The sequence below is a fragment of the Elgaria multicarinata genome, chromosome 8 (genome assembly GCF_023053635.1).
Source record: "Elgaria multicarinata webbii isolate HBS135686 ecotype San Diego chromosome 8, rElgMul1.1.pri, whole genome shotgun sequence".
Taxonomy (NCBI): domain Eukaryota; kingdom Metazoa; phylum Chordata; class Lepidosauria; order Squamata; family Anguidae; genus Elgaria; species Elgaria multicarinata.
In genome coordinates, this window is record NC_086178.1 from 591,723 (window position 1) to 660,888 (window position 69,166).

The window sequence follows — 69,166 nt, forward strand, 5'->3', positions numbered from 1 at the left end:
TCCAGCTGGAATCTGGCTTCCTTTAACTTGAGCCCTTTATTCCATGTCCTGCAGTCTGGGAGGATCGAGAAGAGACTTCTCCCAAACTTCAGTGCTCTGGTTCTTTGTTTTGGTCACATCAGCCACAGCACCTCATATCACAAGGAGGCTGTGGTAATGTAACATGTTTTCCAAGGCTTCGTTAAAGGCCTGCAAGGATGGTGCATGGCAGACCTCCGATGGGAGTTTGTTCCAAAGTGTAGGGCCTTTGCAGAGAAGGCCCCTTACTGTCAAGAACATGCAATGGTGACTCTACTCAGGTGATGGGGAAACTGAGCATAAATGTCTATCAGTAAAATATACTTTATATGAATAATTTTAATAAGGAATGAAAGAATAGCTACGCTGGGAATCTTACAGACAAGATTAAAAGAATTTTTTTCCCCCATGACTTCATTATTTCCAGACATTTTACACCTCTATTCTTTTTTTAATAAAAGTGTTCTTATTATGTAGTTTTATGAAATTGTTTTGAGGTGTGTGTAAAGGCTGGGTACCGATATATAAACACTTTGTCTTAAATTCTAATTTATTTATTTTTATAAATTAATTTTTTAAAATTTTTCAGAAACCACACGCAAAATTTGTCCTTGGAAAATAACGGAAAACAACAAGAGGGTATTGCTCAGATTTTTCTGGGCCTTCACATCTCTAAATATGGGTTATAAAATGAATATCCTGCCCAGCATGATAACACTAAAATTAAGTAAAATAGACTGAAAATATTTAAACTTTGGAAGAAAACAAATCTGACTCATTTTTTTTATGTGTTGCACAGGGGTGGGGTGGGGGTGGGGGGTGAGATTTCAGACCCTTATAACTGCTCATCTCCCAAAATGTACAATCGGCTTTCTACCACGTGGTTTCATTATTTGCATCTTAAGAACTTATTCTGGAGGACGCAGAGTGTTTGATAGATTAACTGTATCATCAAGGGACATGCAGGTAGAGAAGGGAGCCGTGGAGGGACGTGTTTACTGAATGGGAACAAAAATATCCCCGGGAAGACTTCCAGTGTTTTAGGTTTTCTCTGGTTTTCGCCTTATTAACAATATTATTTTAGTACAATTTTGAAAACGCTTTTTATCTTCTGCGTATTTAAAAACACACACACTTGAAAACGTTATAAGTCAAGTATTTGAAAAACACACACAGTTCAGTATATGTCAAGAGATTCACATCAAAGTTTTACTATATGCTTTTATTTAAATCTAGCCTTAAATGGAATGTCCGGCTGCAATGGTTTTTCTCACGTGTGAATGCTGCTGTTGGCAGTTTGTGGTGAAGCTGAAATTTAGGGAAAGTATTATTTTTATGCATGTTAACACAATTTGGATGTGTATGGTACTGGGGAGTAATTGGAAGAGGTCTATGCAACAGCTGCAGTCTTTGTAAAATGTTTCCTAAAAGCTTGTTTTCCCCTCTTTTCCTCACTGCAGGTCTTCCTGTGTCTGACTCTGAGAAGTTCCACATCACGTTGAACATGGAAAATGAGGAAAAGATAATCAATAAAGGCGAAGAAGATGAGATGGTAATTGGTTTTATGGTCTAGTTACTTAATCTTTAAAAGGCCTTTGCTTGCTGTCTGGAGCAAGTAATTGCAGGGAATGGTTGAAGCTGAGATTAATAATATTGTACAATCCTTGTGGGACTTTTCCGTAAACAAATGCTTGTATTCCTTCACTAAAGAGCTGGAACAAAGTGTTGTCTATGACAGCAGCTGCTCAGCTGAGCCTGGGAGTTTCTGTTCCCTGCCCACAGGTTGCCCCAGGACTGATCCTTGCAGTGCCCCGTTTGTTACCTTCCCCCAGTTTGAAAAGGTACCATTGATAAGCACTCTTTGAGTCTGGTGCTGTAGCCAACTATGTATCTAGCTCACTTTTAGCCAGATTTGTTAATCAGAATATCAATGGACACTTTGTCAAAAGCTTTGCTGAAGTCAAGATATATTATGTCCACAGCATTCCCACAATCCACAAGGGAGGTTACCTGATCAAAGAATGAGATCAGATTAGTCTGAGAGGATTTGTTCTTGACGAGTCCATGCTGGCTTCTAGTAATCACTGCAAGAGGAAACTTGCTTTACTTGCCAGAAGTGGTTTCTCCAAAATGTGTCCGTGCCCCCTACACCCCCCCCCCATCATTGGATTACACATTACATCCCGAACAGAAAGAGAATAAAATGGTGGTGGTGGGGGAACCACACCTTTTTGGCCTTCTTTATCTTGTTGTATCTGGTTTTCTGCATCTGGACCAAATATCTCTCTAAAGCAGCACCTGCAGATGCAGGAATTCCCTGTTGCTGGGAAGGTGCGTGGGTGGGCGGGTGGGCGGAAGGCAGCGCCAGAACCCCCCATTTAAGACCCAAAGGGAACGTTTCTCACGTAACAGGGCTAATTCTGAGCCGTTCTGCCAAGCTACCGGGGTGTCATTGTGTCTCCGTCTGGTTTGTTTCCCTGCAGAAGATTTACGGTTACAGCCTTTGCCGATGGAAGCTGGTTTTGGTGACTGTGGGGGTGCTGTGCACGGGGGGCTTTCTCCTCCTCCTCCTCTATTGGATGCCTGAGTGGCGGGTGAAAGCAGCCTGCCGAAGGGCTCCGCTCCGAGGCTGCAGAGTGGTGCTGCTGAGAACCACGGTAAGCCCTGGCGTGGCCCTGCACGGCGAGAGCGAGGCCTGTGGCCGGGCGGCAGCGAGCGCCCTTACCACATCAGCGTTATTACGTGACTCTCACCCCTTTGTTTACTGCGGGAACTAATTTACCTCTGGAAGCTCTGGGTCTGTCCCCCGTGCGTGCTCTTAAGGCTGCTTTGAAGGAGCACTTCTCGAAGCGTGGCCGTGTAGAGCGTCAGTTGCCCCAATGGCCACTTGGGCTTTGCGCTTCACCCGTGGCCACTGCGCAGGAGTCCTGTCTTGCCTATGCTGAGACCTTCTCAATGTAGGGGACAGTAACTGGCGAAGCCGCCCCAGTGGCCTAGCTGAGATGGGAAGGGTCCACCAGAATGCCGGAGGGCCTGGAGCAGCCTCCCCTATGAGGAAAGAGTGCAGCGCTCTCAGCTTTTTAGCTTAGAAACAGCTAAACTATTGTCTGTTTTTGTTTGTGTTTTATGCTTTTTATGGTTTTAAATTTTGTATATTTGTTTTTAATGTTCACTGTTTTAACTTTTGTAAATCGCACTGAGAGCTTCGGCTATGGGGCGGTATATAGATGATGATGATGATGATAATAGAAAGAAAGGTGAGCGGGAGGGGGACGAGGACATGATAGAGGTGTGTATCCAACTTTGCATGGTGTGTGGGAAGTGAGTAGAGAGGTGATTTTCCCTCTCTCCCATAATACTAGAACCCCGCAGGCAAATTCGTGGCGGGTGAGAATATCAGTGGCTCCTGGTCCAGGACTGGAGGCCCATCTGCCCCTGGATGGCAGCTCCTGGGAAACCCGAGTGTGTGGGGGGATGGGGTCGGTGGGGCTCTTTATGCCCCATTTGTGGGCCTTTGGTTGGCTGCTGAGGCAGAATGAGGGATGCTGGGCTAGAAGGGGCGTTGGTTGATCCCGCGTCAGGGCTGTCCGGATCTCACCCTGCCCTTGGGTGCCTGGGAGATGCTCCCTGGGCGATGCTGTGGCAACCCACCCAGCATGATGGGGTTGCCGTGTCCTGAGAGGTTGAATTGCCAGTAATGTTTATGCCTCCTTTTATGGAAACTCATTATGCATCTTTTCTTTTTGCATTTTCTTTTTTTGGGTCTTTTGCAGGATGAGTTCCAGCTCTGGTTTTGTGCAAAGGTTCGCACTGTGCTTTCTTTGGGACCGCATCCGTTGCAGACTCCGAAATACGTGTCAGAGAAGATGACAAATGGTTGCAGCGGCCATTTATGCATAAACCCCTCTGAAGAGAATGAGAATGACTTGAAGGTGTCGTGTCCTCAGGCTCACCTGCAGGAGGTACCAGTGGCACGTGAACGTGGCCCCTTTACGGCAGTCCGCCAAAGGCAGCAGCAGCAGCATTTAAGCATGACGGCTTCTGCCTGGCGATGACTTGGGCTTGCCTTGTTTCCACAAGAGCAGCCCAGGGAAGGGAGTGGGGCCCTTAACATGTAAGAAGACCATCAAACCCCCCCCCCAATGTTCCTCCTCCTCAACTAAACCCCGCCAGTTGGGGTACTGATCCCAAAATGTTTTTCAGTGATCCAGTAAGCATGTCGAACTGCACGTCAGCCTTCCCCGCACAGTTGCAATCCCACCCCTTAGGCTTGGAGTCCACAGGGTGGAATTGGTCCCGCAGGGAGCACAGCGCACTAGGGCAGCAGCTGCCAAAAAGCCTTGAGCGGGACGTGATCCGCTGATGCTGCAGGCAGATACTTTGGGACGCAGGATGGCGAAGTAGGCAGGGACCTGGTTAGAGCAAGCCCCAGCACAGGGCCTCTGCCGTTCTGGATTGACTCTGTGGTAGTTCTGATTAGAGGACCAAGACAGCCGGAGCAGGCAGGACTCCAGTAGTTTTGTATTCGGCTTTCAGAACCGTTAAGACAGGAGCGCCGGGCGTGCAGGGCTCCTAGATGCACGTATTGGTCATCATGGGTTTAACAAACGTCATTGTGACACCTTGCCTCAGGCGTCCATTTTGTCCTGGAGGGCCCAGCCAGGTTGTTGCCAAGAACGCTGTTACGGCTCTGGAACCACCCTGGAGGCAAAGGAGACGCAGAGCATACCTGTTTCCCGCTTGCATGAATTAAAGACGGTCGTTCCCTGTGGCTGGGAAAATGCTATGCAGGTGCTCGCCCGACGGCTGTGCCATCATCCCCAGGCAATGAATGCCCAAGGGGGCCTTTGAATTGGCCGGCCAAAAGCCCAGGCGGGAAAAACGAGCACCTGCCTGAGCGCCCTTAACGACACCTCTTTGTTTGGAAGGCTGTGCTTCACCCCTCCAGTCAAGGCAACGAGCCACCCTGAGCTCCTCTTCTGTGTTGTTCTGTTCCTCTTAAGCCGCCCTGAGTCCGCCCTCGGGGGCCCCCTGAGCTCTTGGCCTCCTGCGCCTTGAGCCCTGCACCTGCCTTGGAGTCTGGGCAGCTGATGTCCGTCCTTCCTGCTTGGGCTCCCTCGCCTGGGTGCGCCTCATTCTGCTCTGAGAATGACTTGGGGGCCCGGTCGTCTTTCGACATTGCCCCTTGTGGCTCTTTTCCAGCACCGCTTGGCTCTCTGGTCTGCCCCCCGCCTGGCATTTCCAGGGCAAGCGGCCCCCTGCTTTCCCTGCCTACTTTGCCCCTGCCACGACACAGGCTCTGAACACCAGACCTCCCGTCTGCCACCACTTCTTATGGGGCGACACAGGCTCTGAACACCAGACCCGGCCGAGGCTACTCCCTGCTCAAGCCAAGCACCACCGCTTGATACGCCTGAGGCAAGGGATAAAAACCACCTTCCTCCAAACTATGTGGAGAAAGGGGTTTAAAATGGAGAAGGATTTTGATATATATAATAATGCGCTGTGAATTATATCTGCTGAGGTGAATGATTGTCAGAGTGGGTGTTAAATGTGTAAACTTAAGATGATAAACGCCAAACAGACACGTGGGATTTTTGTGGTAGTTTTAAAACAAACAATCAAAATTTATTTTTAAAAGTTCACAAGCTTTGTTTCAACTAACAACATTTAAAAACCTTTTTGAAACCTTTCATACAATCCTGTTACTCATTCACATACACTCTTTCCTTTTTCTCACACAACCACTCTTGAACTTTCTTTATTATCGGTATTGATTAATATACTTCCACTACGTGCACACCACACTCTAAAGACACCACTCACTACACTGACTCTCAAATTTCCCAGAACTTAAGTACCATAAACACAGAGAGCACTACAGACTCTAAGAGTCCCTAACAAGTCCCCCCCCCGAAAAGATCTCTCAATCCCCTCCGTCCTTCCTTTAAATATCACTCCTCCCCCCTCCCAAGACATTCTAACTCCGCCCACTCAGGCCAACATTCTAAAAACCACAGAGTTACACACTACAGACATACATTTGGAATTGACTTGTGGGGTGTAACGCCACAGCCCCCCACCCCCATATCGACTCCAGAGAGAACGCTGGTAGGCGCCCCCCCCCCCTTGAGTCCAGAGCTGGGTTCTGCCTGGAGTGCATAAACCACCTGCCAGCTGTCTGCAGCCATCTTGGCGCCCCTCTGCTTGGGCTGTCATTCCTGGGTCCAGAGGGTGGACTTGGTCTGGCAGGGGACTTTGCACACTGGGAAGCAGCTCTCCAAAAGGTTTCGGGGGAGCGCACGACCTACGACCTCTGGGCCTCATTGGGAACTCTCAGACGGAGCCCCCGTTGGCAAGGCGCTCCGTTTTGACCCAAAACATTGGGTTGCTCCATGGCACTAATGGTGGCTCCGCCCTGGCCGAGCCCCCCCCCCCCCCGCTCTTCCCCTCCTCAACTGGTAAAGGCCGAGTCCCCCGGCCTCTTCGCCTTCCCTTTGTCTTCGCTCGCTGGGCCTTGTTGGAACAGGCCCCCTTGACCCCCCTGTGCTGGTGGCTGGGCCTACTGAGCAAGCTCATGTCCTCCTCTATAACGAATGGGCAGGGGTGGAGGTGAGGTCCTTTTGAGAACAAAAACCTGCAAAAAGGGAGTCCATCTTTTTGGGTGTAGAGTGTGAGTCTTGGCGCTGACGTGCCTGCAGGCCAGGTGTAGCCGTTCCCCAGCTGGGCAAGAGCCTTAGCGCGCGTAGGCCTGCTGGGTGTGCATCGCGCCTCCGTTTCAAGTGCCCCTGAGAGCCACCATTGGGCGTTAACGCCTGCGTGCATGGGAATTATGTATCCCTGTGAACGAGGGCACGCAGGAACACGGCCGTCAGCAGCTCAGCTGCTTTTACTAGAAATGTCTGTCGAGTTGCAGTCTTTGATGGCCTAATTGCAGTTGTTTATGTGTCTTCCAGATCCGTTATTTCACCCACCACAGCATGAAATATTTCTGGAATGAAGTGACCCAAAACTTTGGCTTGATAAAGTAAGAGGCAATCGTGAAGGAAAGGGGTCTTCTCCGCTAAACCGGGGGCCTCAGTGCTTCATTTAATCCTCTTCTGTTTCCTTTAGGGGTCTGGATGAATCCACTTCCTGTTCTTCAATTCATAATGAGCACAGCGCAGGGCTGACCAAGGTGATGCAGGAGTACAGGTACGCTTGCCTTGAGAGGCCGATGCCCAATCCCTATGGGGCAACTGGGCAAGAGTATCCGTGGCTCTTTATTATCTGTGGCAGTGGTGAAAGTGCTCCCAACAAAGGCCGTGGGTGTGTAGGTGTTCCATGTCTCTGTCATTTGAGACTGAAGTCTTCCTTCTAAAAAGTCAGCATTATAGTTCACTTGCTGGGCGTTTGAGGTCATTGGCTTTTGCCGCCATCATGGGGGTTGGCGATCAACCCCTAAGGTTGTCGGATACGTTGGCCTTAGAACCACCTCATCCACATCAGGAGTTCCCCCACCACCACCAGGGCCATGTCTCTGCCCCCCCCCCGGGCTGCCCCCCCTCCGGTGTTCATTGCCATCCTGACTGTGCCCCCAAGAGCATCAGCTGGGTTCATGTAAGTTGGGTTGGGGCAACTTGGAGCCCTTGTGGTGTTGTGGCCTACGACTCCCATCAGGCCTCACCATTGGCTATGATGGCTGGGGCTCATGGGGGACGGAGGCCAACAAGCCTCAACCACCCCGGTCCTAAAGCCATTGCAAAACACGCACCCCCCCCTTCTGCCTTCTCCTCTGCCCACCTCCAGATCACCTGTTCATCCCCTTGTTACTAATGCGTAACGGTCCGAATTTTAATGTTACTGTAGCCATAGCTTGGTACCAGTGAGCAAAATGTACATGTTTTTGTTTTTCATTCTCTTTTGATGCAGAAAATTGTTCTATGGAGTAAATGAAATTGCCGTGAAGGTGCCTTCTGTTTTTAAACTTTTGATTAAGGAGGTGAGCATTTCATCTGTGTGTGTGTGTAGGTAGGGGGACTGTGATGCTTTCTAGCATGGTGTTTGCTAAGAATTGTGCGTGGAAATGACTGTGGGCAGGTCTACACCAGTCGATATCCCAGGGATTGCCCCGAGACCATCCCTGTGCATCCACATGTCGTACAGGGGATCCCGGGAGCAGAGAGGGGTGATCCCTCCATTTCCCCGGGATATTGGCAGGCACTTTTAGCCCAATTTCCCCCCGCGGTCACGAGACGATCCTGAGGACTGCGGGTGGTGTGGGCAGCCATCCCGGCTTCTTCCGTCATCAAAGGGAAGGAGCCAGGCTGGGGAGAATCCAGGGCCATCGGGGGGTGGGGGTGGGGAGTGGGGTCGGGCCCTTTTTTTGACTTACTTTTTCGCTGGAGCGCAGGCCTTTTGGTGCTCGGAGCCCGGGAAGACTCAGAGCGGTTTGTGCGGGTGGGAAGCCACGTAACGGGCCTCGCTTGGTCTTGAGGTGGGAGCTCCCTCAGGGATGCAGGAGCCATCATGGGAAGCCGTGGCCAGAGAGTTCTCCTCCTTGCCTGGACCATTCCCATGCAGACTCCATGGCTGGGTGTTGCGTGGTGTGGCGTGGTGTGGTGTGTGTGTGTGTGTGTGTGTGTGTGTGTGGGCTTTCCCTCCCTCCCTCCCCCCCCCCCCCGCCTTAGGATGAAGTTGCTCTGGCACATAGTTTCCCCTCTAGCAGATAGGGATCATAGAATCATAGAATAGTAGAGTTGGAAGGGGCCTACAAGGCCATCGAGTCCAACCCCCTGCTCAATGCAGGAATCCACCCTAAGGCATCCCTGACAGAGGGTTGTCCAGCTGCCTCTTGAAGGCCTCTAGTGTGGGAGAGCCCACAACCTCACCAGGCAACTGATTCCATTGTCGTACTGCTCCAACAGGAAGTTTTTCCTGATGTCCAGCTGGAATCTGGCTTCCTTTAATGGAATGACTCTGCGTTTTAAAAAGTTGTATAATGTGTGGTCATGGGATTCTTAACGTTCAGCTCTCTGGAGAGGTGACTGAGGCAAAGGACCTAACGGTGTGTTTTCTTTGGTTTTTCTCTCCAACCTCCCTCCCCTCCCCGCAGGTTCTCAACCCTTTTTACATTTTCCAGCTGTTCAGTGTGATATTGTGGAGCACAGATGAATATTACTACTATGCAGCGGCGATCGTGTTCATGTCTCTGATATCCATCGTGAGCTCACTGTACACCATCCGGAAGGTGGGTTCAGGCGGTGCCCCTGAGCGAGTGAGCGAGCGAGGGCTGGCCAGCCGGCCGGCCTGCTACAGAGGAGGCACTGGAGTCCCCGTGCGCCTGGCAGCCCCGTCGGGAAGGGTTCACTTCCGTCGCCTTTCAGGCTCTGGGCTCAGCTCCGCCTGTGAGCCCCCAGACGCCGCAGAGCGTTGACGCTCTTCCCTCCCGATCGCCTGCTTGGCAGGAGGATCACGCAGGACCTGCTGCCCCCCCCCCTTTTTGCAAAGCACTCTGGGCAGAAGTTGGGCCTGAACTTCCCAGGGTGTTTCTGAGGAGGCAGTTCTGGAAAACACTTAGCAGCTGGGGAAGTGGATGCAGCACGGCTTGGAATCACCGCCGGCGTTGTTGTGACATCCGCATATGACATCCGCATAGAGCCACCAGCCAGAAGAGAAGTGTCGCTGGTGTGTGCCTCGGGTTATCAGCTGGAGGCCGTTAGCCAAGGAGGCAATATAAAAGTACAAAAAGGATAAAAGCGAGCACCAGTGCAGAGATTTATAGATTTAAAATACAGATTTAAAAAAGTAAAGTTAAAAGACTTAAGATGGTAAACTGCTAAAATACTGAGAAAATATAAAGGTCTTCCCCTGGCGTCGAAAAGATTACAATGTAGGTGCCAGCTCTCTAGGGAGTTGATTCCACAGCCCGGGTGCCACAGCAGAGAAGGCCCTGCTTCTCCTGGTAGCTTTCCACCTCATTTCCTTTGGCAGGGGCTCACAGAGAAGGACCCCTGAGGATGATCTGAGGGTCTGGGCAGGTACATATGGGAGGAGGTGTTCTTTCAGATAACGTGGCCCCAAGCTGCTTAGGACTTTGAATGTTAGTACCAGCACTTTGAATCGGTCCCAGACATGGACTGGCAGCCAGTGAAGCTGGAAAAGGACTGACTGGCGTGATGTAGTCTCATTGGCCAGGCCCCATTAACAATCTTGTTGCCCTGTTTTGGACCAGCTGAAGTTTCCAGGCCATTTTCAAAGGCAGCCCCACGTAGAATGCATTGCAGTAATCCAGACAAGAGCTTAAGTCTGTCCAGATAAAAGCGCCGTTGGTATGTCAGCCTAAGCTGATAAAAGGTGCTCCTTACCACGGAGTCTAGCGGTGCCTCAAGTGACAGTTCTGGATCCAAGAGCACCCTCAAACTACGGACCCGATCCTTTAGTGCAACCCCCTCCAGAACAGGTTGAACATCACCTAGCCGGACAGATGAACCACCCGCTAACGGTACCTCCGTCTTGTCTGGATTGAGCCTGTTTGTTGGCCCTCATCCAGTCCATTACTGTGCTCAGGCACTGATTCAGAACAGCCACTGCCTCACCTGAGTTTAATGAAAAAGAGAAGTAGTGCTGGGTGAATAATAATCTGTGGTATTTTAAAACTCAGATCGTTATGCTATGATATATGATACTGTTTTATTCAGTTCCTGCCATGCTTCCTGGCAATCCTCTTGAGCCACCTTTGTCTGCCCCAGTGCCAGGTCTGAGAAGCCGCTCCCGGGCGGGGAAGCCCTTGCCAGCCCCCACCCTACCTGTGCTCCTCTTCTCAGTGTCTCCTGCCTCCTCCGTTACTGCCCACCCCCAGTAAGCTTAGCAGATCGGGGGGGCAGGCAGGCAGGGGGCCCACAGCCAAGGGCTGCAGAGGGAGGCACCGGGCGGAGAGACTGCAGCCGCTGCCAGTGTCGTTCCTTTCCCAGAAAGCCTTGGGGCTCAGGGGCCTTCTGGGAAGGTGAAGACGACGGCTTCTCTTGGCGTAGTGTTGGGCCGAGTGCTGCTGCGCCTTAAAATGGAGAAAGCCAGCCGGCAAGCAGCCCCTGCCCCAGTGGGCCTCTGGGGTGGGCGTGAGGGCAGTATTTGTGCAGCCATGCCGGGTGCTGACACCAGCCAGGCCTTCATAAAGGATTAAACGGTATACACAATTCCATCAATCCAATTAAAACCCCTTTAAAAATAAGTCCTAGTCCAAGAAACCACCCTAAACAACACAGATCTAATTTAAATTTTGTGAACCACCCAGAGAGCTTCGGCTATTGGGCGGTATAGAAATGAAATAAATAATAAATAAATAAATAAAAGATCTGCAGCTTCGTACCCTTCGCAGTTCCACGTGTGGGATGGAAGCCATCCCGGAAGAAGTTGATTCTGGGGTGGCACATATGGGTCAAGGCATCCCCTTGGGCAACCAGGCCCAGCGAGGCCTGGGCTTCAGAGGTCAAAACCGTGGCCTCGGACTGTGCTCAGTGACCCACTGGGCAAAATCTCGACGGGCTGCCGTCACAGGGCAAAATCCAGCTGCAGTTCTACTGAAATAAATGCGGCTTAACGTGACTAACTGAAGCCCCATTCACTTCAATGGGTCTGCTCTAAGTAGGACTTTAGTTGGATCATGCCCGGGGTCTCTTGGGCACAGCTTCAACCTGAGTCCCAGGGGGACCCCCAGAATTTCCTTCCATCCAAGAGACCTTTCTGGACTGGTTTGCCAGGTGTGCGTGCGTGTGTGTGTGTCTCGATGAACCTTCAGTGCGGTGGCCCCCCATGACTGGCTCCACTGCAGGGACTCCGGTGCCTCCCCAAAGTTGGGTGAGAAGGATCATTTTGACAGGCCTGGGGGTTGTGCTCCTGGCCAGTGATGCCTTTTCCTTCTCTTTTCAGCAATACATGATGCTCCATGACATGGTGGCAGCACATAGCATCATCAGGGTGTCAGTCAGCAGAGCAAATCAAGGTAGGGTGGATGGGTGGGTGGGTGGGCGGCGAATTTGACAGGGAAAGCAAGAGGGGGTGATGGAGGAGGAGTCCGTGTCTGTAAACACCAGGCCCTCAGGCTGGGAGTGGGGTCTTCCCCGGGGGGGGCCTAAGTCCTCCCCTGACATTGGCTCCAGCGCAGCTCAAGGGTGGGGGGGCGAACTGGTGGGGGAGGGGCAAGGGCTATGTGGCCGGGTGGGCTGATGGTGCTGGTGTGCGGTGGAGACCGTGCGACAGGAAGCCTTTCTGTGCCCTGCTGTCTCGTAGCCCTGCCGTGGCTCTACCTTGGGGCGGCCTGGGTGTGGGCCGTGGGGTGGGGTGGGGTGTGTCGCTTCCTCCTTCACCTGTCAGTCACATGCTCAGCACTGTAGAGTGTGAGGATGCTGAAGGGTGTTTTCCCAAGGGCGGCGCACTTAGGGTGGGGCATGATTGCAGCTAGGTCTTCGCTGCGTCTGGGAAAATGGGCAAGCTGAAAAAGAGCTCTTCTTCGGGCCGGATGCGGGAAGCACTTCTGGGCGGACAGGGCCCGCTGCTCCCTTGACTCCTGTGTAGGCATTGCCACTTGAGTAGCTCACTCCCGGTGTGGCCCTGAGATCACACGACCGTTGAGTCAGTGGGAGCCTTCCTCCCAGGCGAGGGGGTGCAGCGTGGCAGCCTAAAAAGCTCTACTTCCCAGAGCGGGGGTGGGGCGGGGGTGGGGCACCTGGGTTTGGGTCTTTCCAAGGAGCGAGTCCTGGAGACGTGGGACGCGTTTGCCCTTTGGGTACAAATATACCCGCAGCGCCTGCCGTGTGCGCTCCTCCAAGGCGGCCCACCCGCTTCTCCCCTGCGCTCCCCCAGGGCTTCCAGCCTTCAACTTTGCGGCACCCTCGCTCTGCCTCGTCCAGACTGTGAAGTCTCCCCCTCTCTTTCACTCACACTCACACTCACACTCACACACACACACACACACACACACAGAGCCTCAGTGGGTTCGCTCGACGGAGCCACTTGGCAAGAGTGGCAAAGGAGCCCTTGGGGATCTCGCCCCAGTCGGCCCTTCCACCGATGCCACCAGAACGGCACCCTGCAAGGACCGCCACTCGTTCCCCAGCTTTTAATTTCTTTCGGTGTCTCAAAAATGTTCAGTTGGGTCTTAATTTTTATGACTGTTATTGCACAAGTAGGGCTGCTCTTGACCGGTCAGTTTCCTTGTCTGTTTCCTCATTCAAAGGGAGCAGTGAAGGAGGAGAAGACATTGTGCCCAGTTATGAAAGACTGGGAGGAAGAGAAGTAATAGCAAGGGAAAGGAGGGACTCTGCAGGCGCATTTCACAATCCCCCAAAAGTGGGGTGGGGAGTTAATATCCCCACTCATGCTGGAGTAGCTGAAGAGTCGGGGAAATGCTGAAAAAACGGGGGACACTGAGAAACATCAGTTCAGCATCAGTTCAGATCACATTGCCAAAGGGGGGGGGAGATATTGTTTCTCTCCCCCCTCACCCCATTCGGTACATGTATTCCTTGGGCTCCCCTCCTTTCAAGAGCTACCAAGTCCCTCCTTTCTCTTAGTATTATTTCTCCCCCCAGGTCCTTTGCAGCTATGTACAAATTAGCCTCTATGCAATATGTCATTGAACCATGGGTTGTTGATAAGGGGGTTATTGTGTTTTCTGAACCCAGCCATGGTAACAAACATGGTTTGTTAACCACAACCGTTCTTATGTGAACTGCTGAGAGAGCTTCAGCTATGGGGCGGAATACGAATTCAATAAATAAAATAACCCATGAAGAGAACCCATGGTTTGTTGTTGGGTTGTGAACTGTGGGTTGTTTGTGGTTGACAAGCCATGATTTGTTATTCTGGCTGGCTCAGACAGCGTAATAACCCACGTTTCAACAACAACCCATGGTTCAACAGCAACCCATACTCAACCCTTGAGTGTGGGTTATTGTGTTGTGTGATCCCAGACATACACACTCTTCTTCTTCTTCTTCTTCTTCTTCTTCTTCTTCTTCTTCTTCTTCTTCTTCTTCTTCTTCTTCTTCTTATTATTATTATTATTATTATTATTATTATTATCCCACCTTTTGCCCAATGCTGGGTTTCAAGGCGGCTTTGCAGAATTAAACCATATAGAGTTAAAACTTATAAATAGAAATACACAAAAGTTAAAAATATAATTAACTACCTTTCAGTATTAAAACATTTTAAATACATAACAATTTTAAGAGTCCTAAGCATAGATGGAGGTCCAGATTATTTGCCAAAGGCCTGCCGGAACAAAAAAGTTTTTGCCTGCCTCCGAAAGTGCACCAAGGAGGGAGCCAGTCTAGCTTCCCTGGGAAGAGAGTTCCAGAGTACCGGAGCAGCCACCGAGAAGGCCCTCCCCCGCATTCCCACCAGGCGTGCCTGTGATGGTGGCGGGACTGAGAGAAGGGCTTCCCCTGGAGGTCTTAAAGCACGGGCAGGCTCGTAAGGGAGAATTCGGTCTTTCAGATAACCTGGACCTGAGCCGTCTAGGGCTTTATAGCTCAGAACCAGCCCTCTTGTGTTGGAGGACGTTCTCCCAAGAGTTTAGTTCCCATGGAAAAACCTAACTGGGTTATGAACCTGACAACAACAACAAAATAGCCAGAAGCTATGACTCTTTGATGCGTGTGGTGATTTCTACCTATTTGCAAACCTGTTTCTAACATTCAGGGATAGAAGAGATCCTGTCCACAGACCTTGTGCCTGGGGACATAATCGTGGTCCCGTTGAACGGGATGATCATGCCTTGCGACGCGGTGCTCGTCAGCGGCACGTGCATCGTAAATGAAAGCATGTTGACAGGTAACGCCAGCAACGTGTCTGGCCGGGCCTCGGTCCAGAGCTGGGAACTGGATTGCACCCACGGCGGGGGCTGTTTGGGAGCATCCCTGCTTCAGTCACTTCAGGCCTTCTCCTTATTTCAGGCGAAAGTGTTCCCGTAACCAAGACCAACCTACCCAGACCCACCGAGGACCCCCGATCCCCAGAGGGCGACGCGTACAGCCCGGAAGGGCACAGGAGGCACACCTTGTTCTGTGGCACGACTGTCATCCAGACCCGCTTCTACACCGGGGAGCTGGTCAAGGCTGTCGTCGTGAGGACAGGTAGAGCTGGGAGGCCCCCACCCTCTTGCCTTGACCGCAGCTTGTCCTTCCATCAGGGGCCTCGCGCCGAGCGGGCTTCCGTTGAATTCTAATGGGGGATCCTGGCCTTTCTGTTTCCAGGATGGGGGTGAGGCGAGGTGTGTGTGTTGCCCGTCGTTTGACTAGGAAGGCATGAATTTCGTCTCTGCTAGGGACGCAGGGATTGTGTAAAATCCATCCTGTCTGCATGTCACGGATTATTCTGTTGTTTGCTCATGGACAGAATCAGATTTTTTCCCCCTTTAGTTTCTAAATTTATGCAAATTTACATTTGCACAAATTCACAAATCCCCCCAAGCATTTTCACCCTTTAGCCTATGGGGGAAATGTGCATTTTCAGCCATTTTAAAAACAAAGAGAAAGAGAAATGGTCCGCAAGTCCATGGAATCTGCCCAGTTGGGGAAAAGGGCAAGTTCCGTTGTGGAATTCACAGGTCATAAAAAGCCAAACTCGTTTGGTTCCATTGTGGGTTTTGCGGACATCCTCAGGCCAGCAATATGCCCATATGGATTGACATCACTGCCCTGTCTAGGAATGATCAAGAGCAGCTGTATTTCAACTATTTATGGGATGGATTTAGGATTTCTCTCTCTCTCTCTCCTTCCGCCATGACAAGCTAGGACCTCCTGGGTCGCTCAGTGCTGGCGGCTTTGCGGAGCATCCGGGCAGAGGGGATCCCTCTGAGCTGCTGCCCGAAGCCCTGAAAGGCTGGTGGTGCCCCAGGGCTCCACCTCTTCAGAGGGCTGCATCAGCTTCCATTAAGAAGATCCGCCCGTCCCTGTGCATGAAGCCCTTTTGTCCGAGTACTAGAGGAAGGACTTCTTCACAAGGCACAGAGTTAAACTATGGGAATTCACCACCACAAGTTGTGGCAGCAACCAGCTCGGATGGCTTTAAGGGGGGGATTAGGGCACATTCGTGGAGGAGAAGGCCATCCGTGGCTCCCAGTCACGATGGCTGCATGTCGGCTCCCGTGTCGGGGTCAGTAGGGCCTCCGTCTGCCACAGTCACGGGGGTAGGCAAGCAGGAGGCTGCTCCTGGGCTCGTGGCTTGTGCTCCTGTGGCTTGGGGGCTTCTCACGCGGGCGTCCGGCCGACCACTGAGGGAACGGAGTGCTGGCCCAGAGAGGCCTTTGGCCTGATCCAGCAGGGCTCTTCCGGTGTGCTTAAGCATAACTCGCTTGGGCTCGACGATGGGACTTTTATAGGGGGACTTTCCGAAAGAGGGGATGCACAGTGTGGCTGAGCTGCCGCCAGGGCAGTGGCAGTGTACTCCCCTGCCCCCGGGAGCATTGCGCTGTTGTGGGGGGGGGTCTGTGCTGCCTTAGGGGCCTGCTTGAACGGCGTTTTAACCCTTGGGGCTTGGGGTTTGCCTTCCTGAGCTGTTCTCCGAAACCCTCCCCGCTTCCTTCTAGGCTTCAGCACTTCGAAGGGGCAGCTGGTCCGCTCCATCTTGTATCCGAAGCCGACCGACTTCAAGCTCTACCGAGACGCCTACTTGTTCCTGCTGTGCCTGGTGGGGGTGGCCGGCGTTGGGTTTCTGTACACCGTCGTCATCAGCATCCTTCACGAGGTGCGGCTTCCAGCCCTCTGGTCCTGGGGGTTCACCAAAGCGGTCCACAGGCAGGCGGGCGGGCGGGCACCCTCTTCTCCTTCGTATGGGAATGTATCTGGGCAAACGCCAAATGAAACTGCCTGAGGCTGTGCTGCCCCTCCTCCCCTCGCCCATCCTCTGTAGGCAGAAAAATGGGGAGGGTCCCCCACCCCATGCCCAGTTCCTTCCTGGCCATCTCAGCCCCAGGAGGAGGGAAGCTCTCTGAGGAAATGACCTCTTTGTGTCGTTCCCAGTCTGTCGTGTTGAGTATGGAGTAGAAGATGGTCAGTGTTGCTAGAGTTTACTTTGGAAACAACAGAACTTGTTGCTATAGAAAAGCAAGCGCAGGCGCTGCAGTCCCACCTGTGATGATGCTTGGAGAGGGCGAAATGCTCATTGCATGATCTGCTGCCTCACAGAAACAAAGGAAGCTGCCCAGCCAAGTTGTGACTGCTCTGACTGGCGGTCTGCTGCCTGATCCGTTTAACTAGGGAGAGCTCAGGGCCTTCTGGATGCGCCCAGGGCTTGCGCTGGCTCTGAACGGTGGTCTCTCGGCCACACCAATTTCTACAGGTGGGGTCATAGAATCATAGAACAGCAGAGCTGGAAGGGGCCTCCAAGGCCATCGAGTCCAATCCCCTGCTCAATGCAGGAATCCACCCTAAAGCATCCCTGACAGATGGCTGTCCATCTGCTTCTTCATTCCCTTGGTGCAAGCCCTTGTCTAGGATTTGAACCCAGGACCTCTCTCACTTACAGCAAGAATTGTGCCCCTAGGCAAGGAGCGGGCAACTTGTTGCCCTCCAGGTGTTCCTGGGCTGCCACTCCCATCAGCCCCAGCAGCATAGCCAGGGGTGAAGGGCGATGGCAGTTGCAGTCCAGCAGCCTCTGCCGGCCCTTGACCCTCCAGCGCCGCACATCCAAAGATGACTCCACAGACGTTTCTCCGGAAAGGCCTCGGAGGGGGCGGAAGGCTTTTATAGAAGCCTGGATCCGGCCGGTAGCTGGGCTCCGCTTTGTGGCGCTTGGGGATTCCAGCCAGCCAACGGCGGCCTTTTCGTCTTCATTCTCGTCCCTTTGCCCGCTGTGCTTCGGTTGCAGGTTTCGGCCCACATCATCATCATTGAGTCTCTGGACATCATCACCATCACGGTGCCCCCGGCTCTTCCCGCTGCGCTGACGGCCGGGATTGTTTACGCCCAGAGGCGGCTGAAGAGAATCGGGATCTTCTGTATCAGCCCTCAGAGGATCAACATTTGTGGCCAGCTGAATCTCGTGTGCTTCGACAAGGTTCCGCTTGCTTCTTCAGCCTCCCTGGGCGGGGCGGGGCGGGGCGGGGCGGGGCGAGCAGGGGGGCCGTGTTGCAGCCGGCGCGACCTTCGCCGCTCGGCCCAGGGGGCGGTCGTGCTGAGTGGGGGAGCAGGGGGAGGGGCAGGGGAGGGGAGCGGCATGGGGGAGGGGCCAGCATCTTCTCCTTGGGTATTCGTGCTCCAGCCTGCCTCACCCTGAAGCCTTCGGGCAGGGTCCATCAAGAGGTGACAAATGGCAGGGATACAACACTGGCCAATGGTCAGGCATGTTGGGAGCTGTGGTCCAAAGTATCTAGAGCAGCCTTCCTCAACCTGGGGCGCTCCAGATGTGTTGGACTACAACTCCCAGAATGCCCCAGCCAGGCTGGGGCATTCTGGGAGATGCAGTCCAACACATCTGGAGTGCCCCAGGTTGAGGAAGGCTGATCTAGAGGGTGCCGGGTCAGGGAAGGGGGTGGTGAGGTCAGCGGGCAGGCAGGGGTGGGGGATGTTTTATACTGCCAAGCTGCCTTGTGATCTAAAAAGGCCTATCCGGCAGACAGGTCAGTATCTGGGCCCGTGGCCTCAGGCTTCCCTTGCCATCTCGGCCCCTGCGTTGACATTTCCTTCCCCCTTCATCCACAGACGGGGACTCTGACGGAAGACGGCCTGGATCTTTGGGGGATCCAAAGAGCTGAAAATGCTCAGTAAGTACTCGCGTAGAACGGCTGGCTGCCTGGGGTGGGAGGGGCGTGCGGCTGGTGCCCGTAGGCCAGGCCCGAGCTCCACGGGTGGAGCGTGGGAGCCCCTTTCTGCCCCGGGGCTCCTGGCCAGGTGAGGCGGGCAGAGCTGCCTCATCATTTGGGAGCCCCTGTTTCATGGGTCTTGTGGTCACCCCTAAAAATGAGGTTGAAATGACCTGAAGCACGCCTTGCCTCTCCAAACACTTGGTTGCCCAGATCCCTTTGAGCTCTGGATAGAGCCCTGTGTTTCTCCGCAGTAAAGGTGTGTGTGGGGGGCGGATTCTAATTTGGGGAGGGTCTGGGTGGGGGCGCATTGCAGCCTTGGGCAGGGCTAAGAGCACGAGATGGGCAAGGGGACAGGAGGGGCTGAGGCCGGATGTTTGGGCACTTTCCCCTCAAGCTCGCAAAGCCCAGCTCAGCTGCAGGCATTGCAGGCCTGCTCGGGTGTAAAGCCCCCAGGCAGCAGCTCTCAGGCCTACAAAGCACCACTAAGGCCTGAGCATGTCTGCCTGTAGGGTCAATGCCTGGCTCCGAAAAGTATTTAAAGAGCAACGGCATTTCTGGTTCCGGTGCTTTGGGATTCCCTCTTACCTTGACCAGCGCTGGAGTAAAGGCCGGCTGCCTTCCGCCCTGACGGGGGCCATCCCAGCCTTGTTTCCAGCCAGCGATGGGTGATGGAGCTCGGGGCTTGGAGGGAGGTGGAGCTCGGGGCCTTGCTGAAGAAGCTGCTCACAGGCTGGACTTGTGACGCCAGGAGGGTTCCCGCCCCTGCTCTGCGGCCCTCCTGTAGCCCCAGAGAGGAAAATTCCTCCAGTGTTTGGGCTGAACGGCATTTGGCTTTTCTGTGAAAAGTAGACTTGGGACCTTTGGGGCATCTGGTTTTAGAGAGAGAGAGAGAGAGAGTCCAGCGTTCCTGATGCCGTGCCCCAACTCCTTCTGTCTCTGCCTTCAGTTTCCTTTTGCCAGAAGACAAGGTGTGCAGCGAGAGCTTGGTCAAATCTCCCTTCGTGGCTTGCATGGCGGCCTGCCATTCCCTGACCAAGATCGAAGGGGTGCTTTCTGGGGACCCCCTGGACCTGAAGATGTTTGAAGCCACCGGATGGGTGAGAGACAGCGCCCCTCCTGCAAGGGGGAGGGGGCAGGGGGCAGGCGAGGATTCACAATGCCAAGGGATGCGTTGACTCTTCCTTAAGCGCAGGATTCAAAGAACGGTTTAATTAATTATTCACATTTCTATACCGCCCATTAGCCGAAGCTCTCTGGGCAGTTTACGAGACACATTCCTGGCCGTTCGATACTTTGCACGCTTGTCACAGCCCACTGTGGCTTATGTAACCTATGGTTCGCTGGGGCGTGGGTCGGCCACCCTTTCAAACATTCGAGCTGCGTTGGGTGGCTGCCGTGGCTTATTGTGTCTTGTGAACCCGGCAAGGGAGGGTGGCTTATGCGAGGGTTGTTTAAGGGTTACGCGAGGGTTGCTTAACCCTCACATAAGCCACCCTCGCCGGGTTCACACGACAGAATAAGCCACGGCTGCGGCTTGAATATTCAAAAAGGGCATCAGGCACACACCGCAAGCCACCGGGTGTGCGTGATCGTTGGGCTGCGGTGGTCGCTTGCACCAAGGCGCTGCGCTCTTCGTCCTTGCTCAAAGAGCGCAGGAACACCGGATTGGCAGAGTGCCGGCTACGCTTCCTTGCAAGGCCTTTCCTGTTCAGCTGTATCCTTGGTTATTCTTGATTTGAAGCTGTAAGTGGCTTTTGGGCAGGAACCTCTGAAAAAGCTTTTAATCTTTTAGGGACCGTTGGCAGGGCCTGTGCTAACTCTTACTATTAATAAAGCTATTTTAATTGCTTTCCGAAGATATTTTTGCACAGGCAGCGTTGCCCCTCGCTGGTGTTGATGCAGGGCACCTTGACTTCTGATTTGGGGCAGAATGCTTGTTCTGTCTTTTTCTCTGACGCGCCGTCCTTCGGAGGATGCTGCTGGAGCTTCTCGTTATTTGGGAGACGCCTCCTTGGACTTCGGCGCTTGCTGCGTTGTGTTTGATGACTGCATTGATTTGTATATATTTTTTGAAGCTGCAGTTCTCGGGCCCTCCTTACGAACCAGCCCAGAGAGCTCCGGCTATTGGGCGGTATAGAAATGCAATGAGTAAATAAATAATAAATAAATAAAGCCTTCCTCGAACTGGGCCCTTCAGAAGTTTGTGGCTACAATTCCTAGCATTCCTGACCATTGGCCATGGCGGCTGGGGCTTATGGGAGTTGTAGTCCAAAACATCTTGAGAGCATCAGTTGGGGAAGGCTGTTATAGACACACTGGGCCAAAATGGGATAAAAATAGTTTAACGCAAAGCTCTCGGTGCTGCTTCCCAGCTCCCGAGATCGTGCTCTAGACCCGTGGACCGGACGGCCTCCCGAGGAGGGGCTTTCAGCACACAAGAGAGCTGGGCAAGCCCTCGGCCTGCAGACCCAGGCAGGCAGCACAACCCGGTAGCCCTGGTGGGCTGTGGTTGCGGGGTTTTCAGGTTGTGCCGGTGTGCAGGAATGCCCAGCCGCTCCTGCTCTCTGCTCATTTCACGAGAGATGCCGGAAGCTTTGCACGGCTTTGCCTGCCGTTCGAGCTGCTGGTTCAGGATTGAGGTGGCGCCTCACGCTCCCGTCCGTGTGTCTGCGTGTGCGTTTGTGCTTCCTTCAGATTCTCGAAGAAGCGACCGAAGAGGAGACGGCTCTTCATAACCGCATTATGCCTACTGTCGTCCACCCGCCGAAACAGCTTCTTCCAGACTTCAACGTTGCAGCCAACAAAGAAATGGTGAGATCGCTGCGGAGACCTTCTCTCCTGCCCTCTTGTTTGCTGCGGGCATCCTGGTTTCCTTCACAGTGGGCTTCGCTCTAGGGCAGGAGGGGTTCCATTTCTGGGGAACCGTGGGGCTGCCTCATTTCTCTCTCGCGGCACCGGTTCCCAGTCCGTCTCTGGAAGAGGCCGTGGGGGCCTGGGCTGGACTGGGCTGATCCGAAGTTAGAATATTGCGGCGTGCGTAGAGATACTGATCGCACAGTGAAGTGGCTTAAAGGAAGTGTTTCAGTCATGCTTATTTATCACGTGCTGATGGATTTAAGCTGCCTGTCAGATCTCTGGAGGAAGAAGAGGTCTGCCGTAAAGTGCCGTGCAGAGAGACTAACACTTTTCTTCTTCTCTCTCTCTCCCCCCCCCCTTTTATTTTTACAGGAGCTCTTTGAGCTGTCGGTGAGTGTGCGTGTGTCTGTTCTCCCCCCTCCTTGTGCCCACTGGGCTCTGCCAGCCCCTCGCGGACGGGTCGGCCTGACCGCCTCTTCCCTCGCCCGCCTTTTCCCTCCCCGTCAGGCCAGTTACGAAATCGGGATCGTGCGGCAGTTCCCGTTCTCCTCCGACTTGCAGCGGATGTGCGTGGTGGCACGAGCCCTCGGGCAGAAGCGGATGGACGCCTACGCGAAAGGAGCGCCGGAGGTGGTCGCAGGATTGTGCAAGCCAGAGACCGGTAAAGGGGGAGCGCGTCGCTTTTTCCCCTGCGGCCCGAGTGGGACCGTTTTAATCCTCCCGTTTGTCTTTTTCCTTTTCTACTAGTACCCCTTGATTTTGAAAGGGTGCTGGAAGAGTACACCAAGCAGGGCTTCCGGGTCATTGCCCTGGCTCACAGGAAGTTGGAAGCCAAACTGACCTGGCACAAAGTCCAGAACGTTGGCCGGTAAGTTGCCGTGAGGGGTCCCGGGGCTCCGTGGTCTGACAGAGCAGCCGTGCGTGCGCAGGCTCCGGATAGGGGCCCTTCCCACCGGCGTGTGGGCCGTGGGCGCTGCGCATCGCTTGAAATCCTGCCACGACTGTGCCTTGCAGTGGATCCCCGTGGGCTGCAGGAGGCGTCTGCAGCTCCTGCAGGACCGTGATGCGCTTTGGGGGCCTTGGTGGGTGGGGGTGACTCGGCTTTGGCTACCCCGGTTGAAAGACTGGCTTGGGCAGACGCAGCTGAAGCAGGGAACGTCCTTGTGGGGCCACGGCAGCGGCCCTCCCCCCTTTCCACTCCCCCGGTGTCCCTTTGTAGGTGGCCTCTGGCCATGGAGGGCCGGCATTGAGCTATCCTGGCCACTGACAGCTATTCTCCACATCTCTGTCTAGGCCTTGACATATATATATATATATATTTGAAAGACACCTAAGTGCCAGGAAGTTCCACGCTGGATCTGTCCTGAGTATATGGACGATTTTTGATCTTTTCCCTCGAAATTCCTAATCATAGAATAGCAGAGTTGGAAGGGGCCTACAAGGCCATGGAGTCCAACCCGCTGCTCAATGCAGGAACCCACCCTAAAGCATCCCTGACAGATGCTTGTCCAGCTGCCTCTTGAAGGCCTCTAGTGTGGGAGAGCCCACAACCTCACCAGGCAACTGATTCCATTGTCGCACTGCTCTAACAGTCAGGAAGTTTTTCCTGATGTCCAGCCGGAATCTGGCTTCCTGTAACTTGAGCCCATTATTCCGTGTCCTGCACTCTGGGAGGATCGAGAAGAGATCCTGGCCCTCCTCTGTGTGACAACCTTTTAAGTATTTGAAGAGTGCTATCCTGTCTCCCCTCAGCCTTCTCTCCTCCAGGCTAAGCAGGCAGAGTTTTCTCTTTAGGCTGCCATGGATCTTGAGTTGATCTCTTCTGTGAGGCCTCCTCCGCAACCCCTGGGCCTCAACCATAGGCCACATGTCTGTGGTTATGATTCTCCCCACCCCCCACATGCCTCGCTTAGCGCTTCCTTCACAGTAGCTTCTCATCTGCTGATCGCTTGTTTTGCACAGGGTGCTTTAAGAGTTCTTTGCAGTCTGCAAAGAATTTTGCCGCCCTAATGTGCCCCCTGCAAATCCATCCGCATCTCTGCTCCGGCTGCTAAAACTTGATTAATTTTGCTTTTGGGTGAAACAGCTGCTACTGTTTTCCTAATATTGTGTGTGTGTGTGTGTGTGTGTGTGTGTGTGTGTGTGTGTTGTGTGTGTGTTGTGTGTGTGTGTGTGTGTTCCCCCTCCTCTTCTGTCCTTCTGTAGCAATGTCATTGAGGGCAACATGGATTTCATGGGTTTAATTATAATGCAGAATAAGCTCAAGCAAGAAACCCCGGCTGTACTTGAAGATTTGCATAAGGCCAACATCCGCACCGTTATGGTTACAGGTTCGTAAGCCGTTCTCACGTCACCTTCTGGCCACCAGTCTCTCTGGTCTCCAGGGTTGTGGGTGCTCTGGTTTTGTTGCTGAAATGTGCATTTGAAAGGGACGATCTGCTCTTCCAGTGCCGTCTTCTGCCGCCAAACACTCCCCGGTGTTTGGCCATGGCTAAGAAATTGGGGGTGGACTCAAAAGATGGCCGCTGGCTCCTTCCCAGCCCCTCCCTTTGCAAATCCCCCCTCCCAGAACTGGAGCCCAATACAGAAGGGGGCACTTGTGCGGGTGAAGAGGGAGAGCCGCTGCCAGGCCAGACCGTCCCCCTTTGGACCCCGAGCTGCCCCGGAGCCCCAGTGACCAGGGCGGCCCCCGCATGCGCTGAGCACGGAGCAGGAGGGTGCCTCGCTCTGTGGTAGAGAGCATTTCTGTAGGCAGTCATTCAGACAGGTGCTCCGCTTTCCATTTTCAGGACGGCCCCGAGGTGGGCTTGATTGCAACAAATTCATGAAGTTTTTGTAAAATATTCAGGTTTCTGGGTCACAAATGCGAAGTTTGTGTCCAGTTTCAAACTCAAAATCTAAATCCATTTTTGCACTAACTCTTATGAAGGGGTTTAGCAAAATGGGGAAAAACCCATAAAAGTGGAGACACTCAGGAGTGGTCTGATTGGAACAAAAAGCCTTGGAGGGGTGAGGAAGTCAGTTGCAGCTGGGAAGGATGGGACTTGCAGTCCAACCTCTCTGGAGGGAGAAGGCTCCTCTAAGGGCCCGGGGAGAGGAGGAGGAGGAGGAGGAGGTAGAGGTGGTGGTGGGGGGATGGAAGAGTGGGTGGGACAGGGAACGGAGGCCTGGCCCAACGCGCCCCTGTGCTGTGCTTTGCTTAACAGGCGATAACATGCTGACAGCCATCTCTGTGGCCAGGGACTGTGGGATGATCCTGCCTCAGGACAAGGTCATCATAGCTGAAGCGCTGCCTCCCAAGGATGGGCAAACGGCCAGGATCCACTGGCATTACGCAGACGCTCTTGCCAAAAGCACCGGTTGCTCACCAGCCATCAACCCAGAGGTAACGGCACTGCTGGCCAAGGCAGGCCGCGTCGGAAGAGCCTGGAGCTGGGTCAGGCCAAAGGGCCCTCCAGTCCAGCATGCTGGCGTTTCTCACGGCGGCCCACCAGCTGCCCACGGCAACACCGCAGCTGTCGCCACCTCCCACCCATCCGCTCCCTCTGATACCAGTTGCCCTTGAGAGCCTTTTGGAGCCTTCCTTCCAAGGCGGGGGCTGAGACCGCCTCTTGTGGAAGCGGATTCCTGGCCAGTCGGCATCAGCTCAGGCGCCATCAGCCTAGATGTGCAGCCGGGGGTTCCGGCTCGCCCTGACAGGCAGCGCTTTGGACTTCCTGACGTTGAGCTGCACCTGCCGTTCGGATGCCCCCCCCTCGCTTGGAGAGGTCCTTTGGCAGCTCTTGGCTTTTGTTTCCACCGCCATGAACCACCTGGCGCCATCCGCAGGCGTGGCCACCGCGCGGCTCCCCCCTCAGCCTGAGGGCCACGCAGAGGGACGGCGCCAGCTGCTTTCCCCAAGTTGGGCTGGCTCTGAGCCTGGCGTCAAGAGCGGCAGCGTGAGAGACCCTGGCGGCAGAACGACCGGTTCAGAGGAACACGGGTCTCTCTCCTCCTCCTCCTCCTCCTCCTCCCCCATGCTCAGCTGTGCTCCCGAACTAGAAGGGATTCAAGCAGGGGGGAGGGTAGGCTTCAGAACCCCTCCTGCCCAGCGTAGCCCCCCCCCCCCCCATGTCCTCTCTCCAAATGCGGGGTTGGGAAGACGGTGTTTGCTGTAATACAGTGCGCCTTTCTGCCCTTATTTATCTGTAAACTTCCTCTCAAAAGCTTATCAAACGACCAGTGCAACTATTTAGTAGGGATGTAGTACGCCTATATACACCTGTTGCTGGGGCACATGGGTGGGAGGGTGCTCTTGCACCGTGTCCTACTTGTGGGCTCCTGGTTGGCCGCTGTGTGGACAGAGTGGTGGACTAGATGGACCCTTGGTCTGATCCAGCATCAGGGCTCTTCTGATGTTCTTACGATGTCACTTAATTATAGGCAAAATAGGGCACGATCCTACGCATGTTTAGACAGAAAAACGTCCATAATTGATTGTAGCGTCATAAATGTGCATATAGGCATTGGACAGGGGGTTGGACTCGATGGCCTTGTGGGCCCCTTCCAACTCTGCTATTCTATGATTCTATGAGTGAAACAATATTTCTGAAGAGAAAGCTGTTCTTGGTTCTTTAGATTATGTACGTAGGTAGGGCAGCAGCAGGCACCATCTTAAGCGCTGTCCTCCCTCCTGGGCGTAGGAGAAAGGCAGGAGGGCCTCCTCTAAGGGGGTGGGGGTGGGATGGGGTGGGGTGGGGGTGGGGTGCCAGCTGCCTGAAGCTTGTGATTGTGTTTTTTAATACGTTTATTAAAAGCAGCAGTGCACCTTTAAAATCTGTGGATCAAGCTGATTTGTTAACTAACCATGGCTGCTCAACTAGTTTTTGTGAACCGCCCAGGGAGCTTCAGCTATTGGGCGGTCTAAAAATGCAATAAATAAATAATAAATAAATAAACCAGTTAGGGGGGGTCGTTGCGACAATCATGGGGGTTAGAAGAAGCCATCGTGGCAGGCGCTGCGCAGGCGCTCCTCATTTGCACAATCATCGTTGCCGCCTTCTTTGTTAGATCTTGGCGGTTCACGACAAGCCCTGTTGGTTTTCTCTTTCCAGCATCCTTTCAATGGGCGTTTCTCTTAGGGGCTTTGATGGGCTTCGATGGTTATGGGGAAACTCTCGCGGGTTTGCCAAAAAGGAAATTGATGGCCAAATCTCGGCATTGTCGCTTCTGTTTTGTTACAGGATATTCCTGTTAAATTGGCCCATGAAAGCCTGGAGGAGGCCCCAATGACCAAATACCATTTTGCTATGAATGGGAAATCCTTTGCGGTGATCCAGGAGCACTTTCAGGATCTTGTTCCAAAGGTCTGTACCTGGAATGGCTTTCCTGCAGAGATTCTATGCCATGAGAAGAGCAGCATTGCTGTGCTCAGCACAGAGCAGGGCCTTCTACAGGGCAGCCGTGCAAAAACCACCTAGAGGAGGCATTTCCCATCCTCCCCGGGCCCCTTCCTGGTCTTAAATGTGTGTGTGTGTGTGGGGTGGGGGAAACACATTTATTTTTTGGAAAAACTGGAATGTTGTCTTTCCTCTCAGGACGAGCAGTGATGAGCACGTGCCTCTTTTTAAAGCTCCATCGTTCTGTTTGCTAGGATTGCTAGTGCTGGTTCCAACTTAGTTTGTAGCTCAGTTCTGTTGCAATGGCACCCCTTCTTGTAACCAGTTAAATGCTGGCCATGTTAATCGGCCAGTTCGCACAACATGGCCTGCCCATCATGGGCTAATTAACCCTCGAGGAGCTGCGATGTGAGCTGGCCACCATTGTGACTATGCAAACCCCGACTGGGGTTGTTGTGTTGTGCGCACCTGGCTGATAGGGGGATTATTTGAGGCTAAACAACCCTCGCATACTCCTACAACACGTAGAGGCTCCCTACAGCTAGTAGCCATTGAAAGACCCCTCCTCCTCCTCCTCCTCCTCCTCCTCCTCCTCCTCCTCCTCCATCATGAATTTGTCTTACTGTTTTAAAAAGCTGTTTTAAGGCAGTGGCTTATCCCATTCCAGCCACATCTATTTCAGGATGGGTTGTGTAAAGAGGTTCTTTTCTCTCTCTCTCGCCTGAATATCCAGTCTAGAGCTTCTAGTGTGATTTGGGTGGGTGGGTGTGGAATGACATGTCGTTCTCTGCACTTTTTGCACACCAGATACACTTTTCAAGTCCCTTCAGCACTTTAGTTGTTCTACACGGGGACGGTGCTCCAGGGCCCTGATCATTTTGGTTGATCTTCTCTGCACCTTGACCTGTGAAATTGCATCCTTTTTTGGGTGGTGTGACATGATATTCCAAGGAGAGAAAACTGCAGAATTTCCTCCCAGAATTAAAAAATAAATTCCCCCGAGTGAAAAAGGGCATATGTTGAACTTCTCTCCATGCTGTCAGTGTTTATTAATTTATTCATTCTTAGTCCTTGGATACTGCTTGATATAACAAAATTTCTTAGCTGTTTGTATGCTAAAATATTAAAAGTAGCTATTAAAATACCGGAGTAATAAATAATTGCAGGAACAGCAGCAGTAAATAAATAAAAGAAACAGTTAAAGCAATAATGGAACATTTCTGGGAATGACCGTCTGTGATCTTTGTTTTAATTGCGTTGCTAAAGAGGATCAATGTTTTCCAGCTTGTGCTGCATGGCACGGTATTTGCTCGCATGGCGCCGGATCAGAAAACCCAGCTGGTGGAGGCTTTGCAAAACGTTGAGTAAGTATCTCTAATGCTGCTGCTGCCGCTGCTGCTGCCGCTACTCCCGTCCGCTTGCTGTCTTCGTGGCGTGACAGGCCTTGGCGCAACCCCCGTCGTTTTCAGGCGGCCTGATCCGCCTCGCGCCTCCTCTTCGCATGTAGATTTAACATTTCAAACGCTGTGGGTGTGTCCCAACGGTCGGCCTAGAGCTCTGTCCTAGCTGAAACCGCGCCTGCTGCGCCACTCAGCGTGGCCTGCCTTGCGCCTTCCTCCCTTTGGGCGTGGGCTTGTTGCTCCTCTGGTGCCCCTTACTCGGGACGCCTCAGAGCCCTTGCCTCGCTCCCCATGGGCCAGGCCAAAGGAGCTAGTTCAGGGGTGGGGTGGGATTTCGGCTGAAGCACGGCAGGACCCTGACTCCCTCTCTCTCTCTCTCTCTCTCCCTCTCTCTCGTTCTGTACCGTGGCAGTTACTACGTGGGCATGTGTGGTGACGGGGCCAACGACTGTGGGGTGAGTACCCGTGCTCTGTCACCACAAGATTCTGCCTGACTCACTGATCTTGGCAGCAGAAGTCACCCGTTCTCTCCCTCCCTCCCTCCCCGCCCCTCTGTACATGGGCAGGCGCTGAAGAGGGCGCACGGTGGCATTTCGCTGTCTGAGCTGGAGGCTTCCGTAGCATCGCCGTTCACCTCCAGGACACCCAGTATCTCCTGCGTGCCGAACCTCATCAGGTAAAGGGGCTCAGAACATGGCCTGCATTTCCCTGCAGCTCAGCTGGTGCACCTGACGCAGCAGGTGGCACGGCGCGGGGCTCCCATCAGCAGCAGCATTCGAGCGCAGTGGGAGATGCTGGTGCCGGGCTGAGGGCCCAGTAAGCAGCTAGAACCAGGGTGGGAGTGGGTGGGAGACGAATGCACCCTGTTGCCTCCAAATGGGGTCATCCCATTACGTTCTAATCTTATGGGAGAGGAAGTGCCTCCCTTTATCCACATTCTCCACACCAGGCACGGCTTTGTCCGCCTCCTCTCATGGCTCCCCTCAGCCCCTTTTCCCCAAGCTGACCCATCCCAGCTGTCGTCACCTTCCCTCGCAGGGGAGATGCCGCTCCGGCCCCTGGATCGGTTGAGTTGCCCTTTCCTGCCCTCGTTCCAGCTCTGCAGTCTCTGCACTCAGCACTCCCAAGTCTGCTTTGCACCATCGCTTCGTGGAGAGGCGTTGCGGGGGGTGGGGGTGGGGGGCTCTCTGCTCACCAGGGACCAGGGGGAGGGGCTGGCCTGGGGTTTGGTCCAGCGGATGCCTTTTCTTTCCATCAGGGAGGGCCGTGCTGCTTTGGTAACTTCCTTCTGCGTGTTTAAATTCATGGCTTTGTACAGCGTTATCCAGTATGTCAGCGTCACGCTGCTTTACTCCGTGAGTATTTGCCGGAAGGCCTCCCCTGCGCAGGTTAGTTAGGCTGGTCTTTTGAGCGTCTTTGGAAGGACGACAGGAAGGGTCCCCTTCCCTTGGCTTGGGGGCTGCCCCTGACACGGGGGATTCTGCCCCCCGCCCCCAGCGTCTTGCCTGTCAGATCAACGGGGCACGAAGCTAGTGATGAAGAGAGGGAGAAATCTAGTTTCATGGCCTCCTTTATTAAAAATGGCTTCTTATCCTGTGGGAAGCAGTTACAGCCTTCGCGTTTCTCATCCTCGCTTCAGCCACAAACGTGGCTGCCACGGAATCACATTCATGAATTGGGGAACTGTGGGGGAGGGGGAGGGAGTGCAACTTGCTGGGGGGGGGAGGTCCCCAGCCGAGGCGGGCTGCGTGTTTCCCAGGCTCATCGCAGCACTTCATGTGACGGAGCACAAGTGGAACCTGATGCCGACACCCCTGTGAGAGTCTCGTTTGCGGTTCCTTTGTAGATCCAGAGCAACTTGGGCGACTTCCAGTTCCTCTTCATTGATCTGGCGATCATTTTGGTTGTGGTCTTCACCAGTGAGTCTCGCCCTCGCTCCCTGGCGGTCTTCCCTTCCTGTGGCGTCAAAGGGCCGCCCTCGGCCGGCAGGGCCCTCCTTCCTCGGCCGGCAGGGCCCTCCTTCCTCGGCCGGCAGGGCCCTCCTTCCTCGGCCGGCAGGGCCCTCCTTCCTCGGCCGGCAGGGCCCTCCTTCCTCGGCCGGCAGGGCCCTCCTTCCTCGGCCGGCAGGGCCCTCCTTCCTCGGCCAGGACTAGCAGCTTGAAGGAGGAGGAAGGGCCTGCAGAACGAGACCCCCTGGCCCTTCGCAGGCTTCCTGCCGGCTTCTAGAGCCCAGGCGGGGGCCGAGTGGCGCTTGGGCCGGGAGCGGCGCTTCTGCTCTTGCCCGTTGCCTCTGCTCCTCGTGGCTCCAGTCAAGTCCCCAGGACACCGTCAGGCAGAGGGACGCAGGGAGCGGTTTGGCGCGTGCGGATTCCAAACAAGCACAGAATTTGAGCTCCGTGCCCAAATACTCCATACTCCGTTCCAGTAGAAAAGCGAGGCTCTGGGCGTGATGGCTGTGAAGGGAGCCGTGGGAGCCTCGGTGCCTGTGGGCTTCTTGCCAGCTCTGCCCTGATAGGCAGAGAATCCTCCTTTGCCCAACCTTCGATCGGTTCTGAGGTGCAGAATTCTGCTGTGTGGCCGCGTCTCCCTTTCAGCCTCGCTCATTGCTCCCCCCTCCTTTTCTCTGCAGTGAGCCTGAACCCGGCCTGGAAGGACCTCGTCGCACAAAGGCCGCCCTCCGGCCTCATCTCGGGGCCCCTCCTCTGCTCCGTCCTTTCTCAGATTCTCATCTGCCTCAGCTTCCAGACCCTGGGGTTTCTGTGGGTCAGGCAGCAGCCCTGGTACGAGACCTGGACCCCGCTCTCGGAGTAAGTGGCCCTAGGAAGGCGCGCCCGTGGCTCCTGCGCAGCGGGGACGGGAGGGGGACTTTCCTATGGGGAGGCGCCCTCAGGCTCTGTGACCCGAGGGCGGCCCTTCACTGCGTGGAACTGCAGGTCCTGCAGTGGGGTGGGGGGGTGGGCTGCTGTTGCTGCTGTTCTTCCCTGGCCGGTGAGGAACTGAGGCCCGGTTTTATTTTCTGGGCTGTTGTGAGGATGAAGTGAAACGGCCCCGTGTACACTGAGATGAACAGCTTGGAGGAAGGAGGAGAGAAAATGGAATCAGGGCCGGGTTTGATGGAAAGGAATCCGAGTCTCTTTATTATATGAGTTTGGGCCTGTTGATCAATTAAAGTCCGCATGTGTGTAAAACCAGCGCTTCCAGAGCAGGAGGGGTTCTGGCGCTGTGCCTTCCTGTGTGCGCGTCTTTGGAGGCGCCCGCTTCAACACGACACGGCTGCCTTCCGTGCGCACGCACGGCGGATCCTCTCCAGGGGAGGCTCCTTGCCATTTGCAGTCTCATTAGCGCCACTTCTTATCGAAAACTGCAGCAGGCAAGAGGCACCTTCTTGAAAGGAAGTAAATAACCTGTCCCATTTATTGGGCCATCTTTTTAGTTCTTCAAAGGGCTTTTAAAAATAGATTAAGCTGACCATTTAATCTACTAAACATTGCAGCCCTCAAACTAATAGATGCAGAGTTTTCAGTTATCCAGAGATACACAGTGAGGGCAGGGCTGAGTCGGCTGCCCTCTGGGCTGAGTCCAGCCTGGGCCTCCTGGGCTCTCCCCTTGCTGGATGCGGAGAGAGCGTCTGGGCAAGGCCTGGCCCTGCGGTGGGGGGCGGGGTGGGGTGTCAGCTGAGAGAGGTTCGTGGGTCCACCCCTCTGCAGGGGGGCGGAGCGTGGACTCGTGGGCCCTTCTGTGCAGTTCGAGACCACCGGACTTGCATTTTCCAGTGCGTGTAACATATCGCGGCCGACCTTTGCCAACGCTTCTCAGCACAAGAACAAGTCCGATCACGATGAGCACAATATCAGGAACTACGAGAACACGACGGTGTTCTTCATCTCCAGCTTCCAATACCTCATAGTGGCCATTGCCTTTTCCAAAGGGAAGCCCTTCCGGCAGCCGTGCTACAGGAACTGTACGTAGCCCCGGTGCTGGGAAGGTTGGGCAGCGGCAGGGCGGAGCAGAGGGCGGCCGGGCTGGGTGGGGCAGCAAAGGCTTTGCGGGCTGCGTTCTGCGGCTCGGCAGGCAGGGGGCTGGGGGCCGTGTGGAGGCCTGGCGTCGCCCTCCCCCTCTGCCGGCTGAATGGCTTTGAGGGAGGAGGGGAGGAAATGACCCGGGGCTGAGGGGCAGAAGGAGCGCCACGGCTCCTACCGAGCGGCACCAAGAGGGGCTGGCTGTGAAACGTGGCTTCTCTGGGGTGGTGCTGGGGGCTGTGGGGCGCCTCCAGCTGGGCAGAGGGGCTGCAGGGTCCAGAGGCCCCGAAGAAGAGGCAGTGCTGCCCCCTGCCGGCACTTCCCTCTGCGTCTCCACCAGCTGGCAGCAGGGGGCAGCACTGGCTCGTGGAGGGGAGAGCCGGTGGGGGAGGCACCGAGGGACTGCAGCAAGCAAGCGGCCAGCTGAAGCCGCCTCTCCGCTCCCCCCTCTGCAGCTCTGTTCGTGGTCTCCGTGGCGGTTCTCTACGCCTTCACGCTCTTCATCATGCTGAACCCCATGAAGCCCGTCGACTGGTTCCTGGAGGTACGACTGCAAGAGGCCGGCCGGCCGGCCCTCGGGGGCCCCTTACCCGGCGCAAGAGTGCGTGCGCTGGCGCTCCTCTGGCCCCGGCCGTGTCCAGGGCGCGCCTGGTTGCATCGTGCTGGCTGGGCCCGGTGGGGGCTGTGGTCAAAGGCGGTCGGGGGCAGGCTGCCCTGCAGCTCCTCTGCTCTTGCCTCCCCCCTCCCCCCCCCACTTGGAGCCTGCCTGCTTGTAAAGGGACAGCCGCAAAAGGCCCCTGAGCTGGGGCTCCCTCATCCCTCTCTGTTCCGGCCGGATCCGAGATGGTGTGGGAGAAGCACAGGCCCTTTGGGCTGGACCCCACCGGTCCTGCTCCCTGCGGAATCCCAATGCCTTTGGAGGAGAAGGGGGGGGCTTCACTGACGCTGGGCGCCAGGTCTGTCTCTGGTGTCACCGACACTTTCTGCGCAGCCGTCAAGGGTGTGCAGAGCCCAGGGGGGCCTTGACACGGTGCCTGTGCTGGGTGGCTCAGCGGCGAGGTCCTTGCTCACACGGCAAGGGGAGCCACGCGGCCCCCTGAGGCCCGTGGTGGCAGGAGAGCCCCAGCGTGAGCCTCGGCAGGCCCTGGCATGCAAGGAGGCCCCCCCAGGGTGTGGGGCTTGGCTGTCTGCTGCTGCAGCTGCTCCTGCACACCCTTCTCACGTGTGGGTGTGGGTGTGTGTGGGGTGTTTTGCAGCTGGTGTGCGTGCCCCACCCGTGGCGCGTCTCCGTCTTCGTCATCGTCGTCGTCAACGCCTTCGTATCCATTCTGGTGGAGGTGAGTCATGAGGGCTTGCAACATGTTCTCTGGCTAGCGGGTTAGGCGGCGCCCGCTGGGCTTCCTGCTTCAATTGCCCATCCAGCGGCCCGTGTCCTCCTCTGCAGACCGTTGTTGTAGGCCCAGGGCTTCCTGTTCCGGGCCTTATTCATTCCTGCCGTGGAGCTCGGTGCCGATGGTGTCTGCCATGCCCCCCCCCCTTTATAAGTGAGCGAGTTCTGGCCAGGGCTGGGATGGGGACAGGCGGGGTGGGGGGTGGGGGTGGGGGTGGGGGTGGGGGAGCCGATCCTGCAACCCAAGCGTGTTTTCATCCTGGTTCTGTAGTTTTCGTTACTCGGATGCAAAGGGCCAGGAGCAGGAGCGCTTGCAGCCCCCATCCCAGGCAGCCCCCACAGCTCCGGCTTCCTTCAGCATCATGGCGCACGCTTTACATGCAGCCATGATGGCTAGAACCTTGGTTAATGTTTCTAAGAACATAAAAAAAACCTGGAAGTGCTGTGCTGCCGCGCCCCTTTCTGGGCAGTTTCCCTTCCGCCCTCTGCTTCTAGAATGCTTGGAATCGGTTCTGCTTAAGCTGTGCCTGAGCTGGAAGCCAAGTCTCTCCCCCCTCCCGCCCCCCCCCCCCCCCAGTGATCTGTCAGCTGATCCACCCTCGGTCCATCCAGAGCCTTTTAAGCGTCGAAGGCAGAGTGGCACTGAATGGCATAGCGCGAGAGGCTGAGGGCGTGGGGGGCGTGGGGGAGGGCAGCGGGGGTGGGGGTGGGGCTGTTTGTGCTGTCTGGCCCTCAGCCCAGTTATTGGGGAACACCAGGATGGTCAAAGTGAATAGAAGTCCAAAGATGACGCCGCCCCAAATCCAAACGTCTTTACATTTGCTGGCCGCCAGCGCTTAAGACGGTCCTGTGGTTTGCCAGAGAACAGGAGACCTGCGTTCCGTTGAGGCGGCGGCAGCAGCTGTTTTCCTGGGGTGCCTGGAGCAGGGCCCTCCCAGCCCCTCTGAAAAGCAAAAAGTTGAGCGAATGCTTTCTCCGTGAGGGATCAGTGCTGCCCCGTGCAACCTCCCGTCTCAAAGGGTTCTCTTCTGCCCCCAAGTTTGCTTTTGCTTCTGAACTGCTCTCACTCATCGTGTACGATCACCCGTCTTCTTGATTCTCCCCGCTCCCTGGAACATACCACAGAATGTCCTCCTTGACATGGTCCTTTGGAAAGTTGTCTTCAATCGAGACAAGCAAGGGGAAAGCCGCCCAGCCTCCTCCTCCTCCTCCTCTTCCTCCTCCTCCACTTCCCACCCATCACAGGTTGGAACTCTGTGCTTTACTGTCCGTCGTTCAAGCATGCAACGATCTGTGTTGTTCCGTACTCCAAAGATGTGGGGGGCGGGGGGCGGGGAGGGAGGCTTTTACTGACTTTTCGGAAGTCTGTGAACTCCTCAATGCCTTCCCTAACGGGGTTCAGATGCCCACTGCAGACCTGCAGCTTTTTGCAGGAGGGCCGGGGCGTGGGGTCCGGGGCCTGCCTCTCTTTCATCCTGCTCTTACTCCTGAAAGCCCAGGAGGGACGTAAGAACCCTGGGAGGTAGATTAGACGGAGAGTGTGGGCCAGCCTAGGGTCACCCAGGAGGGGCACGTGAACCCTGGTTGGATACTGTGGCTGCTGGGCCATGTCTTCCTCCTCCTCTTCCAGCCTGTGGCCGTACGAAGGCTTTCAGTTTGCCTCCTGGGTGGGGCGTTCCCCCTTAGGAAAGGACACCAAAACAGGTCTGAAGTGGATCCTGTGGTTAATGTCGCTTATTGGACCCGCTGCTGGAGGTGGAGAGGGGGCGTCACGGGCAGGTGGTGGCCGCCTCAGATCTCCTTCGAGGGTTACATCTCCTGGATTCAGAAGGGAGAAAGAGAGGTCTGCCGAAGGCAAACTTAGTCACGTCTTCTATTGCTAGAGTCCTATAGAGCCAGATTTCACTAGCAGGAAGTCAAGGGCAGGTGATGTGATCCTGAAGCCACCTCAGGAAGGGGTCTGCTCCTGGCCCCAGGGATGAATGGCAGCCCCCCACCCCCGATCCATGCACAACGTGGCCCCGCTTGCCTGCCTGCCTGCCTGCCTGCACCAGGGCTCGGTTCCGTGACACTGTGGCAATGAGGGCACCACGTGGGCATGGCAGGCGAGGCGGCTCCTTTCCGTGGAAGGGACGCCGCCTGCCCCGACCGCCACCACCTGGTCCCTTCATAACCCATTTCTGGAATGGCCCAGGGCTGGCCACGTGAGCAGCGGCTCTCTTCCCCTCCGCCCGTGTCTCCGTGGGCCTGGTCGGCCAATGGCAGTCAAAGGAGCGAGAGCGCCCCCTGCAGTTCCTCTGTGTTTTTGCCCGTGTGGCTTCCAACCCACTCTCTCTTCCTGTCCTGTCTCTAGGAAGCCCTGGACCGCTGGCGGGGCTGTTCCCTTCCTGCCCTGCTGGGCTGCAGGAAGAAGACGCGCCCGAGAGCAAAGTACGTGCACTTGGCCCAGGAGTTGCGCGTGGACCCTGCGTGGCCGCCCAAGCCCTGCACCACGACGGAGGCGGCCCACGGGAACGGCTCCTGCTGCCAGAGCATCACCGTAACGTAGCCGCTGGCGGCCCCTGGGTTCAGAAGCACCTCCGCCTGCTGAGCATGTGAATTCCAGACCGAGGGGCTGGCCCCACATATCTCTCTCTCTCTCTCTCTCTCTCTCTCTCTCTGGGCTCTGTGGAAAGAAAGCCTTTCCCCGCTGCCGCCTCCCCAGGCCTTCACCCCTTGGCCAGTCCTGTGCGCAGGCTGCACTTCAGGGCACATCCAGACCCCCCCCCCAGCATCTCTGGGCCCGGGCCAGTGTGGGTCTTTGATCACGGTTGGCACAGAGGAGGCTCCTGCCTGGGGGTGCGCCGCCGTCCTCCCACGGTGTCTTCATGGCTGACCTCTGCAGCCATTCTGATCCAGAAGCTGTTTGCCCACATTTGATGGCTGGCCAGCTCTTAGTCTGAAGAGGCTGGTGCAAAGTGCCCGGCTCCGGCCCCCCGAGCAGGGACCCTTCTGGCCAGGCATGACCTGCAAGTCCTTCCCAGCTGGAGAGAGGGATGTGGCCGTCGCAGCCCTCTGCCTGCCTCCCTGCAGGGCCGCGGTCCAGCCCTCGCGCCCTGCATTTCCCCCTTCCGATGGGGAACTCCGAGCTCTCGGTGTCTTCACCACCCACCACTCCGATGCGCTGAGGGGGAACCAGCAAAAAAGAAACGCCCCTTTTGCTTTACGCATCCTCTGGGTCAGGTGCTGGGTCAGAAATGTTGGGAGCTGGTGGGGGGGGGGGGGGAAAGGTGCGAAAGCTAGGTGCTGCAGCAGCAGCAGCGTGGCAGTGCCGGGGAGGGGGAGCCGTAGAAAGCGGGGAGGATCGAGATGGTCCAGGGGTCCAGGCACATCCTCTCCCCACCCTCGTTCCTCGAGACGCCTTCGCACATCTCCGCCCACCCACCCCACCCACCATTTAACCTGCAGTGGGCAGGCGCAAAGTCCCACGCACACGCACAAGTCCACGGTGCTCGAGCCCACGTCCAAGGGGACAGATTCCTCACTGGAGTAGTGGTTGCCTTACCAGGACCTGCCAAGGGAATGGTGGTGGTGGTGGTGGTGGTGTGCTCTCCGCCACCCCCGCCCTCCCCCAGCTGAAGCCCTCCACTGTGACAGCATCCCTGGGACGGTTACAGAACCGCCAGGCTGCTTACGCTCCTGCTCCCTACCTCAGCCAACGGGGCGGAGAGTGTTAGAGAGAAGGGGTGAGAGGCCAGGGGGGATTTTACAGGCGTGAACTGGCCGAGCAAAGCCTTGCTCTCCCCGGGCCCTAAAGTCCTCCTTCCGTGTCCTGCCGGATCTTCTCCACCAGACGGCCAGTGCCGTCGGGCCCCCGGGGCCCCTCTCTGCGCTGCGCATGGTAGAGCTCCCCTTGCCTTGGGTCTGGCTGTGCCGAGGTCACCGTCCCACCGTGGAAGCTGGCTGAGATCTGGAGTGCAAGTGACGCCTCCAGACAGGCGGGGCGGGGCTGCTCTGCCTGGAGGTGGACAGCGAGCGGCTTACGTTTTCACACCAGTTCAATGTGGGGAGGAGAGAAGGGGCCCCCTTGCAGCCATTTCCCTCTATATTTAAAACATAAAATGGTTTTATTTCAGTAGGAAAACAAAGAAACCCACGAAACTATGCATCCTTTGACCTGGGAACTGTGACTGGCAAGGCCCCCACCTAGTCGTACAGTGTGCGTGTGTGAGAAACTGTGTGTGTGTGTGTGTGTGTGTGTGTAGCATTTATGGAAAAGTGCAAGCAGGGGGGGAGGGGGCGTCTTTCAAGCACCATTGCTTAATTGTCTCCCTAAATTAAAGAAAACGGTTGGAAAGCAAAACTAGGGCATATTGTGGATGGCTTAGGCCTGGCTTCAGGGTCTTTGTAGCTGTGGGATGGGCAGCCCCTGCCCTTGGGGCCCGGTGCGCGTTTTGCTTTGCGTTGGTTCTCCCCAGCCCCCCCCCCCCGCCCCGGAAATGCCTGGAGGGTGAAGCTTTGGCCATCGTTCCTCCGTGAGGCTTTGGATGGACGCTTCGCCTTCTCAGGTCTGCAGAAGCAGACGGCGTTTCAACTCTGGTCAGCTGGAGCATCTCACCTTTCTGGGTTGCTGATGTTAAAAAGAAAAAAGGACTCATTTTCTTCTAAAATCTTCCTGAAAAGCTTTTGCGAATCCAGGTGAACAAAACTGTTTCATAGCTCCCCTTCAATGCCTTGGAGAGGACTTTGTTTTATCGTGCAGTAAAGTGCAGCATCACATTAATAACTTGGATTCAGAGTTTCTTATTAAATTATTTGTGTTATGCAGACCTAAAAAATCTAAATCTATCTTTTGGTGTGTCAGGATTGTAAATATGGCCAATTAAATTCTATTTTTATTTTTTATTATTATTATTTATGCACATACCTAAAGGACTCACTTGCTCAAGAAAAGAGAACTTGTTAAATTATATCTTTTAAAATATATAACCAGATTTTTAAATGATATATCCCTCAGGGTTATTTTTTATTAGACCTTTTCTCTTCTTTCCTTCCCAAGCAGCGATAACTGTAAGGACCTTCAGGTATTGTCCCGTGTCTGTCTGTCTGTCTGTAGCAGCAACAGCAAAGATGGGGGATCCCATGCAAATCTCCCCCCATCCATCCATCCATCCATCCATCCATCTATGCCAACAGGGTCTCTGGAGACCCACTTGCGCGTGGGTGGGGGCACTCATGTCCACCCACTGCCTCCCTCCCACACGCCCAGCTGGCCTCATCCACCTCCGGCCACCAGGTGGAGCCTGTGGACATTAGCGCCCTTTCGAACATTAGCGCACTAAAAATCTACTGTAAAATATGCTGCAAATAACACTTGTTTTAGAAAGTGGCCAAGGGTAAGCCACCAAGCAAATGTGTTCGTTTCCTGTTGTAACCTCTAAATTGGATGTTTTAACAAATTGCACTCATTTTTTAATTTAATTTTTTTAGTGGAAAGTCTTTTATGAAGATTGTGCTAATCAATTCACCCTAAGTGGATGGGTTTAACCTACTGGAGTATTATGTCTGTATATACAGTATTCCTATTAAAGAGGTGAAGACTCCTTTCCCTCCCTGCTGCGAGGTCTCTTCTCTCTTTTTCTTCTTAAACGGTGTCCTCGGTCATCCCAGGTCTTGAGACTTTTAGAAGGGATCATGGCTTCATCATCCCTCAAAATTCCAGATTCCGAAAGTTTGTATGTATGATGAAAAGGTTCGTTTAATGGCTCAAAAATGTTATTTTTGTGCCATATAATATCAGGCTTTAAGAAAAAACCATTTCCAAGGATTGTCCAAACTGCCGGATAATTTCTGCATCGCCACCAATTACTCAGGTTAAATCTCACCATGGCTTTGACCGTAGCCCCCACAGTCTTGGAACGTTCTAGAAATCCCCCCCCTTTTTAAAGAAACTACTCTTCATCATCCTACACAAAATGTGTTTTGCTGCTTTTATAACGGTACCCAGTTGTAATAAAGGCATTTTTGTATAATTGTACATAGTAAATACTATTTTTTGTTCTCTGAGCTATTTGAAATAAAAACGTGCTTAGCCTGCCCGTTCCACTTCTTCAGTTTCCCAATAATTTCCTCCTTCCTCTCAAGGAAGGCTGAACCAGGGCCCAGCGGCTTACATCATCTGGAAGAGTTTCAACAGCAGTTTCTCAGTGAGAAGAAAATACATTAAAATTTTGGGTTTTCTTCCTCCAAAAAGCCTTGAGGTTGTTTCAAAGTCACTTACAGTAAGATGCTCTCTAAACAAAGAAATGAGCAAGACCAGCCAATTAAAAACACACACCCTGTTAGCAGCCAGACAGTTTATATGCCCAGGGCCTGCCTGGATAAAATAAAAACCCTTTTGCCTGCCAGCGGAAGGACAGAAGGGGGGGGCAACTTAAGTTTCTCTCCGCAGGGACCGTCGGGAAGCATTGCTACTTCACAGTTGCTAACCATGCAGAAGGAAGAGGAGTGCCAATAAAATCTGGCTGGGAATGATGCTGTTTTCGGGAGGTGCCAGAAGCAACTCAGTGTTGGTGCCTGCCTGACCTCCAGGGGCAGGGAGTTCCAAAGAAAAGGGGCCACCACGCTGAAGGCTCTTCTTCGGTTGGGCTTCAGTCGGACCATGGGCCCAGGTGGAACCACCGAGAGCAATCCCTGGTATTTGTGAGGGGTAGAATCATAGAATAGTAGAGTTGGAAGGGGCCTACAAGGCCATTGAGTCCAACCCCCTGCTCAATGCAGGAATCCACCCTAAAGCATCCCTGACAGAGGGTTGTCCAGCTGCCTCTTGAAGGCCTCTAGTGTGGGAGAGCCCACAACCTCACCAGGCAACTGATTCCATTGTCGTACTGCTCTAACAGGAAGTTTTTCCTGGTGTCTAACCAGAATCTGACTTCCTGTAACTTGAGCCCATTATTCTGTGTCCTGCACTCTGGGAGGATCGAGAAGAGATCCTGGCCCTCCTCTGTGTGACAACCTTTTAAGTCTTTGAAGAGTGCTATCCTGTCTCCCCTCAATCTCTTCTTCAGGCTAAACATGCCCAGCTGTTTCAGTCTCTCTTCACAGGGCTTTGTTTCCAGACTCCTGATCATCCTGGTTGCCCTCCTCTGAACATGCTCCAGCTTGTCTGTGTCCTTGAATTGTGGAGCCCAGAACTGGACGCAATACATAGATGAGGCCTAACCAGGGCCGAATAGAGAGGAACCAGTACCTCACGTGATTTGGAAGCTATACTTCTATTAATGCAGCCCAAAATAGCCTTGGCCTTTCTTGCAGCCATATCGCACTGCTGGCTCCTATTCAGCTTGTGATGTACAGCATCTACAGAGAACCTACGGCCTACCAGATGTCAACCCCAGTCAGCAGTTGTAGTCTAGCAATATGCGGAGGGCCTTTGGTTCCCCCCCCCCACATGTGGAACAAGCGAACGTGAAAGGAAGGTGTGCCCAGTGGACAAGGTTTCTGGAAAGGCCTGTAGGAGGACGGCAGTGCTGGGACAACGGGACCGGGCACTCGGTGGGACGGCTGCACGATTAAAAGACGGGAAGCAGAACGTTGGCAACGAAGAGCGGTGAACAGTCGGATCCCCAAAGAGCAGGACAAGAGCAGGCGCACGTCGTCCTGACTCATACGTGACTTCCACACTCGCTGTTTGGAAGACTTGCACCGTACTGCCCTCCTTGCAAACTCACACTTGAGACACTAATAATACAAATAAGAGTAAATTTTTTAAAAACCACAATGTATCCAGGTTTATTTGTATCACTAGCCCATTCAATCTGATACAATAGCGTAGAGCTCCCAAAGGATCTCCCTGGACTTGGCTGAAAGGGGATGGAAAAAGAGCAGGTGAAATCCGCAGCAAGACAGGGTGAAATGATGGGCGCACGTGGACAAACACACATCCTAACTTCATGTGCACGTGGACCGGCGGTGGCTGATGGCGACTGTGGTTGGTGGGCAGAGGGATTTACCCTCCACTCGCCCTCCCCCATTCTCAGGTGGAACTGCAATACAATATTAAATCCATGCAGATAAGATTTTAATTGATTTGCCCTCCTCACTTTTGCAATATTAATTTCAACAAGTCCCTCTGGTGCATAAATGCAACAGATGAGTCCAGGGAGAGAGCGAGAGAGAGAGAGAGCGTTCTCCCACACTAGAGGCCTTCTGTCAGGGATGCTTTTAGGGTGGATTCCTGCATTGCAGGAGGTTGGACTCGATGGCCTTCGAGGCCCCTTCCAACTCTACTATTCTATGACTCTGAAGAGAGAGAGGGATTTGTTCTCATGTCCAGCCAGTCTGCTGCTGCTGCCTCCAACCTTCCCACCCTCTCCAGATGAGAGAGTAGAGACTCTGGCACAGCGGTGGGAGGGGAGGAGGTCCAGATCAGATCCAATCAGCTGTCTGGCCCATCAAGGCTGAACCTTTGATGCTTTTCTTTTAAAAAGAAAAAAGAAAAAGAACCCACCACTTCAGAGGGGTGAGCCCCCCAGGAAGGAAGACATTTCCTTATACTGGGTTGGGGTGCACATACACTGTTAGCGGAAGGCTGCTGGGCACTTTCTAGCGAGGGCTTCCTTCCTGGGCTTGCAGCTGGACTGCAATGGCAAAAGCCTGCTAGGCACAAGAAGCCAGCGTGGCAGAACTTCAGAGGCTTGGGTTTTGTTTTTTTAAGGTTTTCCATGCTCTGATCTGCCCGGTCACAGATGGGGACTCCCCGGGACAGAACTTGGCTTGTGATGGAAATTACTGGAAACCCGAAGTTGTTGTGTGCTAAGAAGCTTAGCAGAGGGACAAAACTGGGGATGGGCGACTCCTTTTGCCCTCAGGCCCTAGGCAGACCACGCTTCTTGTCTCTGAGCCGCTGTCTCCCTGGAAATCGGGGCAGAGCTTAAATGGGGATTGGGGGGATGGATTTGGTGAACAGAGTGCTCCTGCTCGCTTGGTCAGGCCTGGGAAGCTGACGCTTCTCCAGTGAGAATGGAGGCTTCCTTCATGCTTGCTGCTGATGCAGCGCCTCCCCGGCCTTGGGCCCTGAAGGCAGGAACGTCCTGTGGAGCCCTGTATCAGGTTTGCCTGCTGCTGGGGTGACGCGCTCTTGGCCACAAGATGGAGGAAACCCTAAATGCCCGGGCACGGCCCACTAGCTCTTATCTTGGCCTTCCAAAAAACTGCAGCATCACATCCGAGTCCTTCCTTGCTGCTGCTGCTGCTGTCGCGGCTACATTCCCGTGCTCTCTGCTCTCCAAGGTAAGGCGCTACGTTCTGGGTGGCTTGCTGCACGGGTGAGGCTTGAGCTGGCCAGGATAGGCAAAAGACCCCTTCTCACCTCTGCCGTTTGGGTCCAGAACAGCGCCCACTGGAGGCTGGTGACCCTTGCGGTGTTCCTCACAATGACCCTGCACCAAAGGCCTGCCAGCTCCTCATTTCGTGCTCTTCACAAGACTGTGAGGCTAAAGGGGAGTGACACGGCTGAGACACACTCTCTGCCCCCACACGTCCCTGCCCAAGCCATGATGGGACAGTCGGGTATCACAGTGATCGATACAGGAACCTGGGCACATCCTGCAGCCAGAGCAGAGCAGAGCGCCCTCTGGTCCAGTGCCCTGCCTCGCTCAGCGGCCAACCCAGGCCCGAGGAGAGGGCCGCACGTGCAAGAGGCGTGCGAGGGCCCCTCCGGCTCTTCCCAGGGACTGGCGTTCAGAGACAAGTTGCCCCTCACCCTGGAGTTAGCCTGGGGCCAGCAGGAGCCATGACTCATAGCTGCTGGGAGCCTTATCCCCCATGAAAGGGTCCAGTTTTCGATACCCTTCTATCGGCTGAGACCTGTTCTTGGCACTCTCTGGCCTTGTACTGCGCTCACGTTCCAGACCAGCCTCGTAGCTGCTGCTTGGGCAAGGGGAGCTTAAAGTCTCCTGAGACCGTTCCCAGAGGGGTGTCCGAATTTCGTCTGTTTGTTGCAGCAAAATTAATGTGAGCCTTTAAGGCTCCACGTTCGAAGCAGCCGTGTTTGACCACCCTCCCGTTGCAGCACAGCCTGCCTCCAATGAGTGCTACGTAAACATCGGGGGGCCGTTGGTTTTCCAGCGATGTGCCTCGTCCTTCGTATTGGTTGCAGAGTCTCTCACCGGAACAATTTCCAAGAAGATTCACTTAATGAAACCAGAGTCCGGTGAATTGAACTCCAAAGTAATGCCTGCTGGGATTACTTAGTCCAAAGCCACTTGCAGGCAGTGGGGAAGATGGTCCACCCAGCTAGTGCTTCAGTTACAGAGAAATAATCTTTCCCCACATTCAAACAGCAGGTGATGGTTTCTGACTAACGAAACCTCAAACATGTATGTTTCTGTAGCAATTGTGAATACTGCATATTGGGCGGAGCCTGTGACGTCCTGGGTGTACCCCTTCTGCCCCCAAGTTTCTGCCATTTTAAAGCCATTACTTGGTAGAATCTTCCCTCCTCCTGGGGACTGAAGTTCTCCAGTTTGTCATCCCAGGAAGAACACGATCTAAACTTAGAATTTAAAACAAAGAATTGCCAAGACAACCCTCTGCCCCACCATCTTTCTCAACCTCTGGGCGAGGTTCCCCCCCCCCCCGTCAGCTCCTCCCAATTGGTCTGAGTTTGTCCTTCAGCTGTGCACACTCCCTCCTGCCCCCCCAGCTCCCTGCTTTGGGGCGCACAGCTGGCAAGAAGGTGCACCAGGGCTCTTGCTGAAGCGAAGCAAGTCGGGGCCTAAAAGGCGGGGTCCCCAGGGACCCTGCCTCTGCTGCCACGGGCTCCAAAAGAAATGAATACCTGTTTCTAATGTGTATTCTTTAAAAGAGGGGCAATACGGCAGTTCGGAGATCCTTGTGCAACGCAGCCCTTCCCTTCTGCATTCCACCTGCCCATTCCAACATGCCCGAATTGGAAAATGACAAAGAGTCGCGCTTAGTGGCCCAAGACCCACCCCCACGGAAAGGCACGCGTGGGTTTCCTTTTTTTATTTATTATTGCATTTATATTCCACCTTTTTTCCTCCAAGGAACCCAAGGCAGCATACATAATCCTCCTCCTCTCCATTTTATCCTCACAACAACAACCCTGTGGGGTAGGTTGGGCTGAGTGTCTGTGACTGGCCCAAAGTCACCCAGAGGGTTTCCATGGCCGAGTGGGGACTAGAACCTGGATCTCCCGACTCCCAGTCCGACCCCTTAGCCCCTTTAAGCCTGGGATGGCCCCAAGCATCAGTAACCACGTCCGCTCGTCCTTAGAGGATCCTCCTCTTTGCTTAACACTAAAGGCGAATCCATTCCTGGCACCACGTAAGGTTGCCCCGGGTGAGCCCGCTGCGTGAGGAAGTGTGGCCAGATCCAACTTGCCGCTAACTTCCAGCCATTGATGTTTCAGGCCAGGATGTTGCTCCTGCCTGCGGCGCTGCTGCTGCTCCTCTTCCAGCCGAGCGTTGTGTCCGAGTGCAGCTACGTCCTGAGAGATGCCTTCCGCTGCTCCGGCGCGGGGATCCACGACTTGGCCTCGCTGGGCATTCCCAACAACGTGACCCAAATGCTGATCATGAGCACCAGCGCCACGGAGTTGGCAGACGGCTTGTTCGCCGACATGAAAGTGTTGCAGCGTCTCATTCTGTCCTCTAACCAACTCTCAGCGATTTCTCCGGGATGCTTCGAAGGCCTCGGGCAGTTGAAGACCCTGAAGCTGAGCAACAACAAGTTACGGCAGCTGCCCGGCGGGGTCTTTGACCCGCTGCTCCGCCTTCAGCAGCTGGCCTTGGAGCACAACCGGTTGCTGAGCCTCCCGCCGGGCCTCTTTGACCGACTGCTCAACTTGCAGGAGCTCTCCTTGAGCAAGAACTTCCTGGCTGCGCTGCCCGGGCAGCTCTTCCGACGCCTCGCCCGGCTCGAACAGCTGGACCTGTCCAGGAACCAGCTGGTGGCCTTGCCTCGGAACATCTTCTCCACCTTGTCCAGTCTCAAGAAGCTCATTCTGTCAGCCAACGGCCTCGCCTCGCTGGAGCCCGGCTTGTTTGCCCACCTGGGCGCACTGCTGGAGCTCCAGCTGCACTCGTGCGCCATCGGGGCCGTCGCCCCGGGGGCATTCCACGGCCTCCGCCAGCTGCAGACCTTGACCCTGTCTGACAACAGGCTGCCCACGCTGCCTGCCGAGCTCTTCTTCCCCCTGCGCCGGCTGGCCCGGCTGACCCTGCACAGGAACCCGCTGCAGGCCCTTCCGAGGCGGCTCTTCGGGGAGACGCCGCATCTCCACAGCCTGTGCCTCTGCGAGACCCGGCTCTCCACTCTGCCGGCCCTCATGCTGAGCAACCTGACCCGGCTGGAGCGGCTGGGGCTGAGCCTGAACCCTCGCCTGAGCGCCCTCCCCGGGGGGGTCTTCCGAGGCCTCGCCAGCCTGGAGGCGCTGTCGTTGCACTCCAACAATCTGTCCAGCCTCGCAGAGGAGGTCTTCGGGGGGCTGGAGAACCTGCGGGAGCTCTCCCTCTTTGGCAACCGGATCACAGGGCTCCCTCCAAACGTCTTCCGTCACCTCGGGCGCCTGGAAACCCTCTACCTGAACAATACTGGGCTGCGCGCTCTCCCTGGAGATGTCTTTGCCTCCCTTCCCAGCTTGCAGAAGGTTTGGCTTGACGGGAACCCCTGGCGCTGCTGCTGTGAGCTTGCCGCCTTTGCATCCTGGCTGCGGAAGAACACCGGCCTTGTGCAGGACGCTGCTGCTGTGACCTGCCACAGCCCCCCAGCGCTGCGGCACACTCCCGTGCATGCCGTCCCCCAGGGCCAGCTTGCCTGCCCGGCCACCACGGCTCGTGCCCACTGGCCATCGCAAGGCCAACCCTCGCCCTCTCCTCCTGGAACTGAACTCGTGGCTTCAGCTTGGCAGCCCACGCCTGGCACATCCCGAGTCCCCCAGACGGCACCAGCCTCCTCCGCACCTCTCTCTGATGCCAGCACAGAGATTCTGGATGCAGCTGGCATCTACTCTAGTGGTGCCCCTGTGGCATTGCCTTACCTGGCAGAGTATAATTACAGCTACCTGGACCCCACAATGGACACCCCCATGGTCATCGGGCAAAGGTGGTGGGTCTTTAATCTCAAGAGCCCAATAGGTTGGGTTCTTTTCAGCCTCCACCTCCTGGCACTGGTGACTCAGGCACTGGCTGTGGGGGCCACGTTGTACGTGGCTCTTCAGGTCTGGCAAGTCCGGGCCAGGAGGAGAAATGCCCCTGCCGTGCCTGTTCTCACGCCTTGGGCCAGGGGTGCCGAGCCAGGCCCGCGGGAAGCAGAGAGCAGCGCTTACTGTACCATTGGGCTGGTGCTGAAAGGCTCCTGAGCCGGCACTCGGGGTCCGCCCGAAGCACAAGTGGCCGGCAATGCCAGGTCCGTGGCGCCGTGCTCCCGCCCGCCCACGCAGCCCCGCTTTCCCTTGCACATCCATTCATTCCTCTCCCTTGAATTGCCTCTCCTTGGAAGACTCCCTGGCTGCCTCCTGGTGCCCCTCCCTCCCTCTCCCCCCACCCCCAGGCTGGGCCCTTCCCGTGGGCCGCCCGTGCTTTCCCTGGCACTACTCCTGAAGGACGGCTATGGCTGTGATGGTGGCGGGGGCAGCTCCTCCTCCACTGGCCCCGTGCCCTCCCCCTCCTCCGTCAATCTTGGGTCCTCCTCAAGGCTCACCGGCGCTCTGGGAGCTGCGCTTGAGCCATCCGGGCCCTGCAGGGCTTGCGGCCCCCACACCCCCTCCCACTGTGGAATGACCTCTGGGCCTCCCCAGGATGCCGTCCAGTTCACTGCAGGATGGCAGGAGAGCCGGCTCTGGATGCGCGGGATGCCCACACCAGCGAGCCACGGCCACCTTTGGCTCGGGTTGACCTTGGAGCGCCTCGGACCTCTTCTCCGTGGGATGGAGGGAGTGGGGTGGGAGGCCTCCCTCCCATCATAACGGTGTGCCTAGGAGGGGCAGGCTGGGGGGTGGGGCTTTTGCCCCCCCCCCCGGTGGCTGCCCATCCTTACACCGGCTGCTTGCTTTACCTCCCCTCCTCCTCCTCCTCCTCTGTTTTTGGCTGAGCAGCGGGGTTGGGGGTGGGTGGTGGTAACAACTCCAAGGTCTAGACAAGGAGTGCAGGATAAAGACCCCTGATCAAGAACACATTTGCAAAACATGCCCATTCGCACATATTGTATAGATTTGCTTAACTCAGAGCAAAATGTGGGCAGCATTAGGAGTTAATTTCCATCTTAATAGTTCTCACGTCTAAACGCAAAGATCTCAATGTTCCTGTGACTTGCCTGTTCTTGCAACTTTTTCTGTCTGAAAGAGCAAAGCATTGTTTAAAACGTACTCAATGAAATAAACGAGCACAGAACGTGCACCACGTCTGAGTGCCCTTTCAGGATGGCCCTCAGGCTCGCTTTGCCACGCTGCCTGCCCTGCCGTGGCTCAGGGGGCCGGGCCAGGAGGGAGCTCCCCTGCCCCAGTGCTCACGAAGGCCCCATGGCGGCGCTGAGGCTGGCAGCCCCGGGCCCTTCCACTGGGCCCCGCCAAGACGACGGCTGCGTTGCCCCGGAGGGTTCCTGAGGCTCCAGCAGGCCTTTGGGCCAGCCTGGCCGCCTCCGGGGTCGTCTCAGAACAGCGGCTTCCACTTCTGCTGCGAGCAGTGCCCTGCGTTGCACAAGAGGAAGTCTGGATCCACGGATAGGAGCCCTGGGGCTGCTGCGGTTCCGGGCTGTTTGGCCTCCTAGCAACCACTGGGCAAACACCATGACGCGGCCTTCTGCCCACGCCGGTGGATGACTCCATGCAGCAGCAACAGCAAAAAGAGGGCCACGGCGCCCAGCATGCCCAGCCCAGCCCAGCTCAGCCCCGGCCCTGTCGGGACAGGCATCTCTCTTCCTGCCCAGGGAATGGCTGTGCCTCCACACCAGGAGTGGGTTGTGGGTGCATGCAGGATGGAAGGGAGCGTGCGATGTGGAAAGAGCTGTGCGTGTGCAAGGGTTCTGCGCAGCCTGAAGGACGTTCCCAGCTCCAGCCCCCCTGCCCAGGTGCCCCTTCCCCTGGTGCTGCAATTCAGCACCCACCCACCCACCCCCACATGCACACAGCCGGCCGGCCCTGCGCAGAGACGTGCCCCCTCCCCCCTTCTTGCCCGTCCTGGGCTCCCCCCCTTCCTTGCCCCGGAATCCTTCAGGTGGGACCTTTCAGTGACTGGAGCTATTCCCAAATTGCTCCAGAATTGCTTCCAGGCGTGCTGGACCGGGAGAGGTGCCTTCCCCAAACCCTCCTCTGCCTTGTTCCGCAGGGCCCTGGGCCAAGACCAGGGTGGGGGGGGTGGGGGGCGGCTTCATCCTTCGTTTCAGGCTGGCCAGGGAAGCGTTTGGCCGCCTGCCCTGCTGCTGCTGGGGGGCTGCTATTCCGCTGCAGGGCTGAGCCGGCGGCCCTTGCTGGGGGGCTTGGCTGGCTGGGAGAGGCTCTTGCCGGGCTGGCCAGGTGCCGACTGCTGCAGGGTCATTATCCCATGAAGCTGATGGGTGGGAGATTCAGGCCAGAGAAAAGGAATTCAGAGCAGAGTTAAATCATGGAATTCACTCCCACAAGATGCAGTGATGGCCACCAGGTGGCTTTGAAAGAGGGTTGGATCAATTCCTGGAGGAGGAGAAGTCTGTCAAGGGCTACTAGCCCTGATGCTATGTGCTACCTTCAGGATCCGGGGCAGGAAGCCTGTGTGCACCAGTGGCTGGGGAACATGGGTTGGAGGGTGCTGTGGCACTCATGTCCTGCTCATTCACCCCTGGCCATTGGCTGGTTGGCCACCGTGCCAACAGAGTGCTGGACTAGACGGACCCTCGGACTGATCCAGCCTCAGGACTCTTCTGATGTTCCTTTGTCTGCTCAGCTCTGGCACAGCCATCCCCAGGGGCCACGGGAGTTTCTGGGGCTGGAATTCCCACTTCGGGGGGGGGGGAGGGCTGGGGGGTCAGGGGGGGTCAGCCGGGACTTTACAGCAGTTGTTCACTTCCTGCTCTGAGCGGCGGAAAGGTGGCCGCAGGCCCTTCTTCCGGAGCCGCTCATGGTTTCCTGCTGGGAAGCCCCAGGCCCCGAGCTGCGCTCCTACACGAGAGCCACCGCTGCTGCTGCTGCTCTTTGGAGGCGGTGAGGAAGCCAGGCCTCCTGAGCAGGGAGGGCGTGTGTGTGTGTGTTTCTCCTGGCCCATCTTTCCCCCAGCCCACCACCACAGCAATGGCTGTAGGGTCCCAGGCAGCAGGCAAGGCTCAGCCCTCCCCCTCCCCCCCCCCTCCGTGCAGGCTGTCCTTGCCCATCCACTCGGGGTGTGTGTGTGACTGGGGCGGAGGCGGCCTGGGCTCCCCTCTGTGGGCAGAAGCCTCGGATCTTGCTCCCCCAGGAAGCCCTTTGGGTGCCCGGGGGCTGTGCGCTCGTGGCCTCTGGGGCTGGGGAAGGGATTGGGGAGATGCCCCCTCCCCGTGCAGACCAGGACAGGGCGAGGTGTGGCTCTGTCCAGGGAGAAGGGGAGAGGTGGAGGCGGAGGAGTCGCCAAAGGCATGGCACAGCTCGCCCGCCCACCTGCCCTTCACTGGTCAAGAGCAAAGATGGAAGCAGCAGCAGCAGGGAAACAGGGGTGGCTGCTGATCAGGGCTGCAGATCCCAGGGGAGGCTTTTCTCCTGCCAACCTTCTGCCTAATTCGTGGGATTTTAGGGGGGGATGCAGGCGGCCACATCTCCCACCCGTCACCCTCCCGTGTCTCCCCACCGCTTCCGTCTTTTTTCTTAGTGCAGAAAACCCCCGAGGGAGAAGAAGATGGGAGAGCTGGTGGAGGCCCCTGGTTGCCCCCAGAGCCCCCCCCCCCGGGCAGACGCCCGAGGAGAAGGTGCTGCTGCCTCTGGATCCTCCGTGAAATGCCCTCTCTGGAAACAGCCGGAGCCTCTGCGCCCGGGCCAGGGAAGGCACAGGCAGCCCCTGCTTTTGGGCGTGACGTTGGGGGTTGGCGTTTTCCCTCCCCCCCATCACAAAAGACTCCAGGCTGCTTGGCGGCTGGGCGCTCCTCTGCAGCTCCCCCCCCCCACGCTCCCTGTTTCTCTCAAGCAAGATGGCTCAAACCGCTGGGAGCAGCAGCAGGCCACGGCGGCCCTCTCTGGCGCTGGCGGAATGGGCCCTGGCCTGGCCAAATCCTGCTCCATGTGCGAGGGATCATCCTGCTTTGCTGGCTGAGGCCATGAACCGCCCCGAGTGCCTGCCAACGCTCCTCCCCGCCCTGCTCTCCCCACGGCTAATTTTAGTAGCTGTTCTCATGCACAAAGCAGCTGAGCGGGGAACTGAATCCCACGCAGGGCCATGAAGCCTGGGCTGCTGCTGGGGCAGGCGGAGGGGTGGGGGTGGGGGTGGGGGTGGGGTGGGGTGGGGGTGGGGGTGGGGTGGGAGTGGGAGCAGAAACCTCTGTGGAGATGGAGAGTCGGGACAGAAGCGGGTGGAAGCAGTGCCCGGCCTGGCCGGCGTTCAAGTGACCCAGAAGTCTCCAGACAGAGAAAGGGACAAAAAAGCTGAACGCGGCTTTATTTATTATTGCAGTGTGTGTGTGTGCGTGTGTGTGTGTGTGACTGTACATGCCATTTCATCAGCAAAAAAAGGCATCTCTCTGCCCTGAGGAGCTTACAGTGCAAATTTCAACAGTGGAGAGGCAGCCCAGTGGAGTGGAAGCCAAGGGAGAGGCGGAGGGCGGGCTGAGGACAGACAAAACAAGGGTGAGCCCAGTTGCAGACGGGCCGCTGGCCTCTAGGGCGAAGCCCAAACAGGCAGGCGAGGAGGAGGAGGAGGAGGAGGCCGCCTGTGCGGTGGCATCGCTTGGCACCAGTTGGCAGAGTTTAGCACAGGCCTCGTGAGTGAGGGGGCGTTTGTTGGGATGGTTTGGCCAGTGTGAAGGGCTCACAGATTGGTTGCCCGCTTCAGCCCCTGAAAGGGGAGTATGGAATGGTGATGAGCCCCAGGCCGTTCTTGAGGAGAAAAGAGAGAGGAGGAGGAGGAGGAGGAGGAGGAGGAGGAGGGTGGTGGTCACTGCTGGCATCCTGCTGACCCCTCTGCTCAGCCCACACGAAGGCTGCTTCCAGGTGCCACCTCTATGGGCATAAGAAGAACACCAGAAGAGCCCTGAGGCTGGATCAGACCCAGGGTCCGTCTAGTCCAGCCCTCTGTTCACACAGGGGCCCACCAGCCGTCAGCCAGCGAACCATAGGCAGGACACAGGTGCAACAGCACCCTCCCACCCATGTTCCCCAGCAAGTGGTGCACACAGGCTTACTGCCTCTGATACTGGAAGTTGCACTTAGCCATCAGGGCTAGTTGCCCTTGATGGCCTTCCCCTCCAGGAATTTATCCAACCCCCTTTAAACCCATCCAAATTGGTGGCCGTCACCACATCTTGTGATAGTGAGTTCCACAGTTTAACTCTATGTTCTGAAAAGAAGTCCTTCCTGTGATCTGTCCTGAATTTCCCAACAGCAGCTATGGTGCTGCTGCCTTGCTTCCCACGAGTCCGGATGGCACCTCCTGTTCATCGCCGCCCCCCCAAGTTTCCCCCACCACTTCTCCACCTTGTTGGCTAAGGGGGGACAACACCTTCTGCTTGGGAAATGCCCCATCTGGAAGCCCCCCAGCTGCTCTTCCCAAGCAGGACTGTCTCCATCCTGCACCCCCTATTTCTCTGTTTACAATACCCCAGGTTGGCACTGATGTTCCTCCAGAGAGCGCAGCAGCAGCAGCAGGGAATAAAGGCGGTGTCTCTCTTCCCCCCCCCCCCACTTCCCTAAGCAGTGACAAGGAGCTCTGGGACAGGGCAGCCGGGATTTGGCTCCCTTTGGGAGGAGGAGTCACACGGGGTACCTGCTTTATTTCCAAGGTGCCTCCATCTGACACAGCTGTGCTCTCTGGTCCAGTCCAGTAATCCGCTTAAGAAAAGGAAGTCTCGTCTCAACCAGCCAGCCAGTAGCCAGCTTTGCATGTGCCAAAAAAGGCCTTTGCTATTGTAGAAAAACATTTTCCGCATTGCGTGCCAGAGCAACCTTATCCACGATGGCGCGTGTTTAAAGTTAAATTTAACAGTATGGGTTGTATCCTCAGTTAGCCCTAGTTAGAGCAGACCCATTAAATAGGTGGGACTTAAGTTACTGGATATTGCACAAGGACTGGGTTCGGACGGCATAATAGTCAACCTTTGCTTCAACAGTCAACCCTGGTTTAGATAGTGAACCGTTGACTATTGTGTTGTCTGGCGAGCCTTCTCCACACCACGGTTATTCCCCCAAAACAGACAATGCAAATAATCAACAGTGTGTAGAGTTGACTATTTACTCAACTGTTGATTATTGTGTTGTCTGTTGGGCTCCGTTGACTATTTCACATGCCTACAGAGCCGCGAGGCCCCACGTGCTTCCCGGGACGAGCATGTGCTATCCCTGGGTGGGGTGCCGCCATTAGCAGTTTCCGTCCCCAAGCTGTCCTCCTGTTCCCGTCAAGGGACTTCTCCCCAAAAGCTACAGGAGAGATGCTTGCAAAGTGGGGGGGCAGCAGGCATCCCTCCCGTAGCTTTAACCCTCAAGGATTTCAGGGTGTGGAAGGATTGGTTGTGGGGAGCCAGGAATGGCATGTGCACGTCCGCGGAAACACGGCCACGCCACAGAGCAGGCACACCGCCAGGTACTGACAGTTGTGGGACCTGTCGTGAAGGGGGGTTCTAATCGGGCCAGCGCCTCCATTCGGTGGGAGGGCAGAGGGGGGCGGGATCAGCTATTGCCATAGTCAACCGTGTGTTAATAGTCAACTCACAGTCGATTATTATCATGTCGTGTGAGGAGTACCCCCTAAATAGTCAACCATGGAGTAGATTCCTGCCTTGAGCAGGGGGTTGGACCTAATGGCCTTGTAGGCCCCTTCCAAGTCTTCTATTCTTTGATTCTATGATTATTAACACATGGTTGACTATTGTGTTGTCTGAATGCACCCAGTGTGCATTATATTAAGCTAAGCACGTGGATGAGAAGGGAGGATCAAATATTGACTGAAAATTAACTAGATACATTCTTCCATTGTTGTAGCAGATATAATAAAGTGATTAATATAGATTTGCTGGAGCTGATGAATGAATGAGAAATGGCATCTAGCTGTCTTGCTGAACTAGATGAAGAATTAATAAAGCACATAAATAAAACCAGATGGTTTTAAATAGGTATTTTGTAGGGAATTTTAAACAGGCACATCATAGGGAACTTAATAGGAAATTTATAAAATTGCTGGGTGTTGTACAAGGATATTAGCAATTATTTTGGAATGCTTGATCTACTTGTAATAGATTGGATCTGTTTTTCAGAGGGCAGCGGTATTCGTCTATTGCAAAGAGTCTTGCAGCACCTTAAAGAAGAACAGATTTTATTTGGCACAAGCTTCAGTGGACTCTCGCCACGCATCTGGTGAAGTGGGCTATAGTGCCATGAATAGGACAGGAGCTCTTAACGTGTGAGCGGGCTGCATTCCATGATTGAAAGGAGTCCCCGAAAAAACAGTCTCTGAAGTAGAGCTCTTAGCAGCCAAGACTTACTACAGTGTGTGTGTGTGTAGACTCTGGTATTTGCCTGCCCCAAAGCTATCACAGCCCAAGCGTCAATGCTGCGTGAGGCAGGCTGTGCTCTAGGTTTCGGAGCAAATGGGATGTCTTTGGAAGACTCCGCCTCTCCTGGTCCCAAAGAATACATCCAGTCCGATGACCTGCGCAGGAAACAAATGCACTGCTGTGTTCATTGTGAACTGTACTGAGAGTTCTGTTCCATTGATAAACTACCAGTCTGGTGTGCTTGCAGTGGAATTGGCACTGGCTTATATGAGAACAGAATGCAGACCCTGCAGCCGACCGGTCTTGCTCAGGCTGTCCAGGGAGTCCAGGGTGTGTGCTTGGATTATAAACTCCTGTACGGCAGCTACTTTTTGTTGGAGGGATGCTTTAACAAAGTAACGACGGTGGTTCATTGCTTGCCGTCTGCTGTCTCGCCAAGGTTACCAACACACCCCTCCCTCCCTGCCCATTGACTACACCACACCCTCCTCTCCCCGTTCCGCATGCACAGCGTTGAGAGGAGGGAGAGGAATTGGCTGGGGTGTGTGGGAATACTTCTAGGTTGGCAGGTGAGAGACTTCCTACATGAGACTTTTATTGTGCACTCATGATTCCTCACTCGTGGTAGTTTGTGGGTCCTTTACACTGCGACATCATCCTCCAGTGCCTCTCCTGTGCTTTGCAACCATTATTGCAGCTGTAGTTATCACTATTTTTTTCCTAATGAGGGAAGTCTGGTATTTTTCTCAATAGCATTATAGAAGCCTTGCGTATTTGTGTAATCCGCTAGACCACAGTGCCACCTGGTAGTCGTGTAACGGAACAAATAAAAAGGTAGAGAAAGAAAAACCCCAGAAAAAGAAAAAGAAAACACATGTAAAGGAGCTGATCTTACTCCCACAAAGAATTCAGCGGCAGAAGCTTTGGCAAAGGTGTGGGTTAAAAGCCTCAAATAGAAAAGCCCCCAGTGATCAGCAGTTGTTGAAGGGAATTGGGTTTAGCCTGAAGGATCCTCATTGCCGCTTCACCTTCTAAATCAGCCTTCCTCAACCTGGGGCGCGCCAGATGTGTTGGACTGCATCTCCCAGAATGCCCCAGCCTGGGGCATTCTGGGAGTTGTAGTCCAACACATCTGGAGCACCCCAGGTTGAGGAAGGCTGTTCTAAATACTAATATTGCCAGTAATTTGGAAGATAAAAATATTACCCAAAGCTGTCACCAAGCCCTGCTGTGAGAACCTGCTACTTCCTGATCCCCACAAGCATCTTCAGAAGGCCATTCCTTGCCCCAGTCAGTGGCTGAGCCCCAGGAGGGCTTTCTCACCCAAGGCTAATGGAGGGCTCTCCCTCGCTGTCTCCCTCCCTGGCTCTCCTTTCTGGCTGTAATTAGCACAACAAAAGTTCTTTGAAAGAGGGTCTATTGTTGCGAAGAGCAGTTAGCTGCTCTCTCCTTTGCCAGACATTAGCCTTACAACATGGCAAAAAATAGATTTGCTCTGGAACATGTTTATCCCGCCCTAAGTATCTCCAGATGTTGTTGCTGGAGTTCCAGATTTGGCAAGCTCTTTTGGCAGGGTTCTGTGCTTAAGCGCAACTCTCCCCCCCCCCCGTGTGCGTGTGTGTGTGTGTGTGCACATACAGAGAGGGTGGAGGGGCTGCATGTAAAAGCCGTTCCACTGCTGATATAGCTCCTAACAGGAGGTGTAAGAAAATGTGCTCTGATGGAGGACTGGCAACTACAGCCGCAGCGTGGGCAGCCGGAGTTGGAGAGGGCTTATATCACGCAACAATCCAGGACATCCCAGGGCCCAAACCCACAGCAAGGAACCACCGGAGAGTCCTGTCCCAGAGCGCAATGCACAGCAGACCAGTCCGGCCTCACGAAGGTCCGCTCAGAAAGGACGGCGTTCACTCCCGATTCTTCTGAGCACCAAGAGAGGGTGAAGGGGCTTCGCTTCTGGGGCCGCCGTTTCCATTTGCAAAAGAGCTGCCGGGCATCTCTTCCCAGGTTTCCTTTCTGCTGGCACTGGAGCACTTTCCCCCTCTGCCCAGCTTAAGGACATCAGAAGAGCCCTGAGGCTGGATCAGGCCAAGGGTCCATCTAGTCCAGCACTCCGTCCACACAGTGGGTAACCAGCTGTCGACCAGGGACCCACAAAGCAGGGCTTGAGTGCCTCAGCAGCACCCTCCCACCCATGTTCCCCATCAGTTGTGTACATAGGCATACTGCCTCTGATACTGCAGGTAGCACGTAGCCATCAGGACTAGTGGCCATGGAGAGCCTTCTCCTCCAGGCATTTGTCTAACCCCTTTTTATAGCCATCCAAAGCGGTGGCCATCATGGCATGATTCTTGTGGTGAAGGGGCCTCCTTGAATGATTTCTCACCAGCCTGCATCCCAGTTTTTCCTGAGGTGGATGAGCCCCCACTGAGAAGGGCGCACTGGAGGGGAGGGAGGGGCCACCCCATCCTCAGCAGTTAATCCCCCCCCCCGCCCCATGCTCCATAGATCACGGCCTGAAACAGGCAGCAGACCACAGAACCGATGGAGGACCATCCTTCCTTGGGCTGTGATAAGGTGCTTCCAGATGAGGCTTCACCTGGCCTCAGTCAGAGAAGGTTTCTGGGGTCCAGATGATGTCATCTCCTATGTGTAGCCGTCCCGTGGTTTCTCACTGCTTCTTCCATCTGTTTTTCTTTCGACAAAGAATCTGTTAAGGACAGAATGTCAGATTAGCTGCACATTCTGTCTTTGGACTGATAGCACTGGAATCATAGAATAGTAGAGTTGGAAGGGACCTACAAGGCCATCGAGTCCAACACCCTGCTCAATGCAGGAACCCAACCTAAAGCATCCCTGACAGATGGTTGTCCAGCTGCCTCTTGAAGGCCTCTAGTGTGGGAGAGCCCACAACCTCCCTAGGGAACTGATTCCATAGTCGTACTGCTCTAACAGTCAGGACGTTTTTCCTGATGTCCAGCTGGAATCCGGCTTCCTTTAACTTGAGCCCGTTATTCCAGGTCCTGCACTCTGGGAGGATCAGGAAGAGATCCTGGCCCTCCTCTGTGTGACAACTTTTTAAGTATTTGAAGAGTGCTATCCTGTCTCCCCTCAATCTCCTCTTCTCCAGGCTAAACATGCCCAGCTGTTTCAGTCTCTCCTCATAGGGCTTTGTTTCCAGACCCCTGATCATCCTGGTTGCCCTCCTCTGAACACGCTCCAGCTTGTCTGCGTCCTTCTTGAATTGTGGAGCCCAGAACTGGACGCAATACTCTAGATGAGGCCTAACCAGGGCCGAATAGAGAGGAACCAATACCTCAGAAGAAATTCTTTGCCTGGAAGCAGCACTGGGAATACCTGTGCGAACATGCCATGGTGCCCAGATACCATTCACGTGGAGCCAGCTGGTGTTGAGGGAAATAAGTAGGTTGTACAAATTCCTCCATGCAGATAAATGCAAGCGTGAGTTTTGAATCTTTAATGCAGTTTATTTAGAGAAGTTCTTCAAAACAAAACAACCAGGCTTGTAGCAGCAAATTATAACAAAGCAATTGTCTCACCATAAATCAAAGTAAGCATAACAGCATACTCTCTTCCCTGGCAGCGGCAGCAGCTTATGCCATACCCTCAAACCTCCACTGGCTGACTGCATATTGGTGTGAAAGAGCGAGCCTTTTACTCCATTCACTCAGTCACCAACAGGTGTGCTGAGCTTGCAAGTCTTTGCCAATAATCTGCCTTAATTACTGTTAAGGTTAACATGAAAACCTGACAGCTGGACCCTAGTGACACCCACTTCCTGCCCAAGCGATTGAGGGGGCGGGGTTAGTGGCAGCAGCAGCAGGGCCGGTTCCGAAGCTGTTCCAGAGCCTCTGACACATAATTACAGTGGAACAGGTGGGATTTCCACCTTGTAGCAACTGAGCAGCCCCTAAAGTCCTTTACATATCCTGGTCATAGAATCATAGAATCATAGAATCGTAGAGCTGGAAGGGGCCTATTGTCGTACCATTGTCGTACTGCTCTAACAGTCAGGAAGTTTTTCCTGATGTCTAGCTGGAATCTGGCTTCCTGTGTTCTGCTCTGTTGAGTCTCAGGACCAGAAACTTGGCCTCCACCCTCATTTCTGCCTGGATGATGATGATGATGATGATGATGATGATGATTGCGATGATGATTGCCAAAAGCAGCCCTTCCAAGAAATTCCTGACATGTGTGGGTGATAACTTTCTCCTACTGAAAGTGGAGGAAGGAACTAGAGGACCAGCAATCCTTGACTTGATATCAGCCAATAGGGATGACTTAGTGGATAAAGTGGCAGTTAACAGAAGCAAAAGCTGAGTGTAGCCATACACGTACCCTGGATTTTAGGAAAGCTGATTTTCATAAACTCAGAATTATGATAAGTAAGGTCCCATGGCAAGTGGCCCTAATGAGAAAAGGAGTCCAAGATGGGTGGGAGTATATAAAAAAGGAAATCTTAAAGGCACAATTACAAGCTGAATGTGAGCCAACAGTGTGATGTGACTGCAAAAAAAGCAAATGCTATTTTGGGCTGCATTAATAGAAGTATAGCTTCCAAATCACATGAGGTACTGGTTCCCCTTTATTTGACCTTAGTTAGGCCTCATCTTGAGTTCTGAGCAACACACTTCAAGAAAGATGCAGACAAGCTGGAGCATGTTCAGAGGAGGACAACTAGGATGATCAGGGGTCTGGAAACAAAGCCCTATGAGGAGAGACTGAAAGAACTAGGCATGTTTAGCCTGGAGAAGAGAAGATTGAGGGGAGACATGAGAGCACTCTTCAAATACTTGAAAGGTTGTCACACAGAGGAGGGCCAGGATCTCTTCTCAATCCCCCCAGAGTGCAGGACACCGACTAATGGGTTCAAGTTACAAGGAGCCAGATTCCAGCTGCACATCAGGAAAAACTTCCTGACTGTTAGAGCAGTACGACAATGGAAGCAATTCCCTAGGGAGGTTGTGGGCTCTCCCACACTAGAGGCCTTCAAGAGGCAGCTGGACAGCCATCTGTCAGGGATGCTTTAAGGTGGATTCCTGCAATGAACTGGCTGTTGGACTCAATGGAAGCGGAAAAAGGGTGGGACAACCCCGTAGGAGTATGGGGCGGCGGTGGGGGGGGGGAACCAAACAGCAAGGGGTGGAACCAAAAAAGGAGTTCTTGAAGAATGTTTATTCAGATAAGGCTTTCTTGAAATATGTTTATTCAGATAAGCCTCAGATAAGCCTTCTAGGCCCCTTCCAACTCTACTATTCTGTGATTCTATGCCTGCTCAGCCGGCACCAGAAGATGAGGTGCTCAGCCCATGCCCTTTCACCTCAGCGCCCCTTGAGGATGTCCTGGATGAGGCCAAGTTCCACCAAGGCTGGCTTGGCCATGAGGTCTGCTGGGATGAGACACCCCAAGTTGCTCCAGCCCCACATTTGTTTTCCATGTGGGCCCTCTCCAGAACCATCATTGGAACAACCCTTTGGGTGTGTAAACAAGTTCCAGTGCCATGACCTCTCGCGGGGTGTGTGTGTGTGAGATGCCCCCCTCACATATTCAGATTCTCAATTCTTGAATAAAACGGGCCCTCTTCTTCCTCCTCTGGATGGGGCTATGAGGTTCTCCAAGCAGGTGGGGGCTTCTGTTGCTGCTTCATGACACCTCCAGGAAGTCGCCTCCCTGCCTGGAAATCCCCCGCCAGTCAGGGCACATGGGCCAGGAGAAGCTCTGAACTTGCTGCCCTCCACAGAGCCAGAGACAGATCATCACAGGGAACGCGGGGGCGGTGGGGGGGGGCTTTCTACTCATTCAAGGGGAACGTGAGGAGGAAGCCAGTCAACAGAATGACTGAACTGCAGGAAATTACGTTGCCAAATAACACATGTCCTGAGATGTGGATTCTCCCACAGAGAAGCCTCTTGGAAAGGAAGCTGCTGAGATAAACATGATCCTCTCCAGGCCAGGAGGGAGCTGGGGGGTGGGGGGAATCCAAGGCTGGCTGGCTAGGAAGCCGTGGAAGTTTAAAACACTTCCCTTGTACTGGAAGGAGGATTCGTTTCCATCCAGGGACAGGCCTGGTTTTGGCACTGGAAGTGAAACGCCCAGAGAGCTTCGGCTATTGGGCGGTATAGAAATGTAATAAATAAATAAATAAATAAATAAAAATAAATAAGTGCCTCAGTCGCCCTATGGGGTGACCTATGCCAGAGGAGAGACGGAGGTGCAGTGATGGTGGTGTTGGTGTTGGTGGTAGGGGAGCGCTACCCTGTTGATTCTCCCGGGCCCCTCGGTGGCTTCCAAGGCCGACCATCGAGGTTTCCCTCTGGAAAGGTGGTCGGAGTGGGCAGGGCGGCTTCGCCGTGGCTCCACTTGGACAACTGCTGTTAAAAGCCACCACTCAGGGATCTCCGCTGGGGCCCTCAGTGCCCATGCTCTGGGGTCCCACAGGGTTCCCTCTTGTCCCTTGGGCTATTTCACATCTTCAGGAGGCCACTGAGTGACGTCCTCTGGAGAACGAGGAGCTCCATGCCACCCCTGGGCTGTCGACGCGCAGCGCCGTCTCTCCTCTTCACCAGACCCTGCTGAGGAGGTCTGAATCAGGGCCCAGTCACAGTAATGGGCCCAAAGATGGATGGAGGTACTGTGTGTGTGTGGGTGGGGCGTCTATCCGGGTCAGTGGTACTTAGCCTATTCCAGAAGGAGCTGCACTCCCACTAGAACAACATCCCCAACCTAGATCCCTCTAGATGTGTTGAAATACAGCTCCCACCCCGCCACCCAGTATGGTTAGTGGCCATTTTGCTGGGGATGATGGGGATCCTAGTCCCAAACATCTCAAAAGCACAAGGTATATGTACACCAGTTGCTGAGGAACATGGGTGGGTGGGTGCTGTTGCACCCATGTCCTGCTTGTGGGTTCCTGGTCAACATCTTGCCAACCACTGTGGGAACGGAGCGCTGGACTGGATGGGCCCATGGTCTGGTTGAACCTCTGGGCTCTTCTGGTGTCCTTAAAGTTGGGGAAGGCTGCGCCACAGGTTCAGGTGTGTCGTTCGGGGGAGCTTGTGGATCGTGCCCTGTCTCTTCTGTGGCATGGAGCACCCTTGACCAGCTCAGGCTGGTGTGGGTGGACAGAGACAGCCTGGCTTCAGCGATCCACGTCCGAGGAGCCTCCCACTTAGATCCCAGCAGTGCATGGTCAGGGACTGCTTCAGTTCATGCAAATCACGGAGGCACAGACACTGGCTGGATCCAGGTGTTATGATCATGTCGCACCAGTCTTGTGCCCTTTGTGGCTTTGGGGCCACAGCATCCGAAGGGTTGCCTCTTCCCACACGTTCCCACACCGCATTTTGGTTAGGCCGGCTTTTTTCATGCCCATTTAGCAAAAGCATTTCAGAGGGGGAGGGGAGGAGGCTGGAGCAGCCCCAGGGTAGCTTGTATCTGGGCCTCTACAGTCTCCTCCTCTCCCACTGAAATGCCCCCTATGATGCTCAAACTCCTGGCATTTTCTCCCACTTGGAGCTTCTGCTTTCCAGCCCATAAGCAGAGACTGGCTGGGTCAAAGGTGGGTCCATCCAGTCTAGCTTGCATCCTGCTTCTCACAGGCTTGAGCAGGTCCCTTGGGGAACTTCACAGGCCTGGTCTCTCCCCTGCTGTGTGCTTGTGGTATGAATGCAAAGAACACGGCCCCCTGAAGAGGAAGGCTCCCTAGAGATGTTCTGATGGACAGCCCTTCCCTCCTTCATGCATTTCTCTAGTTGCTTCCTGAAGCCATTTCACCCACCAGTGGGTTCATCACCACATCTTGTGGCAGCAAATTTAGGGTGACCATACATCTGGTTTTGCCCGGACATGTCTGGATCCAGGGGAGGGGCAAACCGGATCCGGGGGGAAATCCCCATTTCCCCCCATTTTGTCCAGGAAAAACACGTGTGTGTGTGTTTTTAAAGCATGGTTTAAGGCCCTCCATGCTTCCATCCGGGCCTCTACTTGGTCAACGTCACAGCGGCGACCAAGTAGAGGCCTGGATGGAACCCTGGAGGACCTTAATCCGCGCGTTTCCGAAACGTGGAAATGCATTAGTCCATTTTGTTCCATGGCTAATGTTTGCAGGGTATAATGTATAATGTTTATACTCTTTCTGAATGCTTGTTTGCTTGTTTGTGGTACTAGATTTTTCTGTACTTGTCAACTGCTTCATTTGTTCAGCGGTAGCAGAATGCTGAACCTGTGAGTATGGATATGAGAAAGGTGATGGGGAAAGAGTGTTAAATGTTAGGAAAGGTGAGACTATAGTCATCCAGTGAAGGATTTGCAGTCAGAAAAGATATTTGAGGGAAGGGGAGATTGTATCACACAGAGTATAGCAAAAGCTTCAAAGTACAGTGAAAGATACTAAAGTAAGAATGAGTGAAGTTAATTTCAGATACATTGAATGTCTCACTTGTTCTTTATTCCAGTGATTTTAACATTAAGATGTTATGTAGAACAGGTTTGTCTTAATTGTGTGCTGTGAAATCAGACCTGTGACCAAGGCCATGTTTGGGTGTGCACGCCCCTTTGGGGGCTGGACATGTTGGTGGGGACGCCCCCTTGGGGGTGGTCATGTTGTCCTCCTTTTTGGTTTCCAAAATATGGTCACCCTAAGCAAATTCCATATTCCGGAATGTAGCAAGATCAGGAAGCCAGATTTGGTTCCTGGCAGGAAGACTGCCGGTCCCTGCACTGATGCTGAAAGATGCGGATGGCGCACACAATGCGCATGCCACAGAGTTGTCATTGGCCTTTGTGCAACAAGCCTCCTGCTGCTTAAGAAAGAATGAAACGCTGAGGCACTTCTTCCCCGCATCCTCTGCAGTTAGCACGTCTGGCTGCCCATATCAGTTCATCTCCTTCACGTGGGCTGCCACGCCAGTTAGCACTGCACCGGGATCCTTTATTAAAGCCCCAAGCTAATAATGAGGTCCAAAGAGCCACAGTGAAGCTTGTGGCTCGCTTCTATTTTTGGTTCCAATTCTTGTGAAGAATAAGTCACTGGGGTGGGGCTCTGGAAAGAAAAGAGAAGTCTCTCTCTCTCTCTCTCTCTCTCTCTCTCTCTCTCTCTCTCTGTAGATGTTTAAGGAATGTGACCCTGTACACCAGATGTCTTGTGAATCTGAATATGGCAGCATTCAGAGCCTGTCTCCTTTCTTCCCAGCTGCCAAAACTGGAGAGGAACACATCCACCACAAGAGTCAGCCAGAACTCCCGGCTCTCGCGGAACAAGGCCTGGCAGCTGGGAGAATCGTGCTTGTTCTCACGGACGCTTGGCATGCAGAGAGGGACACCCTTGTCTGGTGCAGGCATCCCACTCGAGAACAAATGGTCTTTGCACCAGATCACCCCCCAGAACTCAGGGACGGGCCAGCTGCCAGTATTCAGGATGAAAAGAGGGAACTGGAGCTTCATTGCTGCAGTTCTGCCACTGTTCAATCCGGACCGGAAAATCCCAGCGGCCGTGCTCGCGAGGTGCGTTGGCAGGAATGCCTGTGAACGCCCCTGCCTGTCCAGTCTCTGCTGTCTTCTAATATTTTGGCCTTCTCTTATCAAGGCATCGTGATATTTTCACCCGTTCATGTTAAACCATCTCCACAGAAAGATGAAATAAATCTTGCTGGTGATTTCTTTTTTACTTCAAAAGAGGGAACTTCTGTTATCTTTCAGGTGCCAGGTCAAGACTTTTCTCTTCTCCCAGGCATTTAACAGCATTTAACAATGCTAAGTTAGGTTTTTAATGGACCCCAGAACTGTTGTTTTTTAAATGGATACTCTTGTTTTTATGTTTCTGATGGTTTTTAATTTTGTACACTTTTTAATGCTTACGTTTTAAACTTTTGTGAACCGCCCAGAGAGCTTCGGCTGTGGGGCGGTATATAAATGTAATAAATAAGTAAATAATAAATATTCTCTAAAATGAGAGATCCGATAAAAAATTGGAAGGGGTGTCAAGAAGCTTAAATCTCTCCACAATGCTTGGGGGGGGGGGCTGCTCAAAACAAAAATAATAGAAGCTCAGCTGGAATGGAAACCATGAGTAGGTTTGGACAACATGATAACCCATGATAGGTCAAATAACCCATTGTGGATTATTTAACCCACCTTGGGTTATCGTGTTTCAACCCAGAATGAGTTATTTACCTAAAACAGCCCACTCTGATAACCCAAGGAGCTATACTAGAGTGACCAGATGTAAAAGAGAGCAGGGCTCCTGCAGCTTTAACTGTTGTGATGAAGAGGGAATTTCACCAGGTGCTGCATGCATACAAATGACACCTGCTGAAATTCCTTTTTTATGCAACTGTTAAAGAAGATAGAGGAGCCCCCATCCTCCTTTCCATAGGCTCACCCTATCTTAAAGAACTCAAATGTGACATTGCTGATCATCTAACAAGAATACATAGCACGTCATAGATACATAGATACATAGATCAGCCTTTGTACCAGAGGACTGGAGAATAGCTAATGTGTTGCCATTTTTAAAAGGGGGATCTAGAGAGATTCAGGAAATTACAGCGCCTCAATTAGCTTAATGTCTGTTCTGGATAAATTGCTTGAAAGCATCATTAAAGATAAAATTAGTAAGCATATAGAAGGATGTCTTATTCAAATCTATGGTGCAATCACACTTGGAATACCATGTACAGTTTTGGGACCACACTTCAAAAGGTTTTGTAGAGCTGGAAAAAGTGCAGAAAAGGGCAACTCAAATGACCCAGGGGCTGGAGCATCTCCCCTAGGAGGAGGGAAGGTTACATCAACTGGGGTTGTTGAGCTTGGGAAAAAGGCTAGTAAGGGGAGTCATGAGAGAGGTGGACAAAATTATGCACGGCGTGGAGAATGTAGAGAGGGAGACATTTTGTCCCACTCTCATAATACTAGAACTCAATGGGGACCTCCCATGAAGTTGTTTGGTGGGAGTTTCAAACAAAAGGAAAGACGTCTTTACATGGCACATAGTTAAACTATAGAATTCACTACCCGAAGATATGGTGATGGCCACCAATTTGGATGGATTTAAAAGGGGTTTAGACCAATTCCTGGAGGATAAGGATATCAATGCTACTAGTCCTGAGGGCTATATGTCGATTTACACCAGTTCTGGTGAACATGACCAGGCGGGTGGCATTGTGCTCACGTCCTATGTGTGGGCTTCCCATTGGGGCAACTGCTTGGCAACTGTGGGAACAGGATATTGGACCAGATGAGCCTTTGCATGAATTTGGGGGGATTGGAAAAAATCTGATTTCGTCAATGCGTGGTCAGTGGAAACAAAGTCACCTGACAATCTGTGAAATGCCAACAGATCAGATTTTACAAATGCCATTTACACCTAATCCTCAAACTAGTTCAGCTTCCTCCCAGCAGACCACCTGAACTCGTTCAAGCCCAGCACGTGTGCAAGAATCCCAAATATTTATTCAGCTGTAGTAACTTTGGCAGATGTCAGCACCCTTGATGTACTGAGGCTGGGAGAGAGACACGCAGCTGAAGGGAAGGGTGGAAAGGAAAGGCAGCCGGGCCACGAGGGCAGCCGGAAAACCCAGCAGGAGGAAGGTTGAGAGAGACTGAAAGAACTGGGCATGTTTAGCCTGGAGAAGAGGAGATTGAGGGGAGACATGAGAGCACTCTTCAAATACTTGAAAGGTTGTCACACAGAGGAGGGCCAGGATCTCTTCTCGATCCCCCCAGAGTGCAGGACACGGAATAATGGGCTCAAGTGACAGGAAGCCAGATTCCGGCTGGACATCAGGAAAAACTTCCTGACTGTTAGAGCAGTATGACAATGGAACCAATGACCTAGGGAGGTCGTGGGCTCTCCCACACTAGAGGCATTCAAGTGGCTGCTGGACAACCATCTGTCAGGGATGCTTGAAGGTGGGTTCCTGCATTGAGCAGTGGGGTTGGACTTAATGGCCTTGTAGGCCCCTTCCAACTCTACTATTCTATGATCCTGCTTCCTCTCACAGCACTGCATGAATAAGCCTTGTCCATCCCCTGGCTTCACTTTAAGGAGCAAAAGTTAAACTGTGAGAAGCTGTTATGTGGATCTTGAAGTGGGAGATGCCCCTTCTTCACAAGAGTTCCTCCAAAAAGGGCATTTCTGCCACCAGGCAGAATGAACCTCCTGACACGCCCCAGTCTGTCCAGCTGATGGGGAGTTTCTGACCGCTCCCTCCAGCCCAGTCCTAGGGAAAGAAAGAAAGAAAGAAAGAAAGAAAGAAAGAAAGAAAGAAAGAAAGAAAGAAGGAAGGAAGGAAGGAAAGAAAGAAAAAGAAAGAAAGAAAGAAAGAAAGAAAGAAAGAAAGGTTTAGATGTCCTTGCACAGAGCCAAGCAACACAGAACTTAACTATTGTGAGACTCCTAAGAATACAAGCCATGGCTTTGCCACTGAGCAGACCTACATGTGGGAAAGATATTGGTGAAAACTTCCCTTTTAAAACAACATGGTGAAATGTCTATATACATAAAAAGGAGTTGTGGGGAGGGGTGGCAGAAAAGGGGAAGAACAAAAGAAGGCACCAGTTGCACACACAGAATTCCAAAATAAAATCTGTTAAGCTAGTTACATATTACCTACTTGAGTAGAGTCTCAGGTTTCAGAGTATATGGAGAGTTTCTTGTAGAGAGGATGGTCTGAGACAGACAGACAGATGATATAGCATCCTTTGGCCTCCTGATCAGATATTGCCATGAAGATCCAGGCAGTGAGCAAACGCTCACTTCTATATGGTCATCCAAGTTCTTCAAAAGCCAGGCCTGAGTGGAGTCATTCCAGCTGGACAAACCCTAGTGCAAAAGAGTTCATGTTTTGAATGTGTATTAGGGGTTCAAGCTTCCCAGCATGGTGCCAGTTTAGAAGGTGCTCTAGGGAGCGCTGCTGAGAGACAGTATACAGACGTTGGTCATAGAATCATAGAATCATAGAATAGCAGAGTTGGAAGGGGCCTACAAGGCCATCAAGTCCAACCCCCTGCTCAGTGCAGGAATCCACCCTAAAGCATCCCTGATAGATGCTTGTCCAGCTGCCTCTTGAAGGCCTCTAGTGTGGGAGAGCCCACAACCTCCCTAGGTAACTGATTCCATTGTCGTACTTCTCTAACAGTCAGGAAGTTTTTCCTGATGTCCAGCTGGAATCTGGCTTCCATAAAGGCCTATCGGGGAGGGGTGCACCCCAGGCCTACAATGGTCCAGAGGACAGGAAAAACAAAACAAAACCTCCTGCCTGAAGCCTTGGAGAGCAATTGCTGCCAGTCAGTGTCAACAATACTGGGCTGGATGGACCAAGGGTCTGAACCAGTGTAAGGCAGCCTCTTATTTTCCTAAGCCTGGTAAAAAGTGGAGTGGTCAGCATCAAAACTATCCACCCTACTACCAAGGCTGTCTCCTCTGCAGAAAGAGGTTCTCTTCATAGAATCATAGCATCATAGAATTGTAGAGTTGGAAGGGGCCCATGAGGACATCGAGTCCAACCCTGCTCCAGAGAGGAACTGGACATAGGGATGGTCTCATCATTGAGGAATGGCTGAAAAAGGAACAGAGTGGTGGTAAAGCACAAGTCGCAAGATCATGTGAATAAGCTGCCACAGGTCATGCCCATCCCAACAAGCATCAGGGGGTTACAGGGGATCCAAGGGGCCCACGTGCCCCTTTACTCCTGGTCTCATCCTCCCCCGTCCCATGCTGGCCTTATAAATCCCCTTCTTTGTGGACTCACAAGCTATGCACAGACACAAAATTGTTCCTTTGACCCCGAGGCCTGTAACACTTTCCTCACAATATGCTAGACTAGAGGTTGGCCAGTTTCTTGCACTGGGATCACATCACCTTAAGGAACAGACTTGCGCTTCATGCCAAATCTGTCTTAAAACTCCCACTGATCAGCTTCATGGGATGTGGCCCTGTTGGGTTCTGGTATTAGGAGAAGGGGAGAAAAATCCCCTACCCGCTTTCTCCACACCTCTGTCATGTCTCCCCCTCCCTCCCTCCTTTTTCCCTAAGCAAAAAAGCCCCAAACTGTTGTGACCTTTCCTGCTTGGGGGATTGCTCCAGTCCAATGACCGCTTGGCTGGCCTTCTCTTGCTCCGTGGCATCCTTTGCGAGATGCGGCATCCAGAGCAGGTTAATTCTGACAGGATTTGGACTCTGTTTCTCAAGGCACATTCTGTGATCTGCAGTTCTTCCCTGTCGACCTCCCTTTCAGCTCCTTCATACAGCCGTGGCCCACCCAGGGCCTTCTCTGCCCCATCATCCCTTGGATGATAAAGGAGGCACCAACAAGAAGCTGATGGGGAAACCAGTCTCTGACCTGTGCTTCCCACTCCATCGTCTGGCTGGGTGAGTCGGCCACCCAGACTTCCTTAGCATGTGGTGCGAACCCTGGACTCGTCCAGGGGAAAGCTGGCTTGGCCGGCGGGGATGATGATGATGATGATGACCTCAAGGGGTTGCATGAACTCTTTTTCCTCTCGCTCCTTTTCCTCCCCCGTCTTGAGCAGGTGATGTGAGAGATCATTTCATCCCTCCTCGCTGTTTCCCCATCAGTACGGCCTTTGGGAAGCGAAGTCCAAGGGTGGTGCGCGCCGGCTGCAGCAGACGGGCTGGGAGGGTGGGATTTAGGGCATTC

General features: G+C 54.1%; 2 protein-coding genes across 2 annotated transcripts; both read left to right on the forward strand.

Annotated features, from left to right (window-relative positions):
* Window positions 1-1,497: 1,497 nt before the first annotated feature.
* ATP13A3 (ATPase 13A3) lies at window positions 1,498-37,083 on the forward strand. Its single transcript, XM_063131705.1, has 32 exons — window positions 1,498-1,570; window positions 2,502-2,675; window positions 3,792-3,980; window positions 6,975-7,045; window positions 7,132-7,212; window positions 7,930-7,999; window positions 9,113-9,247; window positions 11,926-11,998; window positions 14,701-14,832; window positions 14,955-15,134; window positions 16,589-16,746; window positions 17,869-18,057; window positions 18,702-18,763; window positions 19,752-19,902; window positions 21,500-21,616; window positions 22,034-22,051; window positions 22,169-22,322; window positions 22,409-22,529; window positions 23,867-23,991; window positions 24,868-25,046; window positions 26,884-27,006; window positions 28,324-28,403; window positions 28,852-28,894; window positions 29,006-29,115; window positions 29,698-29,794; window positions 30,286-30,358; window positions 31,069-31,246; window positions 32,213-32,400; window positions 32,914-33,002; window positions 33,715-33,795; window positions 34,974-35,093; window positions 36,202-37,083. The coding sequence occupies exons 1-32, from the start codon at window positions 1,523-1,525 to the stop codon at window positions 36,394-36,396; spliced, it is 3,804 nt and encodes a 1,267-aa protein (XP_062987775.1). The 5' UTR covers window positions 1,498-1,522; the 3' UTR covers window positions 36,397-37,083.
* Window positions 37,084-43,083: 6,000 nt separating this feature from the next.
* GP5 (glycoprotein V platelet) lies at window positions 43,084-48,247 on the forward strand. Its single transcript, XM_063131722.1, has 2 exons — window positions 43,084-43,118; window positions 45,262-48,247. The coding sequence occupies exon 2, from the start codon at window positions 45,268-45,270 to the stop codon at window positions 47,209-47,211; it is 1,944 nt and encodes a 647-aa protein (XP_062987792.1). The 5' UTR covers window positions 43,084-43,118; window positions 45,262-45,267; the 3' UTR covers window positions 47,212-48,247.
* Window positions 48,248-69,166: the final 20,919 nt, after the last annotated feature.

What these genes read in the sequence shown, in the direction of transcription:
- ATP13A3 (XM_063131705.1), top strand. Translation starts at nt 1,523, where the DNA reads ATGGAAAATGAGGAAAAGATAATCAATAAAGGCGAAGAAGATGAGATG. An exon ending in CAAAACTTTGGCTTGATAAA is followed by an intron (nt 7,046 to 7,131) that starts GTAAGAGGCAAT and finishes TGTTTCCTTTAG; the next exon opens with GGGTCTGGATGAATCCACTT. An exon ending in CAAAGAGCTGAAAATGCTCA is followed by an intron (nt 18,764 to 19,751) that starts GTAAGTACTCGC and finishes CTCTGCCTTCAG; the next exon opens with TTTCCTTTTGCCAGAAGACA.
- GP5 (XM_063131722.1), top strand. Translation starts at nt 45,268, where the DNA reads ATGTTGCTCCTGCCTGCGGCGCTGCTGCTGCTCCTCTTCCAGCCGAGC.